Consider the following 72,089-nt stretch of genomic DNA (forward strand, 5'->3'; position numbering starts at 1 on the left):
TTTGTAATGTGAAACTTCTTTATGTAATTCTTAACTGGTTTAAATAAACGGCTCCATTTATTTTTGAGAGGAGGAGACCTCTGCGGATAATTCGGCACTTGGTGAAAACCTCCTGAATGTCACACATAACATAACAGGCGCTGGGCAAGCAGGCCATCTCTGATGTGCCAAACAGGAGTAACACTGTTTTATAACGTGACGCTGCTTTATTCAGTGTTTTAACCCGTTTTAATCACCTGGTCTGTTTGTTTAGGAGAGAAAGAGACCTCTGTGATTAATCCAGCTCCTGAACATCAGCGTCAGAAATAAGGTGAGCACATGTTAGGTCATCACCTGAAAAAGATGAGCACACATTTGCAGGTGCTGTGCGAGTGAGCTGTCTGCGACGTGCCAAACAGCATAGAAGAAACACTCATTTGTAACACGGCTTTAATCAGTTTTTTTACCTGTTTTAATCACCTGGTCCGTTTGTTTCAGAGAGGAAGAGACCTCTGCCAACAATTCAGCACCAGGTAAAAACCTCCTGAATATCTGGATCAGAATTTTAAGAAATTTTATATGTTAAGTTACTGGAGAAAAAAGGTGAAAAAAGGCTATCTCTGATGTGCCAAAAAGTGTGGGAGAAACACTGTTTCCCACGTGAAACTGGACTGTTTGTTTAAAAAGACAAAAAAAAACCTCTGCTGTTAATTCAGCTCCTGGTAAAAACCTCCTGTTATCAGGGTCAGAAATAAGGTCAGCACACATTTGCAGGTGCTGTGCATGCAGGCTGATGTGCCAGACAGCACAGAAGAAACACTGCTTTGTAACATGGAGCGGCTTTATTCAGTTTTTTACCTGTTTTAATCACCTGGTTCATTTGTTTCAGACAGGAGGAGACCTCTGCGAAAAATTCAGTTCATGGTTATAAGATTTTGCGCAATGCACAGTGAAGGAATTCTAACTGGGAGAAGTTTCAGCTGGTTGTAATCAACAATCCTCACCACTATCTACCACAGTGGAGCTTTGATAGTCACTATTCATACACATTTATTTGCATGTTTTTCCTAAGCAACTTCTGGTTACCTGCCACAGCAGGTGGTAGAAGAGAAACACTGACAAACTTCCTTGTGCTCTGGCATTTAAACTACTACATCCATGTGATAAACAGGCTCAGACATTGGTGTGTTTCAAAAAAGATGAATATTGGGAACTGGAGAAAAACAGTGTCAATATCTGATGTGTGTTTAAAGTGATAATTTAAATATTACCAGGAAATTGTGCTCATAATTATCTGTTAAACAGTGTGTGTTAGTGTGTGCGGGTAGAGGGAGGGGGCGGTGAACAAAGCTGTTAGCTGCGCTTTAATTTTCCGCATGTTTAACGTTAGCTAACGTTTTCCGTGACGGTGAGCGAAGTGTTAGCCGACGACGAGCTAGCTAAGTGCACAGTTCACACCCGCACGCATTCAAGTTAACCACTTCACACCCGTGAACTCAACCTAACACTGCTAATTATATATTAATTAAAATCTAATTAATGTAAATGTACAGTTACTTTCTCATGGTGGCCGCCCCCCCCGTACACACAGCTACCTGCACACGGTCGCCCCCCTCCCCCTCAACTCCAACTGGCAACCAACACTCAGGCCCTACGACTTCTGGTATCAGACTACTTCTTGGAGCGGCGTGTGGGAAAGCTGCTTGCTAAGCATCCTTTACAAGTGAACCGGGTAACGGCGATATAAAAGCACACATCGGTTGTCTTGGTTATTAAACATAACGTTACAGCTATGGATATCAAAGCAGAGCGTACAAACGTGTGTTTCACAGCTAAATGTGACCACGAACCGTTAAACGCTTCAGACAGCAGCCAGGAACAACTCCGTTCCAGCACATAGCCGGAGCCCCTTTTCCGTGCAACCAACTAACCACGACCGTGTTGTTTCTTTTCGGCGTGTGTACCGACAAACTGACCTTCGACTTATCCTGGAAACACACGGAGGCGGTGGACACACACGTATACTTTGCCCACTCGGTAAAACATCCGCCTTAAATCACGTATTTAGCTCGCTAATGAAACTTACCCAGTCTATTGTGTCTGGACCTCCGCCACAGTCTAGGCTGGCTGGTGCCTGTCGCCCTCTGCGGAACGGAAGTAGCCTACCGCGGCTGCAGTGGGCTGTACGGCTCGGTCCTACTCTGGGAACAAGACAGCCTACATCATGTGAGCTTCACACAGGTTAACTCACCCAGCTTTATTTAATATGATTAATTTTATATGTGGAATCCAACATCATGATCTGGCACGTGCTTGCAACAGGAGGTCAAAGTTGTGAACTTTGAGTTGCATCAATATTTATTAAATTCTAAATATGAACCACAACACAGTAAATGAATGAATATATTGTACATGTAGTGACTCTAAGTTTGACACATAGCCATACAACTCTCCCTTTTTTATGAGGTGTTAATTAAATTCTGGTTCTGCAGTGCCAGTCATGCTTTCATACTCTGCAAAGTGTGATGTGTTGTTTACTAATTCAGGGGGGTTCATTTAATAGAAGTTCAGCAATGACTGCACTGCTGCATCACTGGCCACAGAAACTGAAAAACACACTTACACTGACCATGTCTGCATCTGAGAATTAGTCATGTCTAACAAGGTGTTATTACAGGGTCAGTGAGTTGACAATATTCAGTGCATGCAGCAGCCCGAGAACAGTTTCACAGTTTGTAGAGGATGATATGGACTGTTTGTATTTCTGTGTTACATGTCCAGTGTGAAGGAATCAGGGGGATATATTGGCAGAGATAGAATATAATGTTTTCTTCAGTGTATAATTGTGTGCAGCAGTAATGTGTGTCACAAAGTCAAATGCACATTTATAATATTAAGTATTATAACCACACAATTTATTTCAGTTATTACCTGACACTCTTAGGCCCCCATAGTCAATATGTGGAGCCTTTGATACTCAGCGTTTGATACTACTTTTGGGGGTTCCCCACCTACCTGCCTTGCCTCTCCCCTTTTGCCGTTGTACTCCATGGGAGAGGTAGGAGACATTAATCTTGTAGTAAGTATGAGTTAATTTTATACTAACATAATCCAGTGTCACTTAATTTGTGTCGGGGCTCGAGTTTGTATGGTTGTGTTTGACGTAGGATTTTGTTTTTGCCGCGTGATGTCAGGAATAAAAGGAGGTCGCCTCCAAAGATATCTACAGTCTGGGCCTCTTCTTCAACACAACGCAGACAACACTAGAGTCCACAGGTGACATAATCAGCCTTCGAAAGCTGCGAGACCAGTGCCGTGACCAAGGCTGTCCCAGGCTCCTCCAAATGTGGCTGAGAAATGTGGCCTTCTTTCTCAGAATTTGGAGGACGCAACAGATTAATCCTTCGTGGCTCAACCTATCCCAGGATGCACTGCTCACCGGTGACAGTTGGGTTTTTGCATGCAATATGGCGTCCCTACTAACACCATCAGCTGCAGAGGATTACACCTTTAAATCTAAGTATTGGGTTTAGGGATATAGAGAGCGGGTCCTCGTCTACGTCATGGTGCACTGCCGTGTTTCTACTGTAGCTCAGAACGGACACACCAAACACTGGCTCTAAATAGGGCCATATGCGTTTTCGTGTTGGCCACCGTAGTCAGACGCTCATCTCTAACGAGCAGCGTCTGGAAGACACTGATTTGTAACGGGAAACTGCTTTATTCAGTGTTTTTGCCACAGACTGTAAAAATAATGGACGTGGCTACCATGATGTCACCCACTGGTTTGTGGACTCCCGTTTGGAAGCCTCAAGTTCAGGATTAAGCCGTCGCCACTGTGGTTTTTTGAGAAGGACATGACAATATTTGGGCAGGAGAGTCTGGCGCTGTGAGGAGCGAGGGGTGGATGTGACTGAGAAGCCGAGGACTCTATTGGCAGACAGCCTGTCACTTAAAGCAGACCACCCTTAATTATGCAGGCCTTTAAGCCGTAACAAACAAAATTCACCCCCCATACAGTTGTCATGAATCTTTAAATTAGCTTTAGAGACCAAAACTGTTTCTGTACCAGGCTGTATATATGTTTATTTCTGCTGTAAAGCTGGACATTTAAACATGGAGGTCTGTGGGGATTGACTGGCTTTCAGAGCCAGCTTCAAGTGGCCATTCAAGGAACTGCAGTTTGTGGCACTCGTGTGTTGATGTCATATTTCATGCCTGGAGGTTGCCGCTTGGTTTTTACTGCATTCAGTCACCTGGTCCATTTATTTTGGAGAAGAAGAGACCTCTGCAAAAAATCAGCTCCTTCTTAAAACTTCTCAAATGGCTAGATCTGAAGTTAACAGGGGAAAAAAAGATGAGCACACATTAGCATGTGGTGGGTGAGCCACCTGTCTCTGATAGGCCAAACAGCGTCAGAGAGACACAGTTTTGTAATGTGAAACTGCTTTGTCCTGTGTTTTGGAGTGGAAGAGACCTCTGCTGATAATTAAGCTCCTGGTAAAAACCACCCGAACGTGCGGGTCAGAAAAAAGGTGAGCACACATTAACAGATGTTGTGGAAGCAGGCAACTTACAAACACTGATTTGTAACATGAAACTAAAAACCTCCTGAACAATGAACACTGAAGGAGTTCTATAACCAGTAGACATTTAAGCTGGTTGCAGTCTGCAATCCTCACGGCTAGCCACTAAATCCCCCTAAATCTTACACACTTAACCTTTAAAGGTCGTTGATTCTCTGCAATTTATGCATCCATCATGTGCAACCAACATTTCACAACCCAAAGCTGCAAGAGCTGCTGTCAACTACTATATAAATCACTAACTTTGATATTCAATTCATCAGTTGGAGTACATTTTTAACAAAACAAATAGTCAAAATTGTCTGAATACAGCTTCTTAAATATGAATACTTTCTGGTGTCTTTACTCCCCTGCGACTTTAAACAGAATATCATTTGGTTGTGGACAAAACATTTGTCCACTGATCACATTTTTCACCATTTTCTGACAGCTAATCTTTTAAAATCGAGGAAATAATCGACATATTAACTGACAGTGAAGAGCATCCTTAGCTGCAGCCCTAAACTGGACTGCATCTGGTATTATTCATTACTAACAAAGGACATATTCAGAGATGCATGAGGTGGAAACGTTGCCTCACTGCGGTTAAATGAGCCGTGAGGAACATTATGTCCTGTTACCTGCTGGTGGATGTGAGTTTAAAAGGTTAGTAAGGGAATCTTAACTTGTGAACGCCGCTGTGTCAATATTTTGACAGTAATCTTCAACCCTTTTAAATCCTAAATTGCACACAAATCAGACAAATTTTTATAACCACAACACATGAACTATAATCCTTTGGCAAATATATATGTGGTGTTGTTATTTCAGCACCCTTTAATCCAGGCATGCAGACTTGAGCCAGTTTGGCAAACAGCCTGCTGGTTACCGCCCTGCAGACTAATGGCCGCATTATTATTTATGCATAACTGGCCAATCAGAACATTCATTAATAGCTAAAGTAGTTTTTCTCTTTGTCATGCTATTTCCACCAGTGAATATCAAATCTGTAATAGCAGAGCTAACTTGCCGTGTTGCTTAAAAGCTTTTGTCGTAGGATTAATTAATAATGCCAGAATGCCATTCTGTCAAAACATGTCGTGTGCAGTGATCTGAGTGTGAACAAGTTGTACAACAAACGTTTTTTTTTTTTGTTTTTTTTAAAAAGCAGGTCCATTCCATCTGTTTTGATTACTTTTTATTTTACCAACGATAAGATACATTCACTCAAGTGCTCAATTTGAGGTACTTGTACTGGAGTATTTCCATTTTATGCCATGTTTTACATTTCAAAGGGAAATATTAAACTTTCATTAACTTTATTAACTTTATTCTTCACTTCAATCAGTGGTGTAGTGCAGGGCATGCACAGGTATATGGGGTATACCCTCCTCTTTTTCTGGCTGTTTACAGCGTACCAACTATCAGGCAAAAAGCCATTAGAATATATAGGAGAGTATACCCGCTTCCTCCTCGTTAATCTACCTACTCGACTCCCACCTCATCAACCACCACCACACCACTGACTACAGTTATTTAACAGCTTTAAAAAATATATGTAGCTGATCCTATCCCAGCTGACACTGGGTGAGAGGCAGGGTTCACCCTGGACAGGTCACCAGACTATCACAGGGCTGACACATAGAGACAGACAACCATTCACACTCACATTCACACCTACGGACAATTTAGAGTCACCAACTAACCTGCATGTCTTTGGACTGTGGGAGGAAGTGGGAGTACCCGGAGGAAACCCACACTGACACAGGGAGAACATGCAAACTCCAAACAGAAGGGCTCCCCCAACCCTCTTGCTGTGAGGCGACATGCGACCTTTTCTTTTTCGCATTGTTTATTGCTATTTTTCATTGACCCAGCACCTGCTGTAAGTGGTTAAATAATTTTTGGATGTGTGGGACTACTGTTTTTATGAAATTATATCAAATGTTTATAGCAATTAAGACCTCAAAAATTCAAATTTAAGTCTATTTAACGACTTTTAAGACGTAATATTTATTAAATTGAATTTAGGACTTTTGAAAGACCTGCAGACGCCCTGGTTTAATCATAGACCAAAGAGTTGGACAAAAAATAGCAATGAAAGCAGTCACCAAAATTAATACAATCAATTGTGAGACAAACACTGTGCTTAACTTTGAATCAATCCATCCAATAGAAATAATTCATATTTTGGAACTAAATAGTGGCCCAACAGATCAACATTGCCATCCCCAAGGAGCTGAAACAAAAAACACAAAAAACAATTTAGTTAATGTACTAAAATACTACATCAAATAGCTATCAAATTACAGTTACAAGACAGCTCTCTGTTCATTCCTGCTCCCTGTAAACATGCCCTCAGAGCTGTGATCAAGCTCAGTTTACAAAAGACACTGCAGATCTGGATTATTGCCAAACACAGTCACTTCTTCCTCGACCTCAAAGGAAGAATTTCCATTCATGAGTTCCTGCGATATCCTGCAGACCAAGGGACTAACACATGAACATCACACCTCCCTGATAGATGTAATAAAAGCCGAAAGGTGCAGCGGGAGCCACAATGAGCCACACCTAACAAAATCCGATATCTGATAAGAACTTTATTGTGTTTAAGCTGACGTTTCAGACCGTAAAATGTTACAGTCAGGTGTGTGTGGGACATAAAAGCCGTCCCGAGCTGTGGCTGAGTGAATGAAAGATCAGTGAAGAGGTGTAAATATTTGAGGCAGCCGTCAAACACAAATCCCAGACAGAGCCGAGCGTTTTCTCACAAGCCAACCACAGTGTGTTTTATTGGGTGCTTCAGTAATACAAGTGCACAACAAACCACTCTGCAATTGCAGAGGTGGCGGGTAGCCAGTAAATATACAAGTCCTGCCTCTTTCACAGGCAGACCTATACTTTTGTGGTCTGCCTCAAAAGCCTTTGAAAAAATACATACAGTACAAACAAAATCAGAGGAAGTTAAAAAGCATGAAGGATCCATTGACGCAAACCTTCCTGTTCCATGCAGATAACATATTGATGACAAATACAAAAAAAAAAAACAAGGAAAACAAAGTCAAAGCATATTCTGCATGTTTGTTCCAGGTGCCACTAAGAAAATGAGAATACATACTGTATAGCTGGAGGATGATGCGTATGATATTTATAATATTCTGTGTTTTTTTTTTCTCCAATACAATACTTCCAACATTCAGATATTGGAAAATAAAAATCCCAATCTACTCTTTGTATAAAAAAGAAGCTTTCAAGTCAACAAGGAACAAAGGACATTTTTTTGTCTTGTTTGATTTTTTTTTTTTTTTTAACACAGAAAAGGTAGATAAAATGTTGGGATGGAGGAAGAAGAGGAGGGTGATAGGAGGGCAGGTATACCGTTGCACTTAGTGAGTGTGCTTTGACAGACTAAGGGTGAGAGAAAGAGAGGTAGAGAGGTACAGTGAGGGGTGAGGGAGGTAAAGGAGGGAGCGGCTGGGAGTCTATGTGGCGTATCTCTTCGTCCATTGCTTGGCTATTCTGTCATGCTCTGTTCTGTTGGTCAGGTACTGTGTGGCAATGCTTCCCACCAGAGGGTCGGCTGAAACATACAGAGGCAGAGAGAGAATGTGTAAATCAATAAGTGTGAGCGATGAGCTGAGTCACAAACTATCTATCGACTGTAAACAGAGGAAAGTTTCCCAAATGTTTTTATCCTTTCAGACCCAGATTATGTAAACGTTTGTGCAAGACTGAATTTCTATTGGATCTATCAGAACAGGCCAGGACGCAGTGTTTTAGTTACATATACAAATGTAATTATTTTGTCAGCATAATTTGTAAATGACAAACACTCCTCATCACCCTCAAATTATCCTTGTGCATATCAGATCCTTGGAAAATAAAATTATAGACCCAATCTGCAATTTTTTTGTGACCCCCTAACTGTTGTCCTTGGAGAGTTTCTTTAGATGTACAGTGTAGATTAATATTATGATATTGTTCTTGTGTTTTCCTATTTCTGTGTAACAGCAACCTTTGTGTTGATATGAATTATTTACAGTGACTATCAGACCCTTGTCTAGTGTGTCATTAGCCCCGTTTACACTGCCCATTTAAGGCAGGAATATCACGTCGTTATTCCATCTCGTCGTTCTGTATAAACGTACAATCGTGGACTGGGGGGACAGAGTTGTCTGGCCTTAAGCCGGCAACAGAGTTTGTAACAGTGCTGAATCAGGCCATGTTTGCATGAAAACAATCCACTAAAAACGGAATCGTTTTGAAAAAAGTTTCGCGTTTAGACAACAACGTTTTGATAACAATCGTCGTGCATACGGAGCCGCAAAAATTACCAAAATCGCTGCAGTATACATGCCAGGCCAGTAGTTGGCGGTGTGATGCTTATGCTTCCTTCTATAGAGCAGTGATATATAAACAAACAAAATGGCAACCGCATGAACGTTTGTCAGGACGGACGACGAGGTGGAGTTGCTACAGTAAATCTACACTATGATGGGTAAGCGTTGATAAATTCAACAGGGTGAGCAGCACAAGCAGAGCTCAGGAGTCCGCCGTTGTTGTTGTGATGGTTGACTTTCTCGCGCATGCCTAGTGAATGGAAGCGTAATGCGCATGTGCGAAAAGTCTCCGTTTTCAGAGGAACTGCATATTGCAAGTTTACATGACAACAGAGACGGTGCCGTTTCCAAAAAAATTGCACTCTGGAACCCGTTTTCAAATCGTTGCATTTTCAGGCACCCAAAACGCCGCTGTCGTGTAAACGGTCGGCCAAAACACAACTAAAGTTCACCGCTTTCAGTTGAAATTGTTGTCGTATAAACGGGACCTCAGTGTCAAAAGGACAGCCAGCAGGAAGGGACCATGGACGGGACAGGTGTGACATTTTGATGACGTGTCATGCGTGCCTCCCAATCCCCAGGACATTTAAAAAGCAGTTAGCAGCTAACTCAAAGATGAAAAGTTGCCGAAAATGTCTGAAAATTGGGAAAACAATGAGGTCTGGGAGCTCATACCCTCCGAACAGACGATAACATCAGCTGCCATAAAACAGAGACAATAAATGATTGTAATTACCATGTTATGCTGTTGTTATGGTTTAAAAAGTGCTGCCGACGTGCATGTTAAATGTCACACTAGAGGCCAACACTGGTGTGGTAAACGTCACATCTCTTTTGCGATACGATGAGCTTTGTTTCCTTCTGTGTAAAAATGCAAAGGAGGTGCACAGAAGGGACTTCGTACTGGTCCTTTCATGCGATCTCTGTGTTAAAAGGGCTAAAGTGAGGAGAGTTCAGAGAAGGAGGAAGCCACACCTTAACTATAGCCTCTTTCACACATGCACTGTAACCGTTAAATTATCTTGACATCTTCCAAGAGGAGCTGTATGTGAGAACGCAAATGTCTGAATAAGTGGATTCGGACACTGAACGGACTTTTGCCTGCCAGCTCCCTAGTACAAAGTTCGTAAAATGTACGACTGAGCCAATGTGCAAAGGCAGGTAACTGTCTGGAGAATTCACAGCGAGCGACTGGGCACGTTAATGATGCTTCTGTCATGCAGTTCACACAAAAGCGGAAGCAAACAAACATCTGAGGGTGAAGAAGAGTCATTCCCACAACGACGCAGACGAAAATGTCTAACTGGAGAGACAGCTTGAATTGGGACCTTCTACCAGTAAGAGCCGAAGCCAAAACTGTCAGACCAGAGACTCTGTTTTCTGACCAAATTATGAACTGGTTGAACAAAACACTGCAATTTCTGCGGCATACTTTTTTGCATCATGTCCTGACTCCTTTGCCCGCTCTACCCAGGCGCCAACTCTTTGCTTTGAACCAAACAGAGTATTTCCAGTTGGCATGAACACATCTAACACAGACAATCTCCTGTGGTGTGCTACATGTGGGAAAGTTTTTTTTTTTTTTTTTTTAGGAGGAAACAGCTTTACAGAGGAACTTAACCTGATCCAGAATTTTTCCCTGTTTGATCTGCTGTAGTTTCAATAGCGGCTCAATACCACTGAGAAGTAGATTTATCATCCTGGGAGCCCCCACACTCAGTTTGCATTTGGTCGTTTGGGCATTGGGACCATTTGTGTATAAAACCACCTCCATTTTAGACTGACTGTAGTGTTTTTGTTCTCCATGCAGACTTGGAATTATCACCTTTTACAATTTGTTTTCTTCTGAAGCTAAGTAAAGATTATTTTCTTCCACTGAACCTAAGAAAAGTTTTCTCTGACAAAACGATTTCTTTCACAGGTTATGATTTGCAAATTCAATCATTTTAAAAGAGTAAATGTGCTACTAGAATATAAAAACAACTTTTGTCAAAACTGACAAGTGATTTATTACATTTTCCTCCCCACAGTAACTGTGATTGATATAAAAGCAATTCGATTTCATTCCAGATCATTAAACCATCTACCAGATTCATGCTGGTTCCAAACTATAAAGAGTTTTGCCTGAGGGGCCGATGCAGCATTAATTTCATTATGGTGTGGTGACCTTCAAGTAGACTTGATTACACTGTATCAAATTCAGCTGTATCAATAACCAGTTAATCATATTAAAGGCAAAGACAGCCCCTTTAGGAGCAGCAAAGCCTGTAGAGAGAGTTGTGTGAAGTTGGTAACATGACTATAAAACCATCATCTTGCAGGGTAATTCGCTGAACTTCCATTGTGCTCACATATGTCACAGTGGTCTAAAAAATGTCTGCATGTCAGAAAGCACAAAATGGCCATGTTACAGCTTTAACAGGTGGACCACTGACCCAATTTTTGCCTTTTATACTCCTTTTTCAGTCTGCACTCATGCACCACATTTTTTTCTCAAGCCAAAAAAGTTAACCACAAATAATAAGTATGTTATTTTATACTATAATATTAGTTTTTCATTCATTTTTCATTGTGGCTCTCCTCTTACGCAGCTCTCTGGCTCCTCTCTGCCGTGAAAATATGGTTTTATTATTTACAACTCGAGGCTGGACTGTGCCAAAGACCTGTCAGTGTCAGACGGCCTTGGGAAACAATGAGGGTTTGAATTCGTCATGGCCAACTTAATACATCGTTAATAACCTGGAAACATTATTTCTGACAGTGTGTCAACTTGAAATTTGGCCTCGAGTAAAAATAAACATTACACAGAGCAAGAACTCTCAGTTACATTACACAAAAGTCTCATAATAAAAAGCATTATAAGAATGTCAAATGCAGTGAGATGTTGATCTTACCTGGGTTACAGTCTGTGAGCAGGGAGCAGATGGACAGCAGCACCTTGGAGATGGTGAGGGCAGGGCTCCAGTTGTCCTTCAGGATGTCCAGACAGATCACCCCCTGACTGTTGATGTTGCAGTGATAGATCCTCGTACGAAATGTTACCTGCAGACACAACAATACTGCAGTTTAGAAATGCAAGAACTTACTGTGACAATATTCCAAATTTAATGCAGGACATGTAAACAGCATATTCCATATGGATATTCCAAAGTAGGCCTTTTTCTGGACGTAGCATTTTCTGATTAAGACATGACGGATATGCCGGTATTCGGGTTTTAGGAGCATTCTTTGGACATGCATTCAGTGCATTCAGAATATGTATCTCAATTTGGGTTTTTATCGCAACTAGGACACACAGCCTCTCGCCTGTTTACGGTCAGCTCTTGCATCATCATAGAGATGTTGTACACAAACAAATAAGCCAAATATTGTCACGGCAACCTTTTCAATAATTAGGGCGAAGGAATGAAAGAGGGAGGATCTGTTCGCACAGTCGAACAAGTCCGTCACTGGTGGATCTTTGAAATAAATCCCGGCTACAGTCGCTCCATTTTCCCATATTTTGACGTGATAAACGACATGTTGAGGCAAGTTAATCAGAGTACACACAGCTGGATGTAAATGGAAATTTTATCTATTTTATTTTATTATAACCTTTATTTAACCAGGAAGTCCCATTGAGATTGAAAATCTCTTTTACCTGGCTGAGGTAGCAGCCAATCAGAACGCATTTAAAATGAAACAAATACAACAATAATACAAAACAACTATTCAAACATAGTGGCTTCATTTTTTATGATGTCCTTAAATTCATGGTGGCTGGTAATTACCAGAGCTGACACACAGAAGGGAGCAGAGGTAGGCAGGAAGTTTGTCCAATATTGCTTTATAGATAAAAATATATCAGTGCTGTTGTCTGAGAGTGGTCAGTGACATCCAGCCCACCAAATCATAAAGAATATACTCATGAATGGATGTTGCATGCATATACAGTATGTCACCGTAATCATTCACAGACAGAAAAGTAGCTTCCACAAGCTTTTCTTAGTTCTGAAAGTAAAACAAGACTTCTTTCTAAAATAAAAGCCAATCTTCACTTTAAGCTTCCCAACTACAGTAGCAATGTGTGCATTAAATGAAAGCTTGTCATCTATCCATATACCCAAGGACTTGTATGGGGACACTCTATCAATGAGTGAATATTTCCTTTTTGGAAATAAGGGCAAGAAACGACACATTTTGTGCATGTGAACGTAGTCAGTGGTGCTGAATGCTGATAAACACTTCATAATAAATAATTATGAAACAAGTGAAATGAAATGATGCTGCCATTTTAATTAATTTGCTAATGTACTTTCTCAGAGCCACTTATAGAAACTGAATAATGAAATAGGATTGAATTACTTTTAGTAGTATATGTAGATAAAGTAAAAAATATTGATGGCATAATTTGTGACTCCAGGAAACGAGTTTTAAACCCTTAAACACAGTGGACCTGCTGTGTACTCTGTGAGTTGAGAAGCTTGTTATAACTGGGAGTAATGAAAGGTGAGCTATGGGGGACAGTTAAAGGCTGCCGTGGGCCTTTCACCTCCTTTTTCTCTTTTATTCACATTAACGCTAATGTATCGGCATCAGTACCGGTGTAATGGGCCCGCTCGATTGCTCCACTGAGGGCCATTTAGCACCATTTGTCACTGTTGCTGGATGTGTGTGCTTGTTGCCACAAATATACAGTACATATAAAGTGACTGTATTCTATGGCAGTCAGTGAAACATACATTATCTAGAGGTTGTTTTTTATGATCTGAAAACAGTGTTTACTCTTTCTAATGTCGAGTTAACACCTCCAGTTCTCCTCTTCTGTTACTGTATCAGACTGACCAACAGAGGGCAGCATGGTGTAAAATCAGATCAACACAACAGTTTTGTTGTCACTCTGAATATTGGATCCCAGCACCCTCGTGTAAATTAATTCCTTTACTTGTGGCAGCCTCCCAGACCTCACAGCTTCAAACAATGACCCATAACATGTCACCTTGATTAACGCTGAAACCGATATCACCTCGTACACCCACAACAACCCACCTACCACTGTTACTGTGGTCTGTCTAGGCTCACATTTGAGCTTGACATCTGTTTGGTTCTGACACTCGACACCGCTGTTTGCCCCTGCTGCTCCAATCACCAACATCTGGCCCTCCTGACCCTGACCCTTCAGAGGAAACCTCTAATGAGCCTTGGCATTCCCAAAAATCACACAGGGGCAGGACGTTATAAATAACCAACCCCTCCACCTCCACCTCTGCCTCCTCTGCAGACACAGAGCTCCTCTTTTGGCCACCGTTCAGGAACAGAAATGCATCCACCTGGTGAACCTGTCAGCTCTTGTTTCTCTTTTAGAGTCTTGAGATTTTAAAAAAGCGAGTCGGATTCTGGGTCCAAAACTCCCAGGCCTGAGGTCTGAGAGTGCATTCAGCAACTGAGCTCCACTGGAGCGTTTCTATAGCGAGGGAGTGTATGGCAGCTACAGGCTGAAGGGTTTGGTGTGTATGTGTATGTGTGTGTGTGTGTGTGCGTGCGTGCGTGCGTGCGTGCGTGTGTGTGCAGGGGGGGTTTGGCTGCAGATCACAGTGTGTCGGAGGGGTAGGAGGTATTGGAAAGGGGCGGAAACACTCAAGTCCCTCTGGCAACAGAGAGCTGGGCCGGAGCCTGTGGATTTGTTTGAGTCTGCTGTCAAACACGGAGCTGGTGGTTACACAGCACAAAGAGCGAGAAAGAGTGAGAGAAGAGTGTGAGCGAGCAGAGGGAGGGGTGTCCATAACAGAGAGTGGGGAGAGAAAATGAAGGCCAAGTGAAAGGGTAATGGGGTGCACTGCAAACTGAAGGGACACTGGCCCTGATAGTCTGCGTGATCAGACGACGTCACAAAAACACGAAGACGCTGAGCACTGCACAGGTCAGGATCTGGCACCGCCCAGATTCTGAGCTCAAATCACGCCGATTCTCCATAAAGCAGAAGTGCTATCTGAGCTGTAAAGAGTGCCAAAAAGCTGCAGTGCTGATGACATAACATCAGTGTGATTCAATGTGCTCTACTATCTTGCTTCCCCACATTAAACTGTCGTCAACATGCGTAAAAGTCACACTGCATCAGTCCGTCTATCCATTCATTATCTACACCTGCTTATCCCGTACAGCGGATGATCTCAGTCCCCAGGTGTGGAGTATTACTGAGCCATGAAACATTTACTACTGAGGCGGCGATGAAACAATATGATCTGGCAACAAAAAGCTGAATAATAATTACATAACTTTATTGGCTATTACAGGCTATTTTGTGAGGATTACTTTGAGCTTGGCACAATCTGTCTACGCTGCATTTTGCCCATCATTCCCTGTCAACCCCAACAAAGATATACTGACTTTGAACTGAAGTAGGTCATCACCACCCTTCAGGATCCAGCAGTAGATGAGGACACTACCTGAGTGTAGCTGCGTTATTTATCTGCAGCTTTTATTTAAAAAACACAAAGAAATAAAGCTTTGTTTTTATGCTTGTTTGCTCTCTCAGCCATTTTCTAACTCGCATCACAGTTTGTGTTGAGAGGATAATTAGAGAGATGCAGGGCTAGGAATACTTTTCTGTGTACACACACTGGTGCAAAATTACATGCACCAATTTCTTCTATCTGCACCAAGAAATGTTTTAACTGCACCATGTGGTCTTTGAACAGAAATTCCCGCACACTGCTTCTGCTCGGCTTCACAATTTATTAGTAACACTCCTCCACAAGGATGAAGTGATAACGCACCTGCATCTGAGACAGCTGGTGTGCAAATACCTTTCTTCAAACTAACTGCAACATCTGGTGTATCTGTCCTTTCTCGGCATCTCCACCATGGCTGAACTGCCAACTTTTCAATTTAGTTAATACATTTAATTCAGATTTCACTTGTCATGTTGGGTCATTGTGAAGACAGCCCCTTTTACACTGCCAGATTTTCGGCGAATGTTGGGCCGTTTTGCCGGGAAGCTGCAAGCGTTTAGACACACAGAGCCGGATTGGCGAGTTGATCCGAGGTGCCCAATTTTCCGCCTCGTAGGGTAGACATATTGGTGGAAGTTTAAACAGACTGAGGCAGCCTTCCACAACAGGAGGGGCTGTTGAAGACTTGTGGGAGGAGCTGTTGATGACGCCGCACGTGCGAGCCACTGGCGGTAGATAAACAGGAAACAGCTGATAGCAGGAATTAGCGAGCAGCTAGTAGCAAGAGGGAAACGCAAACCTGACAGACACTGTAAAGATGAGCAACTGGAGAGACAAGGAATTGCGCGCCCTCCTTGCCCTCGCAAACGAAGAGGCCATCATCGAAGGACTGATCAGCTGCGGCTTCCCTTCCACGTCACTGTTTACGTCACACACTGAGCTACACGTTTTGTTACTTGCTCACGCCTCCCATTGCCCCGAAAAAGGACCATTCTGTATAAACAAAAGTAGGCAGGTAGGCATGTAATGTAAACTGAGCTAACGTTCCCAGAAATCTATTGCTGCTATGCGTTGTCTGTCTCAAATTAGGACTTCTTTGCTGACAGTTTCATTTAAAACATGAAATGTGAGAAACACTTCCTGAAAGTCGAGTCTTACTTTGCCTTTTTTGGCTACTCCGGGCACCCTTTCCACAACAGCACAAATAAACGTGCATCAAAATCCAAGCAGTGGCTGGCTTGACAAGGTTTTTTACAAATGACGGCTCACTTGAACGCAGTGTTTTATGGCTTTGTTTCGTCTATCTGTGCACTGTCGGTGTCCCCTTTTCCTGCCAAAACGTGATCAGTAATAAATTTGTTTTTCACCACATGAGAAAATTAACGTGTGGTGTGTGTGTGAAAAGTGTTTAGTGCGTGAGCCTTACGGTCAATACATGAAATTTGGCAACCCTGAGCAAATGCGTGAACCGGTGCATTTAGAGCTGAGAAATGACTTGCACTATCGCATATGCACATGGTACAGTGAGACCCAGAGATGCCTGGAACAAAACTTAATCATGTTCATGGTTTGTGGACAAGTGTGTAAATCTTTTTTTTTTTTTTTTTTTTTTTTACAATTATCTAAGCTAAACCTAATAGCTCTTATCACAAATCAGTGATCTTAAATCTGCTGTCATGTAGGAGCCTGCACATGAAGGCGATTGTTGATCTGTAACTCTTTGTTCCACATCTCAGGATGGTCAGTTTGTTTGAGTTCTTGTCTGATGACCTGTGAGCTCCTCCCTGAGGGGGGTAGCCAGTCACTGAAGGTGGACTTAAGCAGCTTTCTAGTGAAGTCAAGACACAGTTGAGTGCGTCTCTCTGCTAAAGTACACAATCTGAGAGTGCAGAGAGCCTCTGGGTACCCTCAGTATTTCTGGCAAAGTATGATTTTACAAGCAACAAAGGTTGCCAGTCTGTCACAGGGCTGCTCAACAAACCGTGACAAACCATGCCTCGTATAATGTGAGATAATGAGTCCTTTCTGATAACACTAATGTTCATGGGAAAGCAAACAGTCTGTGCACATCAGGGGAATATGTGCCATTTTGTACTTTCAGCATCAGCTCCTCAAAACATTTATTAATATTTTTTTAATATAAAAGAACCAAAATCAAAGTTAAAGCATTGGAATATTTAATCAGGTGGCCAGAGACGTGACTCCAAGTAAATACTAATGTTTCTCTGTGTCTGCATGGCTGCATGTATCTTATATGTACTTTATACCTTTAAGTTATCGTCTGAAACAGCCTAGTATTAAGTAATATCTACATTTCTCCAGTGATACCATACCTGTATTTAATCATTTTCATACCCAGATCTAGAAAAAAATTGCTATTTGTTCAGTTCTACTTGTAGCCAGTCACCGAAAGCACTCTTAGATTTAATGTGACATGTGATTGACCCACTATTGCAGCAGCTACAGCCCACACAGTCTGTGGTGTGGTGAAGTCGGGTTGCTTTTGACAGAGTTGGCAGGTCAGCACGCCGAGATGGATTCCAAAGTAAACTGCTGATTACCTCGGGTATGATAAATGGTTACTACACTACTCATCTTTTTTAAAACTTAGCTTGGATTTTATTTAAATGGAAATTGTATAAGGCAGGTTCGAAGAGGCAGGTTTGTGTGCTAGGTTTCACAATTTGTCATTAATATGATGGGTATCAAATGAGCATGGGCATTTTAATTAACTTCTATATTCAGTATAAGTATTCGTATAAAATTATAACAGAGTACTCAAATACTTAAGGAGTGTATATTGACCAACAACAGAAAACAAGTGCAATCTGAAATGAATTCACTGAATAACCAGGCTACAATTAGCCTATTAAACCATGAATTCAAAGTTAAAACTTTTTGTTGCTGCCCTTTTACAGGTCAGACATAGCACTGAAGGATTGTCTTCAGAGCTGCTCTCCTCCTGTTCAGTTTAATGTCTGTCTGGTGAACATGAGCGAACCCAGTGGCAGCGGCTAACATCTGACACGGCGCTGTTTAACAAAGTCACACCAACAGCTGCACAGCTCGACTTTAGCCCCTTTTACACTGCCAGATTTTCAGCGAATGTTGGGCCGTTTTGCCGGCAAGCTGCGAGCGTTTAGACACACAGAACCAGATTGGCGAGTTGATCTGAGGTGCCCAATTTTCCGCCTCGCAGGGCAGACATATTGGCGGAACATTTTTGGTTTAAAAAGAGCAACGCAGCCTTCCGCAATGGGAGGGGCTGTTGAAGACTTGTGGGAGGGGCTGTTGATGACGCCGCACGTGCGATCCACTGTTGGTAGACTAACAGGAAACAGCTGATAGCAGGAACGAGCAGCTAGTAGCAAGAGGGAAACGCAAACCTGACACTGTAAAGATGAGCAACTGGGGAGACAAGGAATTACGCGCCCTCCTTGTCCTTGCAAACGAACCGGGAACGGTGAAGGACGGGCCGACTTATAAGAGAATCGCTTAAGGACTGACCAGCTGCGGCTTCCCCTTGGAGTACGTCACTGTTTACGTCACACGCTGAGCTACACGTTTTGTTACTTGCTCACTCCCCCCATTGCCCCGAAAAAGGCGCATTATGTATAAACAAAAGTAGGTAGGTGGCATTTTGCTGCACTCCCCGATTTTGTTTTTATACTGCCAATGCTGAAAGAAGACTGATTGGGCTTTCCTGCAAATTTGCACAATTCCTATCTAAAAAGGGCTTTCATGTGATGGAGGGCCAACTCTCACAGACCATCCCAACACGAAGCTCACACCTCCACAGCAGTAGTTTCATAATAAACAGAGAGAGAGAGGAGGAGTGTCTGAACGAATCAATACACTGCATACAGCTCTACAGTGAAAAGTCATGTTCACATGCGGGAGGTTGGGCGGCAATTACTCTGTACGTTGAATAAATTCTGATGTCCAAATCCAGTGCTCACACCCATCCCTACTTTCAAATGAAGTAGAAAAAAAAAGATATCAAATGAACCACTCTATTGGTATTGTTGCCACTTTAAAGGCACTGGTATTTTTTGGCGCAAAAAACATAAAATATTAGTGTCTGTCTGCGATAGAGGAAAATGTGTAGTCATACAGTGTGTTTATCACAATCTCTTGACTTTCCAAGATCTTTACATGACCCACATATATTCTCCACATCTCCCCAGATCCTGTGCAGGAAGTTGACACTTGGTCAGCTACTCAAACACCCAAACACTTTAAAAGTTATGTCTGCAGGCTGCTGACCTTGGGGGGTTTGAATGGGTAGTCTGGCGTGAAGGCGATGTCCAGGAAGAAGACGCCTCCCTCATACACGGAGCCCGGGGGGCCCAGGATGGTCGACCTCCACTCGTAGATGTTGTCTCCTTTGGGGCCAGCGCTAGAAAATTGAAACAAAAGACGTGTTAATATGTTAATCAGCGCGGTGCACTGGACTCAACAGCCTGGTGTTCAAACTGCCAGCGGGCTGACAGAGATTTGGGGGAAAGAGCAGCTCAGACGGTAAATGCTGGTTTGTGACAAGTTAACGATGGAGATTTGGGGAATGCCGAGGCCGTGGAGGTTTGAGGGTTTTCAGTTCAAGGCTATTTTAGTAGGATTTAGATTATCTCTGAAAATTTTGATTCGGAGACAAGATTACCTGCTGTTGGGAGTGAAGTTACTGAAGCAAACACACCAGTGAACCAGTTTAAACATCTTACAGAGTGTTCGGTTAAAGTAAAGAGTGTAAGAAACAATAAGAAAGAGATATTTACAGGATAAACACTGCAAAATGATTTCATATTTGAGCCGGTTTTCATTCATGAGATGAGTATTTATGCTGAAGTGGAGGCTGAAGGTCACATCTGTTGTATAGGCTCAGTAATTAATGCCATTTCCATATTAAGGGCTCCCTCCCCCACTGTTGTTTGTGGTAAGACCCTGAGCTGGCACAGAGCCAGGAAGAGACCGGGACAATGTCCAGATCACAAAGCCCGGGACAATGAACAATCCCTCCGATTTCATGTAATTACCAGGGATGGTGTTTAACGCAAACCCTTAGCTTGCTGGCAGATGTGCTTACAAATGTGTGTACGCCCGACACACACAGGGTTTGCTTTCACTCAAGGCTGTAATATTACTGTTCCATTTTATTCAGACATAAACCAATAATCTCAGATGGAGATTTCCTGTGTAATAACCTCAAACAACAGCAAACAGTTAAAAGCAGCATCTGGCTCCAAGCGTGCCCTTGAAAAACAGATCACTCCCCATAAATAGAAATAAGACATTAGACATTTCCTTCCTCCTTCAGTATCAACACATGCAAATTTCCACTAATCTACTTTGCCACTCTTTCACGCTGCCCCTCTCTTAAGCCTTCTTTAATTAGCTAATTATGATTACTTCTTCTCTGGGGAATTACTTCAAAATACACTGTCGATAAGGACGTCGCCAATCTGGACTTGTGTTGTTTCAGGCACAAAGGCAATCTTTTATTGTAAGAGTGAAAATAAAATAACAAAAGCAAAGAATGTAAAAGGACCATGCTGGGCATTGTCAGTGCACAAGACTGGGACACACACTGGATATTTGTCTTTGTAAACCTAATACTTAAATTCCTATTGCAGTAATTGATAACTTCCAAACACATGGAGGGCTGTGCAAAGCTGTAAAATATGGTGTTAAAATATGTCCATATTAAGCATGTCAGGGAGTACTAACAATATTAGTTTCCTTTGTTTTGGCAGACACAAATGATGCTACCTCCATTTGATCATATGACCAGGTTTTGTTTCTCCTCCAAACAAACTGTGTTGCATTTCTGTTGGACAGAGAGCACTATCTGAACCAACTACAGGAAATGACCTAAAAATACAAGGATTTATAGGCACACAGAGACAGATGTTGACATCTGATAGCCAGCAGTAACTTGTGCTTGGAAAGCCTGTCATAACAACATAAAGTGCGGGCGAACCGCAGTGCGATCTGGTGGTCATATACAGCTGCTGCTACATTCTTCTGTTGTGTTATTTAACAGGAGTTAAATTAGAGCAGAGGGATTCAATATTTCCATCATGCCTCAGCTGGAATCGGATGGGTTTTGACACAAGATGTCAGGTTGCCAAAATAAAAGTCTGTTCAATAAATGACCTACTTGAAGGGCTGTCCTTGACTGAAGAAATTCTATTTCAAATAACCACAGGAGTTCTTTGACAAACAGATTAATCTGCCCAATTGTATTATTATTAGTGTTTACTGTCCTTGTGCAGATGAATGCAAATGACTCTCTTTAGATCTGCTGCCCTTCAAAGAGCCATAGATGGGACTGCTTTTCATGGAATTACTAACACCCATATCTGAATAAAAAGAACATTTAACTCTAACACAGCTCCGAACAGTTGCAGTCTGATTGTCTGCTCAGCGAAGGCAGCCTTAAGGTCAATTTATAAACCCTTGTGAACCCGTGGTTGTGCAAACTATGGACAACCAAGAGGGGATGGCAGAGGAGATACCTGCACACTAATATGATGGGGCTGGATAGCCACAAAAAAGGTTCACAGGCTAAGATCAATTTATTTAGAACATCTGTGCAAAAAAGAAGGTGCTCAAAGTACAAAAAATAACAAAAAGTGAATAGAAACAGCAGCAAACATTTCAGTCCTTGACTATCTTCAGAGCTAACGACAGTCAAGGACTGATGATGGTCAAGTTTTTTTGCATTGATCTCAGCCTGTGAACCTTTTTTGTGGCTGTCCAGCCCCGTCACATTAGTGTGCAGGTACCTCCTCTGCCATCCTTTCTTAGTTGTCCACTGTAACGACACACCCGAGATAAACTTTTTTGTTGCCCTGAGTATGCTAAGACTTGCATAAACCATTAAGACATCCAAATACAGCCCATTTTTTAATGACAGCTCAAACTGTACGCATAGGACACCTGCCAATTGTGCATGCTCCAATCACAAAATACAATCTCTTGTTCCACAAATTCACTGCAAACCCAGAAGAGTCTTCTTATACACTTTCCATCGAAATTAGTGCCTTTATGCAGATTTTTAAATGCAGGAAAAAATAGGGGATACACTGCTTCCCCATTTCCAGTAAACCAGGTAAAAACAGGTTAGTAAACAGTAGAAAGCAGCATGGAGGCCAGTAAAATTGTTATGGTGGTTGCGTCTTTTTTATATATCTGTTGCATATTAAGTCTCGCTCTCTCTCGGCGCCGACTAAATTTGGGCCATGCTTGAGTGCTGCTTGGACAGAGATAGATGGTATTTTGTAGCGGGCCGTCAATACATTGTGCGGGCAAAGGGGCTAAAATTAGTGCATCCATCTGTGTACTGTATTTCCATTACTGCCGATCAGAGATGATAAATACCCCTGACTACTGCAGGGTCATTTGTCTTGGGAGTGAATGCCGATTGTAACCTTTTCCATTAAATACAAAAGTCAGATGTGAGTGGGTGTTAGTGGGCTTTTTTGTCCAGTGGCAAAGGGGCTGTAGTTTCACATTCACCTGATGTTTGCAGTAGGACGGTAAGCTCACCTCCAGCCCTCCCATTTACTGCTGGGGCCCGACACAAACCCTCAGTTGTACTGGAACTGTGTGCAAGGTAAATGCAGGTGACCGCAGATGTTCAATCTAGAACGTATGTCAGAGACTTTAAGGCTGGGTAAGCATGCTTCAATCCAAGAAGCACGTCCACTGCAGGCACTGATCGACCAGGTGTGTGGACATGAGAAAGCAGACGGGTTAAACTTCTCTCTAAAGCCTCTCAAAATTACTTCAGGCACTTTTTGAATCCAAGCGAGTGAAAAACTATGAATGCATTCAAAGAAGTATCATCTAAAAGTTTGCACCTTCATCCCCATATCTGAGTGAGTATCGTGTCTCTAACTCTCTCTAGTCTTTGATGGCCGACTTTTCACCCCGTCTTCGAGTGTGGCCGAGCAGCCATAAACATTTCAGATGTGGTCGGACGACATCTTGTACGGACTAGTTCATTTCAAGATAGTCTTGTTTGGCTTGTAATTAGGCAGTGTGATCCTGACTGATAGAAATATCAACTGAACTTGTTGCAATGCCTCTCCCACTCTCCAAATATTACTTCCTACATTTCCTGCTGCTGACAGAACCACACAGACAGCTTATTTTTCTTGCTCTAGGCAATCTCCCCTCTGCGCTTACACTTCTGTGCTACACACACCTCAAGGTAACACTTCCATTACCGCTACTATTCAAAAGCTTCCCTGACATGGCAGTGAAAGAAACGGCCGACTATTCCATTTCCAAACATCTCCAATAGAAGTAGATGCTCACTTCCTTTGGAGGCTGATGAGTTTGTAGCAGTGATAATAACTTAGACATGATGGAAAGATAGAGATGAGCAGGCATGGCAGAGGTCCTCGCTCAGCAGTGAGATTGCTGTAGGGGATCTGACAACCACACAAGAGCTGTGGATAAAGGCTAAGTCAATAGCTGAATCTGCATGCCACCGCTGGCTGTTGCTTGGAGACCTCCTCCCCCCACCGGCTCGGGCGACCCTGCGGTGCTTTGTTGCAGCTGGTTCAGGGCCAGCTCATTCAGGATCTGACAGTCTCTCACTTGGCCATTAGTTTGGGAGAGGTGAGCACCGTGGACATCGCAAGAAGCTCGAGTTGAGTCAGTCTGCAGATTCGTAGCATCAGTGAGTGTTTGCATGAGATTCCTTTCCAGGCTTTAATTAATGCACGTCTAATGACAGGAGTTAAATAGCTGATGATTCCTTGACCCTGGTTAATAGCGATGCAGAATAGTATGCTCTGCAACTGACATATTCAATTCACAGTAATTCTTGGGTAATCAGTGTATTATATGAATGTTAATTCTGCAAGAGCAACTTCAAACCAACATTCCTTCAGGGTTCTGCCTTGTCATGCACGGCTGCAAAGTCCTCATTGGTGCTTTACAAAATCAGCATCACTGAATCAATGTGAAGTCAATGAAGGCGTTAAGAAGAACAAACACACGCTAATCTTACACAAAGCCCTGAAACTGAGAGCGACAGTCAGATAAATATTCTGTGTCACTCCTGTTTTTCTTTCCCTCTCAACAGGAAAACAATCTTCTCTTCAAGCAGACAGATCTGCTCAGTACAAATACATGACGTTAACCGGTGTAACTGTGCTGCTTATGGGCTTTGTTGGAGGCTGCGATGATAATAACCTCTGTGTAAGTAACACTACATCTGCAGTGCACTGTCAGCCAAATGCCTTGATTCACTGAATATTTGGGTCATTTGTTTCAAGGGTCTGGGATACATTAGGGTGCGGGTGTCCGTGAGAGTCTTGCCACTGCCCTGTCCGCCGAGATTATACTCATGTAGGAACCCACTTTGACAGCTGGGCTGCTTCCTGCGCAACAGAGCACCAAAATAGTGTTTAACCACAGATTCACACTGCTGTCTTTCTTTGAGGTTTTGTCTCACAGTTCATCTTGTGATTATTCCTGTTTTTAAACGGAACCTATTATGCTTCTCCTTTTTCTCTGTCATATATATAGTATTACAATAACGGATGTTTATATTAAGCGTGGCCAAAGTTTCAAATAATGAGGTAAACATATGTAAAAGTAATCCCTGTGAGCAAAAACCTCAGGCTTCAGACTGCTCTGAATACTCTGTTTCCAACGTTTTTTCCCTACTTTGGCTACAAGATGATGTCAGATAGTGACCAATTATTTTGTATGGTCATCTGCTCCAGGCACGCTACGGTTAAGTGTACATTATGTGGCCTCCAATGCTACTTGAAGCTATGGGCTAATGTCAGGGATTTCTGATCATATTCCTGCTGGAAGTTGTGTTTAGAATTTGTGAATTTACGTATTTTAATTTACGTCATTCCTTGACTGCAAGAACACAGCTACATGTAGCTACATGCTACATCAGGGAAACATGTAATCTTGGTTGCTGATGTTCTTAATGTCGATTGCCGATTGCCGATTTCGTATCATATTCCTGCTGGAACATGTCTGATTGTCTAAAGAAGCATTTATTGGTGAATTTTCACAAGAGAAAGTGCCGCTACACATGGTCATTCCTCAGCTGCAAGTACACGGCTACATGTAGCTACATGCTAATATCAGGGAAACATGAGATCTTGGTTGCTGCTATCGTTAATGTCTCCCTAATTTTGTATCATATTCCTGCTGGAACATATCTGATTGTCTAAAGAAGCGTTTATTGGTGAATTTTCACAAGAGAAAGTGCTGCTACATGTGGTCATTCCTCGGCTGCAAGAACATGGCTACACGTAGCTACATGCTAACATCAGGGAAACATGTAATCTTGGTTGCTGATGTTCTTAATGTCTCCCCGATTTCGTATCATATTCCTGCTGGAACATGTCTGATTGTCTAAAGAAGCGTTTATTGGTGAAATTTTACAAGGGAAAGTGCCGCTACACAGGTCATTCCTCGGCTGCAAGAACACGGCTACATGTAGCTATATGCTAACATTGGGGAAACATGTAATCTTGGTTGCTGATGTTGTTAATGTCTCCCCGATTTCGTATCATATTCCTGCTGGAACATGTCTGATTGTCTAAAGAAGCGTTTATTGGTGAATTTTCACAAGAGAAAGTGCCGCTACACACGGTCATTCCTCGGCTGCAAGAATACGGCTACATGTAGCTACATGCTAACATCAGGAATACATGTAATCTTGGTTGCTGATGTTGTTAATGTCTCCCGAATTTCGTATCATATTCCTGCTGGAACATGTCTGATTGTCTAGAGAAGCGATTATTGGTGAATTATCAGAGAAAAAGTGCCACTGCTCTATAACAGTCAGTGGGAAAAATGATTCAATCATGTGACTCCTCTAGACTTTCCAACTGTTATTGGATCAAATTCTGATGCATCATTCTGTGGGGGTTGTGATGCTTAAAAAATGTATCTACTTATTTCCAGATGTCTCTTTCACCATGCAAGTCTATGGGGAGAAAGTCTTCTGGAGCCACATGGCACCACATGACGAACATAATTCCACTGTTTGGCCACTACGAAAATTAACCAGAGCACTTCCTGAGTGCCTGCAGAGACCTTGTGGCGTTTTTCAGGAGGGGAGGCTTTAAGAGACAGGCAACAAAACAGAGCCATGTTCTAGTAGAAACCCAAAATAAAAGTATGAACCTGAAAGTGAGCATAATATCAGTATCCTTTAATAGAAGCACAGTTCCCCACTTATGTAGCACCAATACCAGCTATTACAATCAGCATGATTCAGTCATAAAGTAGTGTTTGTGGAGCCTGTGAGGGAGCGACTCTGACCTTGCTCAGTGCTTCACCTCCTTAAAGACTCATCAGTGCACACAAGGCTGAGAAAAGCTGGACCCTTTGAAACTCAGTCTGCACTCAGACAGTTTTCAGAGGAGGATTAAGAAAACAGTTTCCTCTTCTTTATATATAAAGGAACTCTTTACCACAGACCTACTTTGTCTTTTTTACCTTTCATTCTCAGTTCCTGAAATCTATCCAGGCCCTGCCCCATAATCACAGACAGCAGTAATAATTTCCATATATATTGAATGACCTTTCCTCCCTGTGATACAGTGCAGTATGTGAGACCAGGGTGCCCATTTAATCATCCACATTGCCTTATTTCATAGACAGGGCAATCTGCAGATTGGTGCCAGTGCAAAAGATAACCTTTATCTTGCAGCATGAGAGCCGGGCTAATCTCCGCAAAATCGCTAACCTATCTTGTCACCCAGAGCCAATTCCCACAGACGTCAGGGCTCGGGTTAAGTTGATGAAAGAGATGGTCATGAGATAGGCCTGTGCCACTCACAGGTGAATTCATAAGGTAAATTCATCTCCTTGGATCATATTCATTTCTTTATGAGAAAACTGGTAAAGTATATCTTTGATATCCAAACTGATGTCATTTTGGGAATTGCTGTCCAGAGCAGACTGCAATGACAGACCAGAATAAAGTTAAGACAAGACTGAAGGCCAACACTATGAGAGACTGCGAGAGTCAAAACCACAGCTGTAGGGAAACAGCAGGAACAAACAGTCTTGTGTACCTTAAATAAGAGTGTGTGGTAGAGTTAAACAGAAACTTTCATTTAGACAAACAATATACAGTCCCTGGTCCGCTGTCAAAGACACAGCACAGAAGACTTCAAAGTCTAGTCTCATTAGAGCCACACAGTATGCACTGGGAACAGTTAATTCAAAGTAGGCTTCATCGTCCACAAGAAAATGCAGAGGAAGTTCATTTTTTACTCATTGTCCAGTTATATTAAACTAACCGTGTAACTCACAGGCATGTGAGGAGTTCTGGGGGTGTTGGGTAATCTGTGAAATTTCTGGCCTTATAAGGCCACCACAAAGCAAAACCTCTTTTCTCAGAAAACCGTCAAGAAACATTCACACCCTTTCAAAGAAATGTTTCTGCCACCTTTTGCAGCTGATGCTAATTTCACAAACAAGAAAATGTTTGGAGATATTTGTCAAAGGAAGTAAATTCAACCCAATGACTGCTGTAACAGATGCACCGAGTTCAACGCAGTGTATTTAGTCATACTTTGGTGAAAATATGATTATTTGGAAAATACTGAGCAAATGGAAGGATGAAGTGCTGCAGAAGTGGTGAAGACGCACATGTAGGAATCCATTGTAGCCACAGCTGCTCTGTGAAACTACACTCATTTTACAGCCACCTTTCAAGTCTAAAGAAGGTGTTTGATACTCCAGTATTAGGTTACATGTAAAAGACCAGGCAGATGGAATATCACTTTAAAATAACGACATAAAAGGTCAGAAAACAAATCAAGTAAAAACAGGTTACTGGTGAGAACACAAACGCACACAAAACCAGTGTGTTCCCAGAGCAGCCTGTCACACAGCGAGCTGTTTACGGGAGCAGGTAAATAGCTGTGTGTGAGCCAAGAACTGCACCAAGGGGCTGATAAATAAAACAGGAAAGTAAACCAATAATTGAATGTGAATCAGTATGTTTTGGAGCTTGTGAATACCGCCATGCACAAATAAAGCCATTATCTGCATTATTCGCTATTCCAGCTCGTTCCCCCACGGGCTCTTTTTTTCCTAATGGCACCGTCATTCAGTTAAAATCTTCTTTTCTATCAGTGTGGCTGCTGCGGTTATCAGAAGAGGAACTTTAATGAAGCAATCTTCTTCCACCCCCCCGACCGTGAAAGAGCCCCAAGACCAATTACTGTGCAGCTCAACGGCCGGGGTGACACCTCCTTCCTCTGTTCTCTTGTCTTTATTGTCTCAAATGACATGGTTTGTTTTTTAATCAAGCCTTTTATTGTTCATGTGTACAATGAATACTGCAATTACTGACCAGACGGTCTATCCAGCAACAGGGGAAATGGCTGAGTAGGTGGTTGCGTGCTTTCCAAGTCGAAGGGAATAGCACAATTTTATTCTCACAGGAGGGCAACCTCGCATGCTGGGCTGAATCAATCTAAACAGCAGTCAGTATTGAATTGAGGAAGTATACTTCTAAAGAGAGGTTTGAAGAACTGGCCTTTCACTCAGGAAGTTTGTCCTCACTGGAGTTTAAAGTCACGTTAACAAAGCTGTAAATAAAGCAGGGGATCTGTTTATTTTCCCCAGACTTCCTTTTTAATTCAGCGGGAGGCTTCTGAGGTACAACAGAGATTTTTTGTTGCGGTAAGCGTTTTTCTTCTCCGCATCTGAGCTGCTACATGCAGCCAGCGTCTGATGCAGTGCAAATGTTTGCCTCTGGCTAAAAATGAATAATGCAGAGCATATATCATTACCATAACACACAGGCTGTGCATAAAGGAAACAGCACAACATCATGAGTCATAAAAATATCACTTAACCAACAAAGCATTGCTGCTGTGTACCCAGGGTGAAGGATGACACAACTGCTAATAGTACAAAAAAAAGCTTTGGTTCCATAAATGAGGACCTCATGAACCTCAAACCAAGGTTGCGCAATTTGGCAGAAAATAAAAGCATATAAAGAGCACCATGTCTTTGATATTAATTACAACTGATGTGGACAGTAAGTTTCTCTAAATTATTTCTGTGAGAACACTCAAGTATTAAGTGTGTGTGTCTTGTTGAGGAGTAATTATAAACATTTGCTTTGCTTGAATAAAACAACTTGGAATTTGTGCTGACATGCAAATTGGTGTGCAGTCCAGGGATTCACAAGAACACTGCTTCAGGAAAGGAAACTGCCTAAAAAACAGATTTGCCTCCGAGACAAAACTGCAGCCTCTTGCAATTTATAAACTAAATTAGTCAAGAGCACGATGTTAATATTTTTAATTTCACAGTCCTGCACCAAAGTCTATTCAGCCATAATTAGAGACAGTCTCTTCAGCCTCCCTCCACAAAAGCACTCTGGGCAGCCATTTGGCCCTGTGGCCACGGGAATGGACTTATTACCAAAAGGTCAGTGATCAGAACAAGCTGAGCTGCCAGATCTGCTGCAGAGCCTGATCCTCCGATGGTCTATTCCCTTGGCAACATATTAGCTCTCAGGTTTGCAGGTAGAGAAATGTAACACGATTTTTTAGCTGTAGGTCAAACAAATCAGCACAGAGAAAAGGGCATTCCTTTGAGATGTTATTAGCTGGGTATTATTCACTTCAACATTTGCAACAAGATGTTAAGAGTGTTAACATTTCGTGCCCCGGACTGCAAATATGTCATTAAGACACTTTAAACTGTCTTGGCAGGAGCTGTGATTTGTGACTTAAGGGGGAAAGTTTTGGAGATCACAGTCGCAGGAGTAATGTGATCTCATGCAAACTGTTTACTTGTGAGTTACTGTATTTCTGCGCTTGCCAAAAGATTCTTCTGCTTGCTTTCATGTTAGATTACCATTCAGTCACAAACTGCTTCTGTGAAACAGGCAGTGTAATGGCAACACTCCTCCACAAAATGTCCACACGCCGTGCTTCACGCTCGGCTTCCCCACAAGCCCATTAATAACATTCTGGACAAATGTTTGCCAGAAAACTACCTCACAAATGAGGACATTGAGAATTCAATGACACACATGAATCAAGGCAGGCCGTGGTCGCTGTCAAACAAGTGCCGCAGTGGAAAACATTAAGGATAAATTAAACTCAGACCGGTGACGAGGGGGAGCGCATGTTGCTGCCGTTCCATAGGAGAAAATTTATTTCTTTTCCACTCAAAACTTTGTGTGAGGAGAAAAACGACAAGGGCACATTTGGTTTGCTCGAGAAGGAAATTACTTACAGCAGATGTTTCGGAGGTGCACGAGGAGAATGGTGGCCGTAACAAATCAGCTCGAGCCCAGGCTGGCACCATCCATCTGTATGCAACATCCTGCTGCTGTTCTACCAGCTGGGTGACATTTTTATTATATTTAGGTAAGACTGTTTTTACCAGATAGCATATTTCTCCGTTACGTTGAGGATACTTTTTTATCGAAGACACAAAACATTTACTGTAAACGTTGACAGATAAACAGTTTGATATACTAAGATTTAACGTCTTTGCCATTGCTCTCAACTGAGGGCCATTACTTTCCCCCCTCTCTATTTTCAACCTATCCATCTTTCACTCCTTCAGTGTTCAGTTTTATGGAAGAAATTGAATCTTAGGAGCAACCTACTTGACTGTGACAAGTTTAATCACTACTGAAAACTTGCTACTTTGAGAGTGATGGTTTTCCAAGTAGAGCTACAATAATTAATCGGCAACAACTGTGGTTATGAATGTGTTGTTAGAGTAATTTTTTAAGCAAAAATGACAACCATTCTCTTGCGCCATATTCTCCATTGCGATGGTTTTGCTGCTTTTCTCTGTTTTATATAATTGCATACTAAATATCTGAGTTTTTGGCTGTTGGTCGAACAAAACAAGACATCTGAAAATGTCACTCAGGCCTGAGAATGGCCGTTTTTCATTGCTTCCCGACATTTTATAGACTAAACGTATTCGATCGCCCGAGAGAATAACTGACACATGAATCTAGAATGCACAGCATTAGGCTACATCCACACTAAAACGTTAAAACTCATAATTATTGCTACATTCACACCTAGCGTCCACACTACTCCAGCGTTTTGGAGGCCATAAAACAAAGACCTTTGAAAATCTTGCTGAGCTAATTTAAGTCTGAAAACTCTGCAGCTGCACTTCGGTCTGGATGTGTGGAAAGTGAAACTTTTGAAAACTGTGAAGGAGACGCCCACGTTCACTTCCTGATTAGTTGAGTGATTATCAGTCACAGCTTGTCAAGCTACAACATTATAGCTAGGTCTATATACCCTCTGTGATTTTATCCTTCTGGTGTGGATACTCCTGTCCCATTGCCAATGACGAATAATGCTCCCAGAACAAATGTCGTCATATTTGGTTTGCAGTGACCAATCCGCCTTATATTCATATGTCACTTTCATTAAGAGTTTCACCTCATCATCAGTCCAAGCAAAGAAATCTAGGGTCTTACTATTTGCCATCTCCGTAGTATTTTCTGTAACCAAGCAACCAGCCAAAGAGTAGACAATCTGTTTCCTCTTTACATCAGCTCGCACATGGCCAATGTACATAAATGTACATGTGATATGTCTTTTCAGAGGTGTTAGTACAGACGGAGATCATTTTTGAAATGTGCTAAAATGCGCATGTACAGAGTTTAGCTTGGTTTAATTTATTTGATTTAAGATTAATCATTTACAAGAAATGAAAACATGGTTGCACCAGACTTAGCGAAACACTAATTTCCATCTGTAGTCCTACACCCAACAGGTAGACACAATGAGATCATAGAGATGATTTCATTTTAAAATGGTGTGTTAAAATAAAAACTAATTTGCGTGGAGTGGCCTTAGTTGCAGCCCTAATTTAGAGTAATCATTTTAAAGCGCTAAATTAAATGGCATTTAAATTTCAATTGTAAGTACTCAGTGGTGGTTTATTTCAGTAATTAGCTGCTTTTAACATTTCTTAGCTTCCATATATGTGTCATACGACTCAAAAGAAAAGATGTGACTGTGTAATCTCTATAAAAGGTGGTTTCCATTTAGTATTTGCTCTCTCAGTTTGTATTTAACAACCATTTCATCAACTCTGAAGGTCAGTTTAACCAAACCTCCTCATTAGTCTCTGACCCCACCTTGTGACTACGCACGTTTGATATGCTGTAACACAAATGTCTCTAAAAGGACCCCTTTTAATTTATTCTGCTTGGTGAACAAAGTGATTCTGAGGCGGTGCCTTCATGAAGGTTCTTCGCTTTTGCAGTCGATGGACAAGACCTTCACTGAAAGGTCAGGAACATGCCAGCGTCAGACACAGATGGGTGCCTATAATTCATCAATATTTATAAACCCAGTGATTATGGAACAAGGCATCGATTAGAACTGATTCATCCAAGGTCAAATGTGGTTGTCATCTAAAAGCATTCGCTTGTTTTATGTGCTGCAAAACTGACATCACGCTGCAAAAGACCCTATCCACAATAATTCACGCACAATAGAGTGATCAGCTTGAACACCCAGGAGGTATTCCTGCAGCTCATCCCCCGCCTTGCCTCCGGTCTGCATCCCTCCGCCCCCTCATGAATATTGATAACCCTCCCTGCTGTGCTTAATGGTAACACTGTGAAAAATGATGCTGGGTGTGTCACTGGCACATAATCCCCCTGGGGCATGGCACAGAACTAATACGCAGCTATCACAGACATGAAGATGATCCCATCAGCGAGAAGAGAATTAGAGGTCAGAACCCACAATAAAGACAGCCTCATTTCTCGGTGCGACTTGATGATGATGGAGATACATATTCATGTCAAGGCTTTAAGCCTGCGAGCGTGCGATGCAGTGACCAGCTGTGTGTGTTCCCTGCAGCTTGCATGATGTCATCAGGGAGTGACATCTCTGTTTTGGGCACCGTGGGGGCATTACATCACACCAGGAGAATTCAGGGGCCAAAGACGGCTATTTGTTCCAAAGACCGGCCACATTACAGCTGCACTGAAGGAGGAATGACATTTGAGATCGGCTGATGTTCCAATTAGGAGACAAACAATACGTTAAAAATACGAAATCAGAATTGACAGCTTGCTAAACCCCTCCACTGATCAGTGATTGACCAATTATAGCTTAGGAACCGTAAATAGGCCTGTCAGGCTTTGGATCTCACCACATGCTGAAACACTGGCAAGGGGATGTAGTAAAAGCAATACTCCGGATTTCAAGAGTTTGGAGGGCGGTGTTTATTCTTTAGTCTTTCAAAACAAACAACAGCAACATGAGCATGTCTGCTGAAAGGATTTCTGGGACATTTTTTATGGCATCCTCTTCCACTCTTAAACTTCCGGACTCAGTCTATCACTCTGCCTTGATGTTTATCACCAGTGTTGTCTATGGTACACATCATTGTATTTTATATGACAGGGTTGGGTGGTCTTCTCACTGGTACCTTTTTATCTATAAAATCCTTACTGGAAAATTACTATTAACTTTCTAAATTGCTTTGTCAGTCAGATGGGCTTTATCAGGCACGCTCTCCTGACTGGCTCTTTCTTCATGTTCCACTAGTTATGTCTGAACTTAGAAAAACTGCTTTTATTTTAGTGCATCTCCTTGAACCAAATAGAGCACCTCCTTAAAATCAATTCAGTTGTGCCTTTTGGACATCTTTAGAAATCTGATCTTAAAATCCCAACCTCTACTTGTGTTTTATTTAACATTTTCATTATTTTAGATTATATTAAACCAAATTATCTAACTGCAAAGGGGCTTTTTACTTAAATGTATTTTATTTTGCATCTTAATTATCCTACTTTATCTATTAAATAATTTCCCTAACCATAAAGTTTTAATAGATTTTTTATAATGGTATCTCTCTGGAATCTCTTTGCTGTTGTAATTGACTCAATGTCTTTGTAGAGAGGGGTTTCCCCACAATGATCTTGAGTATAACATAAAGGTTGAATGAATGACTTGCTTGCCTTAAAATTAGGGCCCGACCGATTTATCGGCCAGCCGATTTAATCGGCCGATTATAGCCATTAGAGAATAATCAGCAATCGGCCAAAAGTTGGCCGATTGACGCCGATGTTAACACTTATATTTTCTTCCCTCGTAAAATGCAGGGAATATGGTGTTTTAATTAGAAATGATGTCCTTGTGTTACTTTTTGCACTATAACATACCTCTGTTAAATTGGCAATAATAAGAAGAACTCTGGTACTGTGAACATACATGTGAATGTCTTAATTCATATAGACTTTGCATGAATATTTTATTTCCTTTTTGCACATCATATTTTTGATTTATTTGGTGTTCAAATTGTTCATATGCTGCTTGTTCCACACAATTTCTGATAATAAAAGTATCTGAAAATAGTAAAATGTTCTTCCTTCAATTTATATCTTTGTAACGAGTGTTTGAACTATATTTAAGCCATCAAAAGCAGGTATTTTGGGGGGTTTTAAATTGAAAAACATAAAAATTTAATCGCCCAATTTATCGGTTATCGGATTTTTTATTCCATAATATCGGAATCGGCATCGGCCCCAGAAAATCCATATCGGTCGGGCCCTACTTAAAATGCCAGATATCTTACATTTTTCCCTATTGTAGTTATTATACAAGAACTTAATAGCTCTACATTGCAAGACAAGAACAATGTTGATGCAACAACACAAAACCCTGGCACCAAAAACACACCAGGTAGCGGTGAGCTGCCATGCAATGTAAGAAAGCTGTGGTGGGCACTCTGAGCTGCAGTGGTTTATTTCTGCTGCAAATGCAGCCAACTTAACAGTTGGGGATAGTTTAACTTGTGGCAGCGAATAAATGGTCACAGAATACCCACAGCCAATTAGTGAACAAAGTCCTGTGACGTGTTGACCTGTGTTACAAATCATTTCTTCCCACCTGAAACACATGAACATGCCTCCCAGCAGCAAAAACACAACTATTGCAGTGAGCTGCACTGTGCCGCTGTTTACGCACGATGTGATTTTGCCAAGTAGAACACGCTCCTGGATCAACATCCAACACTGCGTTCCTGGACCAACACTGCAATCAACCAATCACAGTTCTCTGACATTAAAAACAAATCTTTAAAAATTCCCCTGTGCTTCTTTAGAGCTAAGCTTGTTTTCCAAATTGAAGTTAGTACAATTAAACAAAACCCTCAGTAACCTTGAACAAAATCCTTATGAGCTGCTGCAGGGTTAGCGAGTTAGTACACTAAATAGGTAGGCTGTGAAAATGTGTTAACAGCAGGTATTTACAACTGAAAATAATAATACCCTTAATCTTTGTTAGTTAACAATAATCTCGCCTACTGGCAACTTACTTGTTAGCATGCCCAACCTACTTCGCAAGCTAACTCATTACAATTCTAGCCTATTGGCAAATTTACTTGTTAGCATAGCAAACCTCGTTAGCAATATTGCCCAATAATTTAGCAGTAGCATATAAGAATTTTGTTCAGTGTAACTGAGGATTTTGTTAAATTATACTAACTTAGACTTGGAAAACTTAGCTTAGAAGAGGCATAAAGGAACTTTGAAAAAAAAAAGCAGGTGCAGCACCCTGATCAACCCTGATTGGTTGATCGTAACGTGGATCCAGGAACGCCATGTGGGATGTTGATCCTGGAGCGTGTCCTACTTGGCCGCTGTTTACTGAGTTAACACTTAAAAGCATCAGCTAGAAACATTAAAGAGTCAGCGGGAGACAGCACCAACTCATGGAACAAATGTTGGCTTAATTAGCGAGCTAGCTACAGCTGGTAATATATGCCAGTCACGCTAATTTCAGCTGTTAAAAATTGGCGATTGCCAGCCAGAAATGAAAAGCTGCTTTTGTCTATTTTTGTCTATATCAAAGCACCATTACTTAAAAAAAACACTAAGAATTTTGAGTGTAAAATCTGCCAGCATCATCAGACTAAACTGCTTTGTGCCGTGCAATGAGGTCATGTTTAACGGGCGTAGCAACAGTAACTGAGAGGCCAAAGCCAGTTGGCTTAAATAAAGATCAGATTCTGTGTATTTATTTATACACTGGTAAAGTGTTCTCAGTTTGTAATGTTCAAACACCACAGGAGCTATTCTGTAATTAAGTTTTGTAAATTACTTTCTTGCTGTATCAACTCTCCCTCAACCTTATCTTCTTCCACTTCAGTTAGCGGTTTCTTACATTTCCCAGAATGACTTGTGACAACCTGACAGAGGGGGGGTGGGGGGGTGGGGGGTGAACTTGTTACTCAAAATGCACCGTGGGTTGCGGCTGCGTTGCATTTAATCTATTTGAGCTGCCTGGGGATGAGAAATTGGTATCTCTGCCTCTTCTGCAATGGATTATTCAGCTGTGATTGCTAAACGTCAGCGAACAATAGCAGTTTTAAAATACTGAATCTTTGAATGTGGATGAGTTGACACCAAAACCCTGACATGCACTATTATGTTTTAGGCTGCTGAACATTGTTCTGCCATCACTCCACTGTAGCAGTAATGAAAGTATCTGTTCGGCCATCTGTGAGAAGACGATAAACACATCAAACAGCACAGTGGTCCAGAACTGCGAGGTACAACACCAGTAGCTGTTATTTTAACAATGTCAAAAGGGTCTTTGTTTGGATTTCTGCTTGAAATGTTGGTGTCAGTGCATCAACACTACAAGGAGAGAATAGTTACGAGTCACAACAGCCGCAGCACCGCAATAAAAAATGCAGCTAAAACAATTCCTGTGATACGGTGGCAATGCAAATGCACAAGATGGAGGTGATAAGTATGGAAATATGAACTGAGAAGCAGAAAGGAGTATTTTTATGACAGGAGCATATCGGATGTGGGAGAGATGGAATGTGATTCGGGCGGGTGTGTGAGATAAAGCAGAATGATTCTTTCAGTTTAAGAGTCACCACATTGTTCCTGTGGTCTTTGGAACATTCTCCCTTTATCACTGCGATCCCTGGACTTGTGTGATGTCTTTATGAAACCGGATAGAGCATTTTTATTCAGACAGGCTTTTGGTTAGCTTATCCGAATAGCAAATAACCTTCTTATTTGTTTCTGTCCTGATTTATTTGCTGTTGCAGGGTTTTTATCTCGTCAGCTCTGTGCTGTGTATTGTTGCTGTCTGTCTTTTTTATTGCTTTTATTGTGTCATTTGTTTTTAATGTTAAACTCTTTGTGATCTGTGACAGGTGCTATACAAATAAAAACGCATTGCTTGCTTAGTTACTTGGACAGACTGCAGCTCACTACAGCTCAAACTCAACTATTTCCATGATCCTTTAAGTCACTTAATCGACATTTATTGGTTATAGCTCCTCAAATTGTGAGAATTCTGATTGTAAATTTCATATTTTTTGGTTTTATGGCTCATTTATGCTCAACTGTAGATACGTATATAGGCACAGAGAGAGTCTTTTGTCTGTACTCCGCATTTTTACACACTTTCTGAAGGCTTATGGATATGGACAATGTGGAGCAGTACCACGGGAGATTTAGGGGGCAGTGTAGCGTAGTTCAAGCTAGATTCGACACAACAAAGACATTTTAAAAATGGTGGAATGGAACAAATTGGTAATAAAGTGAAAACAATTCTCCGCCCACATGTCGTGATGTATTAAATGGCCTCACAAACCACCACTGTCTACAACGCTGCCTTCGTTAACAGGTACATTATTACGACCTCGTCAACTGTCAGGTTTGTTATTGTCAGAAACTTTTGACTCTGCCATCTAGTGGTATCTGTGCTAACGCAAAGGGTGCATGGAAGTATGTGAGCAGTGACCAGGCTCCCAGTAAAGCAGCTCAACCTTGCAGCCAATTTTTCCCAGTGGCCACTTGCGGTACTGCATCGAATAAAATTCCTTGCAGCCCAAAGAGCATTTTCCACACAGACCACCATTGTGAAAGAAACACCTTAAAAACTGCAAACAAGGTCAGTTATGAGTCTTTCTATTAGAATTTTTGTTCCATGGAGGTTTTAAATTTGTAAAACTTTCTTCAAGCCGAGGAAAGGGATTCAAAAACCAGTGATGTCACCGCAAAGTAAAGTCTATTAGATGAACAGGAACTTTCAGCTGTGGCAAGCAGGAGAAACACTACTGTGCATTTTCAGTGGGCCGCACGGAAGTAAACCCAGACAGAAGAAACTTTTTTAGCATATGCGCCAGGCGTGCAACGCCACTGGAATAAATGAAAGCTATCATTTCAACTGGTATTAACGGGTCTTTATTTGTATGTTATGGGAGTATAAATGAGTCCTTAAGACTGTTAATGGGACAAAAAAAGCATTCTGAGGAGATCACTTTGGGCTTTAGGAAATTGTGACAATTTTTTCTTACCATTTTCTGACATTTTACAGACCAAACAGTTAATTGACTAATCCAGAAAATGATCTAGACAATTAAATTAAATGTTGGTTGCAGCTCTAATGGTGGGTATTCAGTGTCACAGAAGATACACCAGGAAAAGAAAACAGTGAAAGGTGAACAAATGAAGCTATCAGGTGAATTTTCTGGGTATTTACAGTTTTGGTTCAGAACTGTCTACTCAAAAAAATACCTCTTGCTTGCTTTTAAATGATAACAACATGAATTTTTATGACAGTGTAAATTCAGTAACACCAGTGAGACTGTTAGGTTTCTCTTTAAGCACATCTAATTCAAATTTTACTCCCAGTAATATTGTTTTTAAGAATTTTGTGCAACTTGCGGGGAAAGGGAAACACTACTCCTCACAGAAGCTGCTTCATTTGTATCAATAGGTGTAAAAGCACAAGCTGCCTGTACAATGTACTTGAAGTGTATGACAGTGAGAATAATTGCTATGTCAAATCCTCTTGGGCTTCAGCGTGTTTCCTGTTCGTTTGATGCATGACAACTGCCAAGGTGACAAGCGAGCTGTCACAATGCCAAGAGTGAGATAAAGCTCGGAGACGAATTTAAATACTTGCTTGCGTTTTCCAAGTAGTGACATAGCATTAAAACTATGACAGTTTTCAGTCACACTGTATGGAAATTGATTTTTTTTAAATAACTAAAGCATTAATGTTACAGGCTCTTCTTCATGGAGTCATGGAAAACAAGGACATATCAGTAAGTGTGTGATTTATCAACACAGACGGGTTATTGTAACAGCGGTTTGTGATATTAAACGCAGCTGAGGGTGAACACAGTAACCTTAGATGGATGCTAGAAGAAAAGGCGTGGGCGTTTTATTAGACTTATCAAATGCGCGCCTCCTGCCACAGATGTTTCACTAAATTAGATCCTCAACACTTCAGAGGCGTTAAATGGTAAATTCTTTCTACAAGAGAAGACACAAAGCAGAGCTCTCCATTTTGGTGAGAGAAACGCACACACAGCCCTGAAGGCAATGCTGAAGAGATTGAACATGATCCGAAGGAGACTGCAGATTTTAACTAACGCGATGAGGACGGCAAATTCCGTCTGACCAGGACAAAGTGGAGAAGGAGTCTGAGGGGCTCCTCAGATGAAATAAAGATGAGATGACATGCATCAACCGGCCCCCCTGTGCAGCGTTTGTTGAATGTGCAGAAGTGAATGTCTTTAACACAACTCTCCGTCTGCCTCCTGAAGCGGGCCAACAGTCTGTGACTTCATTTGTCGCAGGGAAAGAAATGAATAACCTTTCAGGCCAACCTGGCCGGGAGCGAGGAGCGTGTGGCATACAAATGACGACACTAGCTCCACCGCGCGCACTCATTCATGCGAGAATGTAAATGGTGCTGTGATCGTTTGCATGAGAAATTTTATGTTGGATGCATCTGACCCCCCGTCTCCTCCCTTTCCCCCTTGTCATTGTTAACAGAGGGCTAATCTATTTGGGTGCATCACAGAAAACACATTATTAGATTTTGGTATCGTTTTTGGAGTGTACGGAAAGGGAACACACACACAGAAAAGGATTATCTTGAAGAAGCTTAATTGTTTCCCAGGCAACTAGTTCCCCACTAAGACGATGACTGTGAAATTTCCGCTAGCGATTATTTTACTTTCAAATGACTTACTCGTGTCCTCCAGCTAAATCCTTCATGTGAGCCAACCTAGTTTTTTTTGGGAGGGGGAGGTGGGTGGGAAGGGGGGTTGAAATAGATTAGAGTCCTCGAGGAAAACAACATCTCTTTTAGCCTCCAGTACAATAACAAAACTGGGCTGTGAGCTGGAATGAAAAGGTTAGCTCAATGTTTATCGTTAATGATGGTGGGGTTCTGATGAGACCCAGCAGGGGTGATTAATTCATGCAATAAACAAGGCCGTCTAGGGTGAAGTAATTCCAAATCGCCAGATGAGTCATACAAAGCCATTTTCCTTAATCATTTTAAGCAGGTGTCCATGAACAAATACGGCCAATCCAAAATGTTGAGAAAACATCAGCATCTCCCACAAGTGCCCTCAATCTTAGGAGGACCGGCTTCCATTTTCTGTCTTAATTTGCAGTGGAGTGCTAATTCAGGGAGTTATTATTGTGCTATAATGAACAGCACCATAATCAATGACAGCGTCACTTTGTGTTATTTAAGTTAATAAAAAACAGGCTCCTGCGCTACATCCCAAAGGCATTCCTTTTGTCATGTCCACAGAGACCGATGCACATGTGGTGTGCCACTCGCTCGCGACCATATCTCTTCCTCAAAGGGCTGAGAGCCGCGGCAGTGGCACACAATAACCATTGTCTGTGGTAAATCCCCAGCAGAGCGCGAGGGGGGGAACCACACGAGAATCGAAACAGGCTTTAAAGTCACACTGCTGCTCATTTTCCACCATTTCAGTGCAACCATAATACTGTGATCTAAAAGGCTGTGCTTTCAACAGAGGTTGCAGCGTGCATTATGCAGCAACAACAACAACAGGGCCAGAATAGGCTACAGTCTCTCTAATTCACCTGAGATTACCATCTCAAACAAATCACAAACAACAGCATTATGGGAACGGAGACAAAAGCGAGTGCAGCGCGGCGTGGCCTTTCCTTTTTAAGAGACAAGAAGCCTTGAAAGAAGCACGTTTCTGCCGTCTACCTCCATTACAGCATGAGCATCTGTACGTACAGGCTTATGAGTCATTACAGAAATGCTTTGAAGAGATAACATCTCCTTACCTGCAGTTTGGAGGTGGATCTAGTGTTATTTCTGCGAGCTCTTTCTGAATCCTGGAAGAGAAGGATTTTATTGTTAAAATCTAATTTGGGAGGGAAAATCTCCAGAGGATAATAAAAGCTGAAGGAACGGACAAGTCTACAGAGCATAAGGTCAGTGTTTCAAGTCTGATGAGGTATATGTTGCTTTAAAGCTCACCTTCAAACTACAGCTGTTTGGCACACAGCATCCAACACTGACAAAGCTGCTGAGAACATCTCATCATCAAGCATGTTGTAAATGACTTAACTTGCTGTCCATGTTAAAGGTATAAATTAAGTAAAGCCAGTTTGTCATTACAGCTTTAACATAAGTGATTTACGTTTTATCTCTCTCATTGTAGTCGCTAGTCTGTGGTGTATAAACAACATTAGAAGGAATACTGTGCATGAGGATGAACATGACTGCTTTGTGAATTTGAGATAACCGTGCAAAATGATGATTCAGACTGTGAAGGGCAACTGAGTGCAAATGCTGCTGCTAAGCTCGCGTTAATATAAACACAGCACTTCAGACAACAGCAAAGCCTCTCCATGTTACAGCCCCTTGTTAAGGCCCTCGTAGAGACTTGCTTTAAAGTGAGGCGCAGTCACACAAAAGGGAGATGCTCACAACATCGGCCTCTTGTTAAAAAAAGACTCTGCGACCTCAGTCAACCCTTTGCTCAACCGGTTGCATAATAATTCTGTCATCGCCTGTCTTTTTTTGGGAATAAGTGCGAAGACTGGTGGAGGTAAGTGTTAGTGGTGGTGTGGGTGAGACAAGAGTGCTGCGGAGCATGAGGCGAATCTATTCAAACAAACAGGCTGGAATGGGAATACCTCTTTCGAATGACAGCAGTGACACTCGAGTGCAGAGCTGTGTGAGTTACATCCTGTCTGTGGGTTTAGTGTCACACTGAATAGCGTGGATGTTTGAAATGACAGTGCCTGTGGGACTGTAGTCTTTTTATATAACTTCACACCCTCAGGGCACAAGGGGAGAGGCCTTTAGTTTAACAAACAACCCCTGTGTAAATGCCGCTCTCCAGAGCCTCTTTCTTTTTTCTCCTTCTTACCTCTTGGCACTAGTTGAAAGTTTAGCAGCGGTTTTACTCGAGATCTTGGTCTCCTTCTTTTTGGGTTGTGCTTGCTCTCGCTCCTGCTCAGGCGGTACCGTTTCCCTTTGTTCAATATCCGAGCTTCCCCCGCTGGTGCTGGGGCTGTCGTCCGGTCTCTGCACTTCGCTGGACATCGTGGGCCCTGAGAAAGCACAATGTCACACCACAACCTGTGAGCACGGCGAGGCAAGTTTCCACTCCGGATCATATAATGGCAGATTGGTTGCCTGCGCTATCTCAGCAAAATGGGTAGATTTGAGAGGAAGCCACAGTAAGATGGGTTTAATTTAATCAACGTCCAGCTGGATGTGGATGAGAGTTAAAGCAGAGCAGGGATGTGCAGAGCTGATGAAAAGACATTTGTCAAAGTCTACAGTGCTGTGAATTACACATGTATGGCTCCCTTGTTAAAAGGAATATAATAAGCCTTTCACCTAATGATCTATTAGGGATTATATATTACAGCCTTACAGTTTGGAGGACTTTATGTGAGTAGCTTTACTGGCCTAGATTCATAAAGAGACCTTGTTGCTGCCCTGTGTCGTGTTTTTGCCTTTTTCTTTGAGCAAATACTAAATAATATTGTGGTTTAGGGTCAATTGTATGACCTAGTAATGAGTAATATAGCTCTTTATAGCTTTACAGGCTAATTTAGTCAGAAATAACACACATATAATCAGTGACAGATCGGAAAAGACACTTGAAAATGAAGAGACCATCCGTGAAGACGAGCACTGCCCCGGTTAAATCATGCCCCCTTTACAGACGACAAAGACACGGTTAAATATATATAATAATGTTAGTTAAAATGTAAAATAAAAGCAGACAGATTTAAGATAGGTGGTGTGGAAGAAGTTAATCAAAACGATGAAGTGAAGTGGCGGGCAGCTCGCCTTTCCCGGGGGGCGTTTCACGGTAATGACAGGGACATCAATGGCTAAAATGTACCCGGTTCAATAGCCGTTAGAGATGACAGGGTCGATGCGGAGACATTGTAGCCCCCCCAAAATAACACCGGAGACAAGTTAAGATGTTCGTGTGCCGTCAGATATCACTTAACTGTTTGGTCAAACCGGCTAGGTCAACATTTGTGGGGGTGAACACACAATAGGGGTCGACCGGGGGGAGTGAATCCGAACCGTCCTACAAAAGCGACCGTAAACATTAATGGGAGCTAGCTAACGTTACCAGACCGGGGGGAGGAGGAGGCGGAAAGTAGGGTGCGTTACATTACCGCTGAGGGGTATTTTAAAAAAGGAAAAGCAGAACAGGCCTCCATGTTTTAAAGTCAATGAAAATACGCATAGAACAAGGCGTTTCTGCCGGACTCGTCCGAAGCAGCCGACGGCGGGGCTGATGGAGGACGGTCAGCGGCAGGGCCGGCGGGGCAGCGGGGGGGAGATATGCGGAGCCTCGCCGTTTTCTGGAGTGTCCACATTGTGCGGTGAAGAGCAGTGACCCTGCCTCGGCACAAAGGGAGGCTCGTCCCACACATCCACCCCCCACCCCCCTCTTTTCCTCCTCCTCCTCCTCCTTCTTCTTCACTGGAAAACGACACTTTTCACGGGACATTTACTTACTTTTGGCGTATCTACGAGGGGCGGCTAAATGCGCGTGTCGATATTACCTGGCGGCTTGCCGTCGATGCTGCAATTTCGCGTCGTAATCCCAAGGTACCGAAAAAAGTATATCCTCACACGGCCGTCTGCTCGCTCCCGTGTCCTAGCTATTTAACTGGAGGTAGCAGCAGCAGAAAAGCGATTACAGAAAACTGAGGCAGCCCCGGACCGCCTCCACGCGCGCTCCCGGCCTGCGCGCACTGCTCGTGCACGTGCGCTGCATTGGAAAGAGAAGTAGGCTGCGCGAGACCATAGTGAACAGAGTAATGAATTAATCAAAGTACTAACAATAAAAGACAACAGTGTTGGTCCTGTTACACATAAACTGTCAATAAAATGTCTTTATCACGCTCTCCTGTGTTCATGCAGGGGCGTAGCCAGAAAGGATGGGCCCCATGTACAGGAAATGATTCCACCCCCTCTTCATCACCCCAACATATCTTCTCTGCTACCTTGTTGATGCACACAGCACAGGGATACCATGGGCCCAATTTAAGTATCCACCCATATGGACACAAATAATTTGAGGCAAGGCGCAATCACTGCCCGATTTAAAATCCCAGACCCTGGAACAGACAAACTTTCGAGGAGGAAAGCCTTGTCCAGCCCAGTTGCCAAAAGTAAATCTTGGCATTGGATGTTTCTACAAACCACGGACACATTACATCTGTGCATTTCATAGGTATCATATTAGTCATCTATGGGGTCGTACACATGCCGCGTCTTTAACCATATGGAAAACACGAGGTCGGGTGCTAGGTGCTACTTTTGTGCCCTTTATGAGTCAGCTTTCAAGAGTGTGGCAGCAGGTTGCATCTGAAGTTGCTAAGCAACCTTATCAAGCACCATATCACAGCTTATTTACCTAAAATCCTGAGTGCAGAGCTGATCTTCTTCCAGTAGCCGTTTATAAATGTGTAGCCCTATCGTCTGTGGGACAGATGTAAAGCTCTGGCAGCCCTGCACTAACATGATCAACTATCCCATATTTCCCACAGACTGATATTTATAGAAGAAGGAAAAGGTGTCTATTGGCTGTGATTGGTTGGTCCTCGTCACATGACATGCAGCGCATGCTGCTGCGTTCCAAAAGTTGAACTCAGTTTATTTCAGAGTGCCCTGAAAATTAGGCGCTCAGGAACGTGTGCACGTCACAACGTAGCTCTGGCATTTGAGCGCACCTGCGTCTACACTGAAAACAATGAGTCTGAGGGCCCCAAAAATGCAGGTGCAATGCAAGTGTATGACCCCTAAAGTGACGTAATGAGCTTACTGTACTGTCACCCCTTTTACACCCACTGAAATTTGCAAAGCAACTGGTGGCACTTAGCGGCTAACTCAAAGAACAAAAAAAGTGGCCGTAAAAGGTCTGGCAGCTCAAAGCAAAGGAGGGGATCAGTGGCCATATAACAGGGATGGTACATTATTATTATTACCATGTTATGCTGTTGTTTTTGTTTAGAAAATGCTGCTGACGCATATGTTTTATGCCACATCAGAGGCAAACATGGTTGTGTTACATATCAAGCTTGCCATGCCTCTTGATTCTGCAGTGCCGACATGCTGTCTTAGGCCTCAATCACAAAGAAAGCCTTTTAGGGACCTTTTGTAATAGTTTTTAATGAGAATGAAGCTTTTTGCTTGCAGTTTTACATTGCGACGTGCATTGCGAGTTCAACTCAAACTTCACCTCAGTGCAGAATAGTGCCCCATGTCATTTCTTCTTTCGTCATCTTTTTTTCCATTGTCTAATCAGATGAGTTGAGAGGCGGGCCTTCTGTGGTGGTCACGACAACAAGTTTACATTTGGTAAACAGTAGAGGAGAAACTGGTGGAAGCAGTTGCTGGATACCCAGAGCTATACAGCCGTACGATAGACAGCAGGTTGTCAAACTGCCCCTGGGTGATCCTAAAATATGCCTCGAAATGGTCATCATGGAGGAGAAGCTCCTGCACCAACTTGTGGTGCTCCCCATGATCCACCCTCTTTTTTAGGGTCTCATGTACCCACACATCTGTGCCCAACAAACTATTTTCTGACAGCTTCTCACCCTCAACCAGAGCTACAACAAGTACCCTCTGCCCGTCCAAGGCCTTAATTAGTCCATGAAGATAAAACATTTAAACCACCCTTTTTGTTTTACAGAACACTTTTAACCTATCACATCATTAACTTTGTGTAAACATGTTTTAATTAGCCCCAATCAACTGGTACTTAAAATGTGAGACAGCCAATCAGGATGAGGTATTACCATGACAGGGTGCACCCAGGGGCCAGGTTCAAATATCCCCTGTTACGCACTCACAGAGTTTGATGCATGCTAAGTCTGTGAGGTCCCAGGCAGGCTGTCCCACTGCTCAAGGGAATAACTCACAATGCAAACTGTTGTGACATTAGAGCCTCCATGCCAGTGTAATTCTGCACTGTCAAGAGGGAGTTGGCAAAACCAAAATTTCCTGGTACGTATAAACACGTCACCAACCTTATGATAGCATGATGGTGACTTCAGAATATGTATATTTTGTTGTGAATTTGGAGCAAGCGAAGGAAATATCAGCCTCACACTGTCCAAAGAAACACCTCTGTTCAGGTATGATTTCACAGAGTGCAGAGCTCTCACACTCTCCTGCACCCAGGCACTGCTGCCTCCACATCATATGGGATGGATAATAGGAGACAGGAAAGATTCCCATCTTTATTACTTGTGAACCTTCACTGGATAACTCAAGATGGCTGTAAAATTGAAGTCGGGCGTGTGAGGGTTAGCTGTACAGTATACGCACAATTACATTAGTAAAGATGATACACATGAAATCAGTTAAAGTCTGTGGGGTTCCTTTTCTCACGGCTAACAGGGGGAACCTTGAAATAGGGCCATGTATGTGCAGAGAGCCTCAAATGTGCTTTCAGGCTGAGCATGAAGTGGAAATCAGGGGCTTTGAGGATGCATGCAAACAAACACTAACACATTTGCCCTTCTTGGTGCCAGTTCAAGTGAAGACGTATCCGCTGGAGTTGAAAATGTCAGAGCGGCTCCGCTTTGTGATTTTACAGAAGGAACAAAAGCACAAAGAGCTCTGGAGGAAGACAACAGCAGTTTAAGGCGAACAAAATGATCTAGATCCACACACCACTTACCGGCTTTCAATCACATGACTCGGTGAAAAAGACCATGATGCAGCAAGATATAAAAAGCAATAGTATGTTTGAGCACACGTACTGCTGTCAAAGGTCAAGACAGAACTTCTAGGGTTAAAACCGGAGTTTGGGTTTTGGGTCGGCGTCGGACCTGTCACACACAGAGTGGTTACAGACAGGAAAGAAGTGAGTAATGCTGCAATCCATTGTACTTGGATCTCGGAAAAACACAACCTCAGACATGGGAAAGTGTAACAGAATGGTCATTCAAGTCAGAATTCCAAGGCGGAAACTCGGGCAAGATCCATCTGGCCCAGAGTTTGGCAACGAAGCCACAACTTTCGTTACAGCAACATAGAATTACCTTTTCATCAATTTTACTTCATGTAGTGTTTGTTGTGAAACTTGCTGTGCAACCACGATGTAGCTGCCATTCCTGTTTGTGAACATGTGTATCTCCATCTCTGCAAACAGCAAGACAAATGCACACAACTTCTACAACTTGGCTGTAGTTCAAAATTTTTCGCTCAGGGCCTGTTTCCACAATTTTGAGCTGTTGAACATATTTTTTTGCATGAGGAAGGACAAGCAGGACAGCTGACAGAGTTTCATGCAGTTTCTCATCGCTGTGGTAATGGATGTAGGTCCTCTGTGGGGTGGGTGTCCATATTTTCCTGAGCAGATGCACTGGGATGCATTCAGATCAGAAGTCAGGAATACCATCTTAGAATTATTGACTTTGAGCTTGCAATGGATTGCAGCCTAAGTGAGCCTTGAGTTGTGACGTTTTAGTGCTTTACTGCTTTACGCCCCAAAGCTATGGAACACATGACCTATAGATATCAGGGAAGCCAACTCATTTTCACCCTGATTTTGTGTCACAGAGACTATCACAGTCTTTTGAGTGTTCATACCTGGCGACATTTCTTTCTGTCAGAAGGGAGTCTCCCCAGGTTATGACCTGTGTGTGCACACCACAAGATTTCTCCACCGAGCCCTCGCCGACAGAGCCCCAGATAACGCGGTGACGTCACCAAACTACGTTTTTTTAACTTGTGTGAGTGAGTTTATATAACTTATTAGATGGATATTAGTCTCTATATACAGACTCTACATTCAGTGAATGTAGGCAAACCCCGGAGATCTTGCCTCCGGAAGAAGAGTGGAAGAGCCCTGGTTTCTGGTTGTAGGGTGTTTGTAGTCCGCCTGATATTGACCAATCACGTTTGAGCCGGCTGCAGTTGTTGCCAGGTTAAACGGTCCGTGCAGTGAACTAACGAGGCGGAACATAATTGGCGTCACTGCAAACTCTGAATCCATCGCAATGGTTCAGCATATTTACTTATATATAAATGGAAGTCGGAAATGGAAATTCGCCTCCTCCGCCCAAATCAAACTGGAATGCCAAAAAATCGGGGGTCTGCCCCCAGAGGCTGTATCGCCATCTGCCGGAAGTCAGATGCCGAATACAGCCGATGGGATACGAGAATGGACGGATATATATAGAGAAAGGTGACATTTAGAGAGCAAGCCCAAATAAGCCACTCCACTTTAGAAACAAGCTCAAAGGAGTGGCTAATAAGCAGACCTGGCAACCTTGTGGCTTGTCCTCCTCACATTTCCTCCGTCCTCCTGCGTGCCGACATGGAACGTATCCCGCCTCTCATTGGCTGATGCTCTTTGTCAGTTTGTCAGTTGCCAGATATCCAGTCCCAGTCACAGACGAGGGGGCAACTTGCTCGTAGGCTTGTTCACACATGAGGACTCGTCGTGGCAGACTATATGCCGACTCACCTCCGACCCAAGGTGGCTCTCAAGATCCTCTGTGACGTCAAAATTGGGGTGAAAATCGTGTAATGTGAACTAGGCTTTAGCCTTTAACTAGCTCTGACTGTCCTGAAACTCTTTCTTTTTCCGCTCCAGGCTGCTGCCACTCTTTAACATCTTACTTGATTTTATGATAGTTTATTATAATTACTGCTGTTTATCTGTCATGGTTGGTATGAAAATTTGCTCTGTGTTCAATCTGCGTGAGGCCTGCGCAGCACAACACAGTGAACATGGTAAAAATGACTGTTCAGCTCAGTCACATGCAGGGCTGTACACCTCCTCAAACTTGTAAATGGCACTGCTAGTAATTCCTCAAAAATAGGAAGTGAAACTCCATATTTACTAAGGTGATTTTTTTTACTCCTCTGAGGGGAAGTGGGGAGCAAAATTTCCCTACAGTACCAGTGAAATGCTGAAATAACCAGCCTCATCACTGTGAGAAGTACAAAAAAAAATCAACTAAAAAAAGCAACGTGAAGGTGCAGTAATTTCCAATTTGAGAACTTTGTACAAATGTTAATGATAGACTAATGAAGTCTGGCAGCGGCTGACATTTATCTGCCTTGTTTTTTACAGAGTGGTTTGGGATATTTTCACTGCACTCCAATAATCCACATTATCCACAAATACCTGCAGCACTGAAATAAAAAATAACTTTGTCTGTTTTGGTGGAACAAATGCGAACATGGCCCGAGGCTCTGCACCAGGCAGGACGATATTATCGACCAACTACAGGCTGGTGAGCTAGAACGTGCACAAAGAAAGAAACAGCTCTAACTGTTGCAGAAAAGTCAACGCATGAATTAAATACTTTGTTCAACGATTCTCTTAGTTCAAACAACGCCGTGCTGCCACAGGACTTTCATGGAATATTTAAAGTAAATGTACTCTCACTTGCTGTGGAGCTGTGCAAACTCTCAGCCAAGCACCCACAAAACACTGAAACACTTATTCTATCTCTGACACCACTTCTCATCCACACTTTGTCACACAGTCACAAGGCAGGCTGTGTTTCATTCCACGCTGGTTTCAGGTCAAATGTCTGCCAAGGAAAAACAAAAAAAGAAACAGAGAGCGGATCCTGTTTGCAGCCATTACTCCTGCCATTAGCTGACTTTTAATAGCCTCAAACCAGCCGTATAGTGATGTGTATATAATTACATTCTTCAGAAAACTGTGTCTCTCATCTAATCTCAGCTCAAACAAACCTCCACACATCAATTTACTGGTGAATTACCACACATATCTCTTATTATTGAACTAAATTACAGCTTTGGGGCACTAAAGTACGTTCATAGTGTAACTCCTGTGGCTGTGAGAGCCTGATATTCTCCTGTTTAATATCTGTGTTTATTTTATGCACAAAAAAAGGGAACCTCAGCCAGTTTTGATTCAATCTGAATAATAAATTTAATAATAAATAAACTTGCTTTTTCCAGTGCAACACAGGAGCTGCTGCATTTTTGATGAAGACTGCAGTTTTGTAGATTTCTACCAAACATTTCAAACATGAGTAATATGAAATACAGTTGATGAATATTTAAAAATATAGACGGCAGTTCATGCATATGGCTCTGTTGTCTCACTCTATGGTAACATGTTAAAGTGCAGATTTACATGCATGCTCACATTTTTACAACCCTGCTTCCTATTTTTTCCTGGAAATGAAATTATGTTTACACACTTCTTTAGATCAGGTTTGGTTAGAGGTTGAGTGAAGACTGTGGTTTTGGCTGGAAAAAATACTTGAAGCACGATATTTAAAGGAAACCACAATCCCTGGTTTATTTAAAGGGACAGGGTATATTAATAAACCAATGTGTTAATGAGTAACTGAAAACTGAAATAGACTTCAGGATTGAAAGTGTGAAATGATAACAACACACACTTCAGTTTCAGCTCTGTGCCTCTGCCGTCTTCACTTATTTATCTAATGCAGCATACTGAAGTTAGACTCTAATGGTGTTTACTTATTGTCTCATATTTATCTTTGATGCTCAGTTCTGCTGCTGAAATGACCCACATTCCCCACAGGGATCGTTAAAATTTAATCTGATCTAATCCAGTACATTTGTTTCAACTTTTTTTTATATTCCTGCTGGCCTGGTTTATCCTACATGTAATTGTTATTGTTTCACATGTGAGAAGTCCTCATCAGAGCGTCTACAGGCCGTGCCTTTACCGGCGTTTGATGCCCTCATTATGTTTAACACAAAACAGCAAAAACAAGATAACTGCAACCACATGACAGCCACTTGCAATTACACTGTCCAAATAGGGGCCAGCTCTGTGATGAGGCAGGGGGATTTAAAAGCATTTAAACTGTCCAGAAATTATGTAGTTTATATTTTGTGCTCTTTTTGACACCTTTTATGACAAAACTTTAAGTGAAAGTAAAATATAAACAATCTAGCACAATAATCTAAGTAAGACAATCACTTATGAAATACCATTTCTATGCATTTTTGTGAATATTTGATGCATGATGACAGTTGAAGTACTTGCAAGTATTTCCATTTCATGTCACTTTAAACTTCTACTTCACTACATTCATATTGTAGATATCAGGCATATTGCACTCCTTACTCCACTATATTTATATCACAGCTTTATTTACTTGACAGATCTCCACTTCAGCAAATTACAACCGTAAAATGCAACTTAAACATTCATGCACCAGTAATGATAATCCATTAGAATTATATGTAACGTTACAGCCTGGCATGGCTTCGAAGAAATAAGTGACAAGGACAGAAAGTCTTAACGACACTGTACATGGCGCTGGGCAACAAAAACAATGCTAACACAAAATCTATTAGGAATAGTTGCAGTTTTGTTTTGAGAAAAATACTTGGCTAAGTTTAGTTAAAGATCATAGGTTTGGTTAAAATACGTACAGGGCGTGAGTGACGGGAACCAGGGCCTCAGATATTGACAGTGTAGGCAGTGTGATTGCACTGGGGCCCCAGGGGTGGAGAGCAGGCCCTTGAAAATGATTCAAATTTGCCACCGTGGAAATATACCTGTGTTCAAAGTTAAATTATTAAAAAAAGAATATTGTCAATTTTAAAATGGAGCCATTTGCTATATATATATGTCCTCACAAAGACAAACCCATCATGGTTTTCCTTTTTCTTCTTATTTTTTTAAATAGACTGTAGCTATTAATTAATTACAAATTTATATTATTGTTCTATAAAAGCTGTAATATATATAAATAAACTATAAAATAAACTATTAAATTAAATTATTAATGTCCTCCTTTGTTTGATATTTTTGTCAGATATGCAATGATGATTACTGGGTAAAATGTGCACTGGGGCCTGAAGTAACTTCCTTACACCACTGGTGTGAACAAACATACTTTGCATAGTTATGTAAACCCTGCAGGGTGAAGTATTATGCATAGCTACGTGAAGTCCATAAAGGCACTTAACTACAATGACTTTTGGTTTTTACACAGCACACAAACATTGGTCTACTGGTTAAAAGTCTAAAAGTCAGAATCAAACAACTATGGCATAACGCCACCCCAGTGTGCCAGCATTCCAGAAGCAAAAGAGGTCAGACAGGTGCAACATGTAACACAACAGCATCTAGTGTGACATAGAGGCAGTGCTTAATAAACAATACCAATTGCTCAACATGGCGATAACATTACTTTACCATCCCGATTGTATGACGGCTGATCTCATCCTCTGGTTAAAGAGTAAGGAGCTGCCAGACCTAATTGCCCTCTACTTTGTGGACATTTTTAGCTACCGTTTGTCTTCTTTGAGTTAGCTGCTAACTGCTGCTAGCTGCTTTTAAAATCATCCAGCAGTGTGTTGCACAGATAACACATCCTCAATACGCTCCCCTTCACCCAGTTTTGCCGGCTTTTCCTTTTGCACAGACGTTGATTTGGTGCTGTTATTACCTTCGCCCTCAGCTTAAAGGCGAGACAGCTCTTTCCTCTGATTCCTCGATCATACCTTTTATAAAGGACAGTGCGGTGGAACAATGGCGCAACATTCCCGGCCTGAACAGGCAGTGTAAAACGGGCCACTGTTCCACCGATCCTACGTTAACTTTCCTGCCTTATACACTTAATTCATGTGACCATCATGACAAAACATACATCCTGCATGAAGCTATTTTAGAACCACAATCTTTTCCTAAATGTATCCAAGTATTTTTTCGTTCTTTAAACCTAATCAAAAAAAAACAAAGGGGCAACTGTTTGCAGTAGGCCTCGCACTGGCATTGTTTCTGTGTTGCTAGCTCGTAATTTTAGCACATTTCGTGCCAGCCACCATGTCATGAATTATAAAGAGGTTGTGTCCATTTCACATATTTTTTTGAGACTGTGTTAAACTACACTCACAAAAGCCATTACTTGGAACTATAGCTACTTTACTTTTTATACTTTCAATAGATTTTGCTACTAGCACTCTAACTGAAGTGACATTTTCAGTGCAGTACTTGTATCTGTAATGTATTTTTATATTGCAGTATTTAAGAATCTGGATACTTCCTCTGCCACTGGTAAATGAGATATATTCTGTATTCTGCACTGTTACCCCATTAGTACTCAGAGTGTCCTTGAGTAAAACACCAAAGCATTTTCCCGCACAGTCGCTGTAACTCTCCCTAAAAGCCCACACTGTAAATGTAAAACATGGGTTGCTGAGAGCTAAAGCCTTTATTGTCTGGATTAATAACCCCATAGTCAGAGGTAATGGCTTACTGGAAGCACTGTTCTTTTCTTCTGCCTTCTCAAGACTCAATCCTCTGAGATCTGTAGTAGCGCCTGAGGGGAAGCTGAGTCGTAAACTATGAGGAATAAATTGTTCGATAACTGGCTCCAAACCAGCGCTCGATGTTAAACTTACTCCTCCTGTGTGACATGTCAGTTAATTACAGCTCTGCATGTTTTGGGTGGAATTTCATAAAACACAGAAAAATGAATAAATAACGATCATCCAATATGCTTCACAGTCTCCCCTCCCTGTGGAATGATTGTCTGAGGATCAATAAAACACATAAAGGCTCAGTGTGTGACTGAAGCATGTTATTCTTGTTTTGTTTACATAGAGATTTATCGCCCGAGGATGTTTATGTTCACTGTGAAATTTATAGTCTGGGAATCTGACAGTGTGGCAGTGACAGGTTGTTACAGGAGCTGAGGCTGTAAAAGGTGTCTTTGCATTTGTGATGTCTAAATGAGGTATGATTTATGACTTTTACAAAATGTTCTGTGTTCCATGTTTGGTCAGATTCAACTTAATTATCATTATTTTAAATAAAAGTCCAGACTGTGCTGAGATTGGTGCGTTAGTCGTCACATTTAAAGGAGGTGTGCAACATTCAGAGCGCATCTATGATTCCAGTCTGTTTTCATTCCCAGGTCGTCAAATATTGATGCTTTGCCACTCCTCAGCGTGTGATATCGACAACACACGCACCCTTTAGCATTTTTATAAGACACACTGAGCTTTCAGCTAACTGCAATGTAAACCCAACCGTGACAATATTTGATGCTCAGAGCAGCAGACGTATTACAAAGAGCAGGAAATTCCGCGAAGAGATGAAGGGAGGGAGGTGGAGGGGTCACACAAAACTGTACTTTTACCCACAAGACCACAGTTTATATCCTGTGTGAAACCATCAGTAACTGTTGCTTTAATGTAATGTTATGTAATTTACATAACAGATGTCAGATGCCCTTATTTTTTAAGATTTCTTTTGCATTCATTTGATAGGACAGCTCTAGCATTAAGGGGGGAGTAAGAGAAGGGGAATGACATGCAGCAAAGGGTTGTGGGTTGGAATCAAACCCACAGCTGCTGCTCTACCAGAGGAGCTAGTGGGTGCTCCAGATGTACTTATTTTTATCCAAAACATTATCTTTTTCTGACCAGTTATGTTTCCTCAATCTAACCACATCCTTTCACAACATAAACCACGTGTCACAATGTGTGTCAGCTGTGTGTCACATGATACCCTAAAGGGTGCCCTGTGTGTCTTTATCAGACACAGAGGGGTGTGACAAAGTGTTGCTGTATTTGACGACCTGGGAATGAGAGGGGGTTAATGATTCAGAGTCTGAGTCAGGATTGCTTACACACGGCTCTCAACATGGAGGTGGCTGAGCCAGCAGCTAGCAACTACAAGTGCTAACAATGCAAACAGGGCTAACAGAGCTAAAGGTGATAACCAGGGTGGAACTAGATGTTGAGTGCTACGCTTCCATGACAGTGCTGTCCTGCCAGTATGATTTGGGATGGCCTTATCAGTGGTAACCGCCATATGAGGGCAATGTAAAGCGATGATGATTAGCTAACCAGTGGGATATACACATAGATTAACATGCATGCAGGACTGGACCAGCTAGCACAACGTTTACATACAGTCTCTTTCAAAATAAATGCACTACGTCAGTACACAACTGCAAATTGATTTTTTTTTTCTTTCAACAATAAACCCACGTGGTTGGGTTTAGGAAAAAAGAACAGGGTTTGTCTTTACAATCTCAAGGTGCTTGCACAAGATCAGCGTTAAAAATCTCTTGATGCCTGCTATGGCATTGTTTTCCTATGGAAGTTGGCGTTAACACTGATGTCAGAGTACTTTTTGACTTCAGCGTCACGTTGTGGGCTTCACTGGCGTTTAGACGCGACGCTGAAAGTTCAATTTTGTTGAACTTTGACCCCGTTTGACGTTGGCCTTTCCGTGTAGAGCCAATAGCCATGTTTCCATCAGCCTGTTTAGATGCGCATCTAGAAGTATCACATCGGAAAATTATGATGGAAACGCCAAAATTAGAATTAAAATCCCCTGATTCACACAAACTAAAGTACGCTCGCTTTAGCCGGGTTTTGGTTGATTTGAAAAATTGTTGATTCGCAAAACGGGTGATGGAAACAGTTACGTTTGAATTAAGTCTGACGTAGCGCACCTCTCTCCATGGTGATATCCACACTCCGGCTCGGGAAGGCGGTAATGCAAACTGGTTGCCAACCACCAGAAAACATAGAAGAAGAAGAATGTGAGACTTGTTTTGTTTCCGGTTCTGCGGAAAACTCACGTGAGTTCGTAGTTTTCACCAAACTCCGTACATTTAATGGAAACACACAGGATTCGTATTTCTTTTAATGCGCATTTCCCAATTATTTGAATCACTTTTGGATGGAAACATAGCTAATGATTCTGCCGCCAGCAGCGCTTTCCGCCGGCCACCAGTGCGTGCGTATAATCAGCATTGGGTCAAATCGGCAATCATGTGAAAGTGCCTTCACGGCAAGCGAACACCGCTCTCTTGGGTGAAAGTCGTGGGTGTTGGACCCATTCACCTCTCCCACCTGCCACAATCCTAATTTTGCCATCTTAACTTTCGTCCTTGTCCCGCCACGTTTCCCCATGATGCTGCCAGGCGCCGCGTACCATGCTGGCATTAAAGGATGCCTTTTTTTGTTGGTTTCTGACGCCCCAAGTCACTGCCCAAGCGCCGGATTTCGGCAACTTTGGAGTGAGACCGTGCTCAACAAACAGAAGAGTGGCATGACTTCATTCTCTGCTCGGGACACCATTACTCCACTGTATCTTTACATAGCAAATGTTTTTTTTTTTAGCTCCTTTCACTTCTTTTCACACAATAAATGACACTATCACAACGAGCACATCAGTGACGTCAAACAGCACAAATTAGCCAGAAAACTGATTCCAGAAATATTTTTTTAACTTAAAGTTAGTCAAGTTAAATTCGTTTTTAATTCTGTGTGTGTCTTTTTACCGATAAGTACTAATTATCTGTGTTTTTGTCTACTAATGCTTCCTGTTACTTTCCTCTGCTGCTGTGAAGTTGCCAGTCTCACCACTGTAGGATGATTAAAGGATGATCTTATCTTATTTTAGGAGTTTTCCATTACTGAGTCTCTTTTGCAGCTTTGAAGAAGTTTGGTGTGGATGCTCACTAAGTCGTTATCTTGCTGCTCGTCACAACAGATCTCTTGATCCAGCACAAGAAGTACATTTGTTCACAGGAGTGGTGACTGCGGGAGGTGGAGGATGATCATGAGAACAGCATCATCATCATATCTTAAATGCTTTTATAAAATTAGGAGAATTAAAATTTTGCATTTTGTTTTGCTTCACTGTGGCTTTTTCACCATCTCTTGATCATGAGCTTGATTCATTTTGCTTGACCCATAAACATGGCTGACGCTGGGGCCCCAGGGCGAACATCTGCTGTGGGGCCCCCTGTTTGTGATCATTTGTTTAAACACAAATTAATGTAGGAATCTACAGCATGCACATTCTGACACAGGTAACGGGACAAGTGGTAATGCAGGATTTCACTTTGATCCTCATCATTTCGGTTGATATTATGATTCATTGCATATTCCCACACAAATTGTTAATTCATCAAAACCAGCTGACACACAATGAACATGGGGCCTTTGGGGTGTGGAGCCTGGGGGCACTCTCTCACTTTACATGTCTGATAATCCACCCTGCCCTTAGAGCTTTATTGTATCTTTCATTCCCACTTTGAACTAATTGGACATTATGAGGACATTTGTCAGAGGCTGAGGAATGCCAGAAAATGTGATCTAATGATCCCATAAATGTCTCTGGAAATAAATTTAAACTCATTCATAAATTATTTTACTCACTGTTACAAAGCATCACATTTAATACATACAAATTCTGTATTTAGACGTTCTGAGCCTTTAATGGTGCTGTATTACACTTACTGTTAGTTTTATGGCTGCAGCATTGCATTACTTGGAATCTCTTAAATGACTGCTGCTTCATAATAAGCACATTTCCCTGTAATTCAGAATAACATATTTGGTATTCTGGGAAACTTTGGGCTCTAGACTAGAATTAACAATTATCCTCTGGCTTTGAGCAATCCTTGTCTGCACAACATGAGTTTGTAATATTGGAGCCACCAAATGGTCCGTTTGGCTGAAGAGGTTTAAACTGCAACACTGAGAGAACGCTGAGTTATGAAGTGCAATGTTCTTGCTATTAATTAAACAAGACTGAGAGTCTGCGTCCATGTGAGCAGCTCTGTGAGGCTCTACTTATGGTTTATTTCCACTGCATTGTAAAGCTCGACTTGACTCACTTTTGGTACCAGGTCCTTTCCTTTTGATTTCCACTGTGGACAGGACCCACTGATTGTAGACGAGATTCTTGGCTTGCTGAATCCTTTCATCGGCAACCCAACAAAGGAACTTCGGCACCTTATCACTTGTACCATGTAGTGTACAGCGTAGTAGAGGGGTAGTTTTGAGGGCTGTATTTTTTATCATTAAAAAAATAAATAAACACAACGAAATTAAGAGCGCTACACCCAAATTCCACCAAATGCATGTTGGTTGCGTCTGCGCTCTGGAACGGCAGCGGAGCCGGTATGTGTCAATTCTTGTCAATGTATGTGCTTCCATCGGCTCCGGCTCCGTCACGCCCGCGATCCACTGGCGTCACTGAGAATCATTGCCGAGAATCGTCGCCTACCCTGAAAAGGACACTTTGGAGGCGGAGCCCAGAAATATGCGGAAATACAGATGGACGCGGCTACTTTAGGAAAGCTCTCGCCACTGCTACGATTACTTTATCTTCCATTGCTATGTTGTTCCAGAGAGGGAAAGTAAACGAAACGCCACGACAGACCACCACCAAGCTTGCTCCCCATTGGATAGTGTCCTAGCGTCTGACGGGTTAATTTGCATAAAGTTGAGTCACAGTCAACTTTTGGACATGCCAGAGCTGCTCAAACAGCCGCGCCGCCTACCTAAAATGCTTTGCGGGGGCGTCAGCAAAGGCGATCCATAGGAAATGAATAGGCATAAGTGTCACGGCGGACACAAAAAACGCCAGTGGATCGTAGGCCCTCATGACTCCCGCTGTCCGGTGGAGCTGCACCGCTGCGCACAACAAACGCAGCTGGTGGGTGTTGATGGATGGTGGAGCATGCAGCGGATAACCAGCGCAGCCGTTCCGCAATGGACACGCATCCAGTGGAATTCCGGCGCTACTCCAGTAAGACGCTGACAGTTAAAAACCACATCCTCCATACATTCAACCATCCAATTCCAAATGCTAGCCGCTTGGACAGCCTTAAATGCACCTGCACTGTGGGCCCAGTGATGCGGGAGGTCTGGCTAATTTCATACCTGGGAAGTCAAATGAGGCCCCGCCTCCAACACTGTATCCACTTCTCTTTATACATCCATGGTTTGTGCAGGATGTGACAATTCTCAATGACCAGTCAGTGCTCTGCAGTGTTTTAACGCCACCATTCAGTGTTGGCTCAGCTTGCTTGGAACCCTGACATTTGCTGATGGAAAATTTAAAAACAGTGAGTGAGGTTGAGTAGTTGATTAATTAAATTAAATTAAATTAAATTAATTAAATATTTACCTTTTCACGTATTCAATCATAACCCAGTGTTGGACAGAGTGTAATTCTGATCTGATGGTGACCCTCAGTGAAAAGTTATTGCAGTTCATCCTCTGGAGATTATAGATGTCTGTACCAAATGTCACAGATATCCATCCAGTAGTTGTTGAAGTATTTCAATAAGAAGCCAAAATATCACCCTCTTGGTGGCACTAGAGGAAAGGTCTGGGGATCACCAAAGTTACTAGGATACATCTTCTGGGGACCATGAATGTCTGTGCATAATTTTGTGCCAATCCATCAAATAGATGCTGAGATATTTTACTGAATAAGTGAAAACTTTGATCTTTTGGCAGAGCTAGAGAAATGTCAGAGGATCACAAAAGCTATTAGGATTCATCCTCTGAGGACCATGAATGTATGTATCGCCGTCAATCCAACAGTTGTCATGAAATTTCAGTCAGGATCAAAGTAGTGGGCCGATCGTCCGACAGTCCTGAAAAGAAATCATATGTCAAACAATCTGATCAGATCAAAAGTAAACGTGATTAAACAGTTTCCAAATTGCCACCCTTGAAGGCGGCACAAAAACATCTGCCATCATAGCTTCTTCCTGGCCGCATCACGCTGGCTCCCTGTTGTCTCCGCAGGAACCCCGTGTCTCATGTGTGCCTTTGTTGATGCAAGTCATTGCACAAACAGGGATAAGCAGGCGCACGCTTTCAGACAGTCTCTCCACGGTGTTGCACTCTGTTGTACAATCATTGCGTAAGGGGATCAGTGTGCTTCAAACAAAGTGCTTGTTGGATCATCAAACAGTGTCTAGAAATCCTCCCTCCCCCCTCACCTTTCACACAATCTTTATTCGATTTGATTAATCAGCCACTTCACTCAATGATTGGCCAGGTGAGTGAAAGTAGTCAGGATCTGAACGTCTTGTGTATGTGGGTACAATGAGTACAGCATGGAGACAGACTGTCCAAAAGTGTTTCCCATGACACCCAAACAATTATCATGTCACTCCATGTACTGCCATGAGCAGATTATGAGACGATGGGCCCCACCACCTCTGCTACATAGAGCAAGATGCACAGACTCTGTGGTGTGTGTCTCAATTTTGGTTGTTTTGTGTCTATTTAAGGTCATTTTGAGGTAATTTTGTGTATCTTTTGGGTTGTTGTATGTCTCTTTGTAGTTGTTTTTTTTGTCTCTTTGGGGTAAGTTTGTGTCTTGTTGAGGTAATTTTTTGTCTTTTCTTGGTTGTTTTGGGTTTCCTTGTGGTTGTTCTGTGTCTTTTTGATCTACTTTTTTGTCTCTTTCAGGTAATCTTGTGTTGTATTGCAGTGCTTTGTGTCTTTTTGGTTGTTTTATGTCTTTTTGTAGTTCTTTGAGGTTATTTTGTGTCCTTTTTTGCTTGATTTGCGTCTCCTTGTGGTTTTTCCGTTTATTTTAGGGATTGTTCTTTGTCTCTGTTAAGTAATTTAGTGTCTTTCTGATTGTTTTATGTCTATTTGTAGTCGTTTTGTGTCTATTTTAGGTAATTTTTTGTGTTTTTTCTGGTTGTTATGCGTCTTCTTGTGATTGTTTTGCGCCTTTTTGAGGTAAGTGTGTGTCTTGCTGAGGTAATTAATTATATAATAATTATATGTCTTTTTTTGTGTCTTTTTGTAGTCTATTTGTCTCTTTGAAATAATTTAGTGTCTTTTTTGTTTTTTGTGTGTCATTTTTTGTCTCTTCAAGGTTTTTTTTGTCTTTTATTAGTTGTTTTGTGTCTCTGTGTTTGTTTTGTGTATTTTTGTAGTCTTTTTTTGTCTCTTTCTGGTAATCTTGTTTCGTATTGCCGTACATTGTGTCTTTTTGGTTGTTTTTATGTCTTTTTGTGGTTCTTTTTTTCCTCTTTGAGATTATTTTGTGTCTTTTTTGCTTGATTTGTGTCTCCATGTGGTTTTTCTGTGTATTTCTGGAGTTGTTTTTTTCCGTCTCATTTAGATGATTATGTGTCCTTGTGGTTGTTTTGTGCCTTTTTGTAGTGGTTTTGTGTCTTGCTGAGGTAAGTTTATGTCGTTTTTGGTTGTTTTGTCTCTTTTTGGTTGTGTTTTGTCTGCTTGAAGTAATTTTGTGTCTTTCTTTGGTTGCTTCGTGTCTTACTGAGGTAATTTTTTTGTCTTTTTTGGTTGTTTTGTGTCTTTTTTATGTCTTAGCGGGGTACTTTTACTTTTGCAACTGTTTTTGGTCATTTTGTGTCTCTTTGTGGCTAACTTTGTGTCTCTCTGTGGTCATCATGAGTCTCTTTCTGGTCGGTACATGTGAATTTGAGTGACATTTTGCAGGTGAAGGCTAGGGGGGCCCTGACACTTTAGGCCCCTAGGCTTGTGCCTGATTGTTCATCAGTCCATCCATGCTTACTATGACAGGACTCTTTGAAAACACTTTCAACTTTAAACGTGGTTAGATGACAAACTGTGCAAACGTGTAAGATGTACAGCTTAGCAGAGCATCCAGGACCATATAAAAGCAGTGATTTTGAATCATGTTTTGGCATTCGAGTGCTGTCTAATTTATAATCACATATGTGTACAACCACAACTCTGTTCTCATTGAGATATTTATCTTCTCTGCGTTATTACCCAATCTATCCATACATATGTATCAGGAAAGACATCTTCTGCAAAATGTTATCTCTGTGTGGCACCGCTGCTCATTGTCTGTGTGGACGTTGTATTGATTGTTCTTTGTATCTCTGGAGCTGTTTCAATGATAAAAGAATTTCCTACAGTGAGATCAAGATAAATCAATTGATAAACTATAGAAAGAAAGGCAGGTTCTGCCACTTCTGCTGCCTTTGAAGCTCACCCAAGTTGGCAGGTATGGCGCCCAGTGTCAGTTCAGATCTGGCTGAGTGTGTAACACGCCACCCTCATTCTAATGAAGGTCCTTTGGATTACCCTCCACAGTCATTAGATCAGCATAATAAAGGGACTCTGGATGGTGTAAGAGGAGGAGGAGGTGGGGCTAGGGTCGGGTACTCGGTGTGATAGACAGCGACCTATAAGGCCTACACGTGAATGGGGGACGCTTCAGTGAATTCACTTCCTCAGTTTGTCCCTGGCAGGCCCCAAGGTCACGTCTGCTCGCTGCTGAGGAGGCTTTTGTGATGGAAATCCTGTGGATAAAGTTTAACCCCTAGAACAATCCAAAACCTGGTCCTCCATGTTCGCCGGGCCCCCTCCCCGGTCACCCCTGCTCCAATCCAGAAGCAATCGGCTGTGAGTCCCGTGGCAGATCGTTGTTATGGGACCTGCCCGCAGATTGGATGGATAAGTGTTAAGTATGCTTGAGTGGGGTGACATTGTGTTCTTTAGATTTGACACAGATGTTGCCGGGAGAGAGACGGGGGGTGGAAGGGAGAAACAGAGAGAATGAAATCCATCTGTAATAATGTGCATGAATGATTGATTCATGTGCAATTGACTTTTGTGCCGATATTAAGCCAACAATAAGAGGAAACAAGCATGTAATTTGAGATAAGATGAAATCTTCTTGGTGCAGAGATGACTCACTTTAGAGTGCAACTTGGGAGCTTGGAAACAGGCTAAAATCAGCCTCATTCTGTCCCACTGTGGCACATAGAAGGAAAGTTTTAAAAATCTTGGGACCACCCAGCCTTTGATTCCCCCAGGAGGGAAAAGTTAAATATCACCACTCACCAATCTCCTCTGAGCGCAGCTTGTTTAATGCCTGCAGGGAAAGTAAAACCATTGTAGACACTAAATATACTTCTCAAATCATACTCACTATTCATATGAAAGTGAATCTGTTCCACGTCAGCTGGCTGACAGCGATGTTTTCCATGCCAAGAGCACGATTCATCTGTTCTGCTGATTCACCATGATCTCATCCTCTGTTCTGCACAGCGGCGTGCAATCAGATTTTCAGGCTGTGATCTGTAAAACTGACTGTTTACTGTTTAATGGCACAGTCAAAAACCGAAGATGTGCTTTAGATGTAGGCTGTAAAAAAACAAGACTAAAGACCTATTCACATGGGACCAGTATTACCAGAGGACCGCATGTGATTTAGAAATTAACCCCCCACGTCTGCGTTTTGTGTGGCGTATTCACACGGGATAAGCAAAGTCTCAAATTTACTGACATTCTCCTCCAGATATGATGTGCACAGTCATTAGTAGCTCCACTCTCCGCAACACAGAAACGCCACACAGCACCACTAGCTGAGATGTACAGTGTTAGCCTCTTAGAAGTGACTCTGCCACATGTCGTCACATGTCATCCATCTCCAAATCTTCTGAGATTTTGCTCCTCTGATGGATTCGAGCTCGCTCTTTGTGTGAATGGGTCCCCATGCTGTGCAGCGAGATGAGCCTCCTGCACCCAAAATGCTGTCAAAAGTTTCATTTATAATTGCCAACACAGCCTCCATAATTCATGACAGGGAGAGAGGCAGAAAAGAGGCACAGAGGAAACAGAAAACTTAAATATGACCCTGAATCACAGAGAGTCTTCACACAGGACTGATATAATCACACGACCCATGTGTTTGACGACATATGGGAGGTAATTTGTGGTGGAATTTTTAATTACAAATTACGAACATGGCAGATTTGAACAGAATTACGATCAAAGACGACCTCTACAACTTCACTAGAGTAAGTCACTAGAGCTCCCCTGGTAATATCAGTCCTGTGCGATTAGGACATAGGAGTCCACGGTGACAATATTAAAGGGGAACTCCATTGATTTTACACATTGAAGTCTGTGAACAGGTCTTTGAGAGTGTTTCTGCATATGTGAAAAAAGATAAAATCTTTAGTGGCTCCAGAGGGAGCTGAGTGAAGTCCGTAAACTGCCTCAAATGATGTCACTTGATGCTCCTGGCTTCACACAACCAAAACTCCACTAAGCTGCCAACTAACTGTTGGCAGTTCAGCTGCATCATGGGTAATGTAGGCACCAGATTTTGCATCAATTTTTACACTTTTTAAAAACTGTCCATTGTGACTCTGACAGTAGTATCTCACTCTGTGCAATTATTCAACTGTGCAATAGTCTTCAGTACACTAATTTATTCTCACAACACCTCTTGTGTATATTTCTAAATGTTACACACTAGTTCATACAGTATAATGTAGCACAGTGCGCATATTTATATATTTTTACACACTTAAAGACTCAGCACAATCAACATATTTTTATTCTGAACATCTTAAGTACTTGGGTTAAACATTGCTGCATAACACACAATTTTATGCATTTATTTATTTATATTTACATTTTATTTATTTTATTTTATTTTATTTTATTTCCATACTTATATTTCATACTCTTATTCTTACTTATTCTAATTATCTATTCTTTAAAATGGAGTGACTGTAACACATCATAATTTCCCCCTTGGGGATCAATAAAGTATTTCTGATTCAATTATAGGAGTGAAATGCTCTTTTGACATGGTGATTTTAAGCACATAATATCTTCCATTCTCACCATTTTGATTTAGCATGTTAGCATGCTATCATTTTATAATTAGCAGTAAACACAAACTGAAGCTGAGGCTCATGGGAACGTCTTTTTTTGCAGCTTCTTTTTTTTGCAAAGTAGTGGACAAATTAAAATTCTGACCTGTGGTGGCACTAGATGAAAAGTGCTCCATGAAAAGTGATCACAGTTCAACCTGAGGGAAACATAGATGCTTGCACCAAATCTAGGTCTCCCTGAAATCTCAGTACGTCACCTGGGGCCAGTGCCTTAGTGCCTTACGCCCTGCGTCACACAGTGTTGTGTGCTTGACGCATGTTCTCGTCGGCTCACATTGGGTCAACTTGTCACTATTTGGATAAGCTAGCACAACCATAACCTAAAAAATTGTTTGTTCAACCTAAATGAGGCCTAACTGTAACTCCAAACTCAGATGATTTTTCATTTTTTGTGAGCATTGATTTATGAAGATACAGTTTGATTTTTGCTCCTTGTGCTGCTGATCCCAGCATTTTTCTGCATTATTACAAAGGTGCACACAGGTTGTCCTATAAAGCAGTGGTTCTCAAATGGTGTGATGCCAGTCTGGGTGTGCTGTGGGATTTTGTGGTAACCACACATTATTATTGCAAAATTCAACTGGGCCTGTGTGCACCCATTTCCTAATAAAGAGGCAGACTCTAGCTGAAACATTTAATTTAATTTAATCTAAAAAACCTTCACAGGGAACTTGTTTGTCAACTTTTGCATGTGGGAACTTTAAGTGTGTGACACATCAAAAGCCCTGATTGGCAGCCAGTGTGAGGGATGATAACATCTAAAAAGAGAAAGCTCAGAGTGGGACAATAGATCGCTTTATTGTACAGAGCAAATTACAACAAAGCACCAGCGAAGACGACCTCCCACTGAAAGAGAAGAGAAAAAAGTCAGTAGTTGGTATCACGAAAGCTCTTATTTTCTTATTTCTGACTGTATTATGTCAACACACGTTATAGAAGCTATCCTGCACAGATATAAAAACAGGTGTGCCTTGAGGTTTTGGTTTGCCCTTTGGTGAGCCATGGGCACAAAAAGTTTGAAAACCCATGATACAGAGCACAGGCTTAAACATGCACTGCTGCGTCCTGCAACACCACACCCATCTGAGTGAAATACCAGATTTTTAGGGTGTTCCCACCAAAATCTCATGATAACCAAACCACAACTATGAACCTCACAGTGGCACAACAGGGAATCTTAGTTGATCACAAAAAGAGGATTCATCCTGTGACGATCATGAGTGCCTGCTCAAAATTTTATTGCCATTTAGTCCATTTTTATTTTTTGGACTAAAAATGGTGGGCGATCCCTGGAGCATGATTAAAAATAAAAGATAATAAGAATAAAACATTTGTCACTTGTATGACGGTGCAGCTGTGGCTCAGAGTTAAAATAAGGCATGACAATTACTTCACAGTCTTAATTCAGTTTTCTGCTCTGCCATGGATAATGACAGGTTCTGCTGCAAAATCTAAATAGTAAAAATAAAAATGAATTGCTCAGACTCGGTAACAAGCATCCACTGCAGTTTCATGAGCGTGCACGTGTGTGAATCTGCTTTACTGCCCTGTAAATGACAAATATGCTTTAACAATTACTCTCTCTTACACACCCTGATGTGTGTGTGTGTGTGTGTGTGCGTCACTTCCTGCCTTTGAACACAAGGTGGGGCTGTGAGACCTGTGCTAATCACCAGCCCTTCTTGTCTCATGTTCCTCATCCCTCTGTGTACTTTTCCTCCACCGTGGTGATGCTGTCATCTTAATGTCACGGCAGTGGAGTGCAGAAGGCGTGACCGGGGTGAGCGATGGTGTGTGTGTGTGTGTGTGTGTGCCTGGGGGTCTTGTTTCCCCTCTCCCACTAAGGGATGGCAGCACTCGAGTCAGGGAAGCATTGATTTGGACGGGCCTGCCGCTCTGTGACGAGACAAACCACAGAACGCCAAGGTCACTCAAACCCATCATCTCTCTATTCAAAATAGGACGGGCTCCGCAGCGAAGCATGGGGAGGACGGACTGTTTAAAAGCTTCCCTCGTAGTCCCTTAAGCATGGAAAAATGAACTCCCAGCCCAGAATCGTTTGATGCTCAATGATCCTTCAAGGCTTCAAATTGTTTTACCAGGTGTAATCACCCTCCTGAAATGTCACAGAAAGGCATTTGGTCATAAGGGACTTTTATAGCTTTTCTTTGATGGTTTTTAGTCCCTACAATCAGCTGTAAGTTGGTATGAAAGTGGATTTTGGCTGAGAGAGAAGAGAGGTTACATTTTCAGGTAATGGCCGATGCAAAAAAATTGAGTCCACTGCCTCGTTCACTCCCCAATTCTGACATTTTTGAGCCCAGAAATGTTGATCAGTCCTTTTAGAATAAAGTAAAATTCAAATTAGGACCTCTGGAGAAATGAAGCTTTTCCACAACAGACCTGATCCAAGGGTGCAGCAGAGCTCTTTATGGCTGTCTTGTTCTATTTCAGGGTCAATCATGTGAAACTCACTTTTCAAGTGGAGCTGGATGCGTTCCAACTCGCTCTGAGTCAGAGCTGAAGACTTTGCTGCAGTACAAAGATGAGAGAACACTTCCTTTATTGGAATTAAGGGGTTTCAGTTGCCATTATCGCCACTGAGACATGTGTTTTTTTACTTCTCGTCCTCTCCCTGCAGCTCTGTTAGCACAATAAATGATGCCTTTTCTGTGTTTCTTCACCGTTATGCGCCCAGGGAGCAGGTTTATGGAGCATGCACGATATTTTTTCAGCAGCAAACCTGATTTTTATTAATGTGATCAAAACACAACCACAACTGGGAGTTCCCCAGCGCTGGTGGCCAGTCGGTACTGGAGCAGCTGGGCGTTGGATTCAAACCAGTGACCCTGTCCTTCATGTTCCAGTCCAGCAAAAACATCTGTTGTGTCTCGTCATTGTAATTTAGCCTCATACTCAACCGTCAAAATGGATATGACTTCCAACAAGTAGAAGTTTAAGAGCTGATTGAAAGTTCATCCAGAAAAATACTTTTCATAAGCATGCTCTTAACATAGTTATGCATATTTCCTGCGCTGTCATCCGAGGATCGACTCTTGGTGTTCCCACTACTCCCAACCATCTGATTTACCCATTATACTGTCGCTGTCAGACTCTAAAACTGCTCTTTACTGCTTTCAGCTGTCATTTCACTGCTTCCTTGACACACTCCACTTCTCTGCGGCCTGTTTTCCACAGAGCCGGTCCCAAAATGTGACTCAGCTCAAAGCGCTGACCAGTCAGCTCCTCAGGAGTCCTGCTCCAGGTCACATCAATGCACTTCTCTCCAGAGAGGTGTGACGTCTTTCTCCACCAAAGAAAACCGTCTTCACCAGTGAACTGCAGTCAAACTGTCAAACTAGGCAACGCTGATCAAATATAAATCAAGATTCTGTCACTGCGCCTCACTCTGAAGTTGTTGAAAACAGTGACTTCTGCCGCCTGACATCCTTTTACGTCGTTACCTTTTACGCAGCCACATGTGTTTGTCATTGAAGGTAAAAAACATCAGTTTTCAGTGATGTACTGCAGTGTGTTTATTTTGAAACAGACTGTGTGCAAACTGTACATCTCCTGTGAAAACAGAAGTGTATTTTAAAAACAGACAATGTAACAGGCTGAGGTTAACAGTGACTCACTACAAAAACCAATGCTCTGTAGTGTTTTTAGAGATCAGAGCACATCACTGGAATAGAAAAAGTAAAAGAAAAGGAAATAGTACAGTGACGTGATTAGTGATTAGTCATCAGTAAAGAATAACTCGTTACACTTCCTGAGTAACTTTCCCAACACAGTCGCCAGAAAAAAATCTGGGATTGTACATTTCTACATTCGTTACATTTGTACGTTTCATACGCATCATAACAACATTTCTAAAGTGACATAGTTCTGTTTATGGTACATATATGTGAGCTGACTTTGTCATGAGGAGGTGGAGTGGATGGTGGATGGCGTGACACCGCGGCAAAACACCTGCTAGGCTGCTGACTGTTCAAGACCAACAAACTACAAAACCAGTTGCTTTTTAGACACCAGTGGGGGTTGTGCCAACAAAACCTGATATTTTAAGCCAATACAGGATCTTTTCCCAACCATAACCACATAAACCCAACCACACATTAAAAAACTGTGCTGTTTAAACATAAAGAAATAAAAAGATTCAGTGTATATGCTACAAAATAACCTAACTGTGTTGCAGTGCGACCTTAGTGACAGCATCCTGTAAGACTGAGGCTGAAGCTGCATGTCCCAGGAATAAACTCCCCTCACTAGTTGAAGATCCATGTAGTGGAAATGGAAGCATCACTGTTCTTGTGTTGTAGAGCTTGTTAGTGCTGCTATTATAAGGGCTGTTTCATAAGCAATGTTTCCATACAAAAGTGATTCGAATCATTGGGAAATGTGCATTGAAAGAAATACGAATCCTGTGTGTTTCCATTAAATGTACAGACTTTGGTGAAAACTACGAACTCACGCGAGTTTTCCGCAGAACCGGAAACAAAACAAGTCTCGCATTCTTCTTTCTCTACGTTTTCTGGCAGTTGGCAACCAGCTTGTAAATGCATTACCGCCTTCCCGAGCCGGAGTGTGGATATCACAATGGAGAGAGGTGCGCTACGTCAGACTTAATTCGAACATAACTGTTTCCATCCCCCGTTTTGCGAATCAACATTTTTTTGAATCAACCAAAACCCGGCTAAAGCAAGTGTATTTTAGTTTGTGTGAATCAGGGGATTTTAATTCGAATTTTGGCGTTTCCATCATAATTTTCCGATGCGATACTTCTAGATGCGCATCTAAACAGGCTGATGGAAACATGGTTATAGTCGTGAGCAAGCGATGCAACGGCGCGAGCAACACACTTCCTTTCATAGTCAACACATTGAACACAAGTGACACGGGTGACACTTGAAATGCAATACATCACTCGTGCAGTAGGGGGTAGCAGAGTCACCGGTACATTACGGCTAGCTAGTACTGCTATTTTTTTTTTAGAGTGCAGGGTACTAGAAGTGTCATATAAATGGGGGTGTGCCCGTACGAGTTCGTCAAGTTTTTCCTCCTCACCCGCCACATTTCATACCTGCTTCTTCTCTGAATAACAAAAAGTGTCTAATTCCAAGTACGTTGCTTGCATTATCACCCCCGCTGGCAAGGCATGATATTACACTCGTCCCTGCATTGCGTATCAAAATGGACAACACATTTTGAGATGCAAGCATGCATCATGGTCTGCGTGCCTTTGCGTCGACTATGAAACGGCCCTAAGTCTGATAAAGACAAATGTAAGATCAGACTGGTATTATGTTTTGACATATCCCTGTTAGGCTGCATGTGCGTTTTTGTATTTTCAAACATGTTTTCACTGTTAATGTTTCAAAAGAGAGAAAAACGAACGAGGAGTGGAGCTGCTGGAGTGTAAACTTCCCCAAATCCTGTCAGCCAGCACACAGCAGATAAACACAATGTAATCCATGCTTTACACTCAGTGGGAAAAGAACACACACTACTTTGGTAAAGTTAGTGAGAGGAAAACAATTACGTCCTTAATACAGTGAAGCAGTTACAATCATGAATCTGGTGTACGTATGTATCTGTATGACGATGCATATCCATACAGTATATAGCCTACTTGTTTGCTGTCTCATTAAATTAATCAAAACCTGAAACTTGTTCTCCTCTTCAGCAGTTTCCACCATCTCCATTAAAGTGAGATGATCACATATTGTTAAACTTTTTCTAATAAATGTTTCAGTAGTGTTGAGTTTGCTGCAGCCTTTTATTAAATCAAATAATTAGTAATTTCTTGCGCTGCACTATAACTGTTATTCTTCAGTTTTACACCTGTCTCATTCTGTTGTAGCTGGTTTTTATTTTCTGTCCTCTAATGACTGTTTGAATTGTATTTAAATGCTTTTATAGTGTTTTCTTTTACACTTTGTTTGCACAGCACTTTAAATTGCCCTGTTCCTAAAATGTGCAACATAAATAAACTTGCCTTGTCTTGATGGTCCAGTGTGTAAGATTCAAGGGGATGTAATGGCAGAAATAAAATATGAAATAATAAGTGTGTCTCATCTCCTGCAAATAAGAATAGTTCTTTTTGTTAGCTTAGAATGAGCTGTTTATATTTACACAGAGAGTGGGTCCTGAACTAGATTGCCAAGTTGCACCGCCATGTTTCTACAGTAGCCCAGAACAGACAAACCAAACACAGGGACGTTTCCTCGTCAGCCACTGTAGTCAGCAGCTCCTCCACATTGAGCTGAACAGCGTCAGACTAACACAGATTTGTAACTGCTTTATTAAGTGCTTTAACTGGTTTTAATCACCTGGTGTGTTTGTTTTGGAGAGGAAGAGACCGCCAATAATGTGACTGCTGATGAAGACCTAATTAACAGTAAACACTGAGGGAATCCTAACAAAGAGTTCAAGCTTGGCACATGGAAGACGTGTCAGCTGGTTGCAATCTGCAGTCCTCACCACTGTCCCACACACTGCTCCTTTCACCCGTTCAGAAGCCAGTTATGTTCCAAACACACGCAGAAAGTTTTAATGGTGAATTTATACTCATAAATCATAAATCAAAAAAAGAAAATTTGCTAGGATACGTAATTATGTGTTTTTTTTAATTGTCTATTGTAATGGGCGAAAAATCTTAGCACAGAAACTACCTGGAACAAAAATGAATAAATGTTCTTAACAGCCCTTTTCTCCTCAAAAAAACTTGAATTGAAACTTGAATACTTAACTCATATTAATGAATAAAGTGATGCTTTAAAACACATTGAATTGTACTTCTCATCACGAATCAGAATCTCCTTAATTTCTGGAGTATCTCCAGAGAATGGTGTGTTGAAAACCTCCTCAGTTAAATATTCTGTGAACACAGTAAACAGGATGCATTAGTTTTATGACCAAAAGGGACAGAGCTTTTTCAACCAGGGCCCCGAGGCTCTGGAACGACCTGCCCGAG

The 72,089-nt window shown here is 41.9% G+C and overlaps 2 protein-coding genes across 3 annotated transcripts in view; both read right to left on the bottom strand.

The window, feature by feature from the left end:
• Nucleotides 1-2,219, bottom strand: part of LOC125893050 (ubiquitin-conjugating enzyme E2 E1-like) — a 17,201-nt gene extending 14,982 nt beyond the window's left edge. The window contains exon 1 of the mRNA XM_049583502.1: nucleotides 2,066-2,219. The gene's annotated coding sequence lies outside the window, so the exon portion shown is untranslated. The remainder of the gene's footprint in view (nucleotides 1-2,065) is intronic.
• A 5,087-nt stretch (nucleotides 2,220-7,306) lies between these two features.
• ube2e2 (ubiquitin-conjugating enzyme E2E 2) lies at nucleotides 7,307-44,381 on the bottom strand. 2 transcript variants are annotated; one of them, XM_049583500.1, is made up of 6 exons: nucleotides 44,157-44,381; nucleotides 42,535-42,718; nucleotides 41,441-41,491; nucleotides 19,582-19,714; nucleotides 11,779-11,926; nucleotides 7,307-8,124 (listed from the first exon to the last, which is right to left on the bottom strand). In XM_049583500.1, the coding sequence occupies exons 2-6, from the start codon at nucleotides 42,708-42,710 to the stop codon at nucleotides 8,027-8,029; spliced, it is 606 nt and encodes a 201-aa protein (XP_049439457.1). In that variant the 5' UTR covers nucleotides 42,711-42,718; nucleotides 44,157-44,381; the 3' UTR covers nucleotides 7,307-8,026. The 2 variants fall into 2 exon arrangements, with proteins under 2 accessions (XP_049439457.1, XP_049439456.1); XM_049583499.1 differs by having other exon boundaries at nucleotides 44,204-44,379.
• Between the last annotated feature and the right edge of the window lie 27,708 nt (nucleotides 44,382-72,089).

The sequence above is a fragment of the Epinephelus fuscoguttatus genome, linkage group LG8, assembly GCF_011397635.1.
Source record: "Epinephelus fuscoguttatus linkage group LG8, E.fuscoguttatus.final_Chr_v1".
Lineage (NCBI taxonomy): Eukaryota > Metazoa > Chordata > Actinopteri > Perciformes > Serranidae > Epinephelus > Epinephelus fuscoguttatus.

Coding starts and splice junctions, on each gene's coding strand:
- ube2e2 (XM_049583500.1), bottom strand. CDS start 42,710: ATGTCCAGCGAAGTGCAGAGACCGGACGACAGCCCCAGCACCAGCGGG. Junction 41,492..42,534: donor CTTTCAACTAGTGCCAAGAG/GTAAGAAGGAGA, acceptor CTTCTCTTCCAG/GATTCAGAAAGAGCTCGCAG. Junction 8,125..11,778: donor GCTCACAGACTGTAACCCAG/GTAAGATCAACA, acceptor TGTATGTTTCAG/CCGACCCTCTGGTGGGAAGC.